Source organism: Notolabrus celidotus, unplaced genomic scaffold (genome assembly GCF_009762535.1).
Source record: "Notolabrus celidotus isolate fNotCel1 unplaced genomic scaffold, fNotCel1.pri scaffold_197_arrow_ctg1, whole genome shotgun sequence".
Taxonomy (NCBI): domain Eukaryota; kingdom Metazoa; phylum Chordata; class Actinopteri; order Labriformes; family Labridae; genus Notolabrus; species Notolabrus celidotus.
Window position 1 is genome coordinate 22,588 of NW_023260054.1, and position 70,017 is coordinate 92,604.

The 70,017-nt window shown below is 45.9% G+C and overlaps 4 protein-coding genes and 2 non-coding genes across 13 annotated transcripts; 5 read left to right on the top strand and 1 right to left on the bottom strand.

Annotated features, from left to right (window-relative positions):
• Positions 1–11,391: 11,391 nt before the first annotated feature.
• On the top strand, positions 11,392–15,356 carry rpl12 (ribosomal protein L12). Of its 2 annotated transcripts, none has more exons than XM_034678661.1 (6): positions 11,392–11,545; positions 13,063–13,136; positions 14,439–14,537; positions 14,634–14,715; positions 14,800–14,886; positions 15,206–15,356. In XM_034678661.1, the coding sequence occupies exons 1-6, from the start codon at positions 11,509–11,511 to the stop codon at positions 15,322–15,324; spliced, it is 498 nt and encodes a 165-aa protein (XP_034534552.1). In that variant the 5' UTR covers positions 11,392–11,508; the 3' UTR covers positions 15,325–15,356. The 2 variants fall into 2 exon arrangements, with proteins under 2 accessions (XP_034534552.1, XP_034534553.1); XM_034678662.1 differs by having other exon boundaries at positions 11,504–11,618.
• Positions 13,173–13,299, top strand: LOC117809000. Its single transcript, XR_004630417.1, has one exon. It is a non-coding gene; the product is annotated as a small nucleolar RNA SNORA65 (small nucleolar RNA).
• LOC117809001 lies at positions 14,957–15,083 on the top strand. Its single transcript, XR_004630418.1, has one exon. It is a non-coding gene; the product is annotated as a small nucleolar RNA SNORA65 (small nucleolar RNA).
• Positions 15,357–16,379: 1,023 nt separating the features above from the next.
• Positions 16,380–20,699, bottom strand: pole3 (polymerase (DNA directed), epsilon 3 (p17 subunit)). Its single transcript, XM_034678658.1, has 4 exons — positions 20,185–20,699; positions 18,376–18,461; positions 18,057–18,175; positions 16,380–17,537 (listed from the first exon to the last, which is right to left on the bottom strand). The coding sequence occupies exons 1-4, from the start codon at positions 20,248–20,250 to the stop codon at positions 17,350–17,352; spliced, it is 459 nt and encodes a 152-aa protein (XP_034534549.1). The 5' UTR covers positions 20,251–20,699; the 3' UTR covers positions 16,380–17,349.
• A 5,339-nt stretch (positions 20,700–26,038) lies between these two features.
• On the top strand, positions 26,039–44,743 carry kmt5b (lysine methyltransferase 5B). 5 transcript variants are annotated; one of them, XM_034678653.1, is made up of 10 exons: positions 26,045–26,229; positions 33,309–33,560; positions 33,645–33,792; positions 33,935–34,100; positions 37,558–37,667; positions 37,753–37,919; positions 38,932–38,951; positions 39,051–39,187; positions 39,300–39,499; positions 41,181–43,299. In XM_034678653.1, exons 2-10 carry the CDS (start codon positions 33,398–33,400, stop codon positions 42,698–42,700), a joined length of 2,631 nt encoding a protein of 876 aa, XP_034534544.1. In that variant the 5' UTR covers positions 26,045–26,229; positions 33,309–33,397; the 3' UTR covers positions 42,701–43,299. The 5 variants fall into 5 exon arrangements, with proteins under 5 accessions (XP_034534547.1, XP_034534544.1, XP_034534545.1 ...); XM_034678654.1 differs by having other exon boundaries at positions 26,053–26,541; positions 41,181–44,743; XM_034678655.1 differs by having other exon boundaries at positions 26,053–26,206; positions 41,181–43,282.
• Positions 44,744–48,414: 3,671 nt separating this feature from the next.
• ccnb2 (cyclin B2) lies at positions 48,415–55,653 on the top strand. 3 transcript variants are annotated; one of them, XM_034678651.1, is made up of 8 exons: positions 48,415–48,546; positions 48,727–48,837; positions 52,127–52,408; positions 52,477–52,635; positions 52,714–52,950; positions 53,433–53,573; positions 54,771–54,881; positions 54,959–55,653. In XM_034678651.1, exons 1-8 carry the CDS (start codon positions 48,520–48,522, stop codon positions 55,064–55,066), a joined length of 1,176 nt encoding a protein of 391 aa, XP_034534542.1. In that variant the 5' UTR covers positions 48,415–48,519; the 3' UTR covers positions 55,067–55,653. The 3 variants fall into 3 exon arrangements, with proteins under 3 accessions (XP_034534542.1, XP_034534543.1, XP_034534541.1); XM_034678650.1 differs by having other exon boundaries at positions 48,418–48,546; positions 48,724–48,837; XM_034678652.1 differs by lacking the exons at positions 54,771–54,881; positions 54,959–55,653 and adding an exon at positions 53,680–53,909 and having other exon boundaries at positions 48,416–48,546; positions 48,724–48,837.
• Positions 55,654–70,017: the final 14,364 nt, after the last annotated feature.

A 70,017-nucleotide genomic window follows, 5' to 3' on the forward strand; every position in this document is an offset into this window, starting at 1 on the left:
TGCCTTCAAACAGATCTCCTTGTTGTCTAGGAGACAGAAATGAAACACTTTGAGATCTCCTCTCTGAATTTATTTTCCTATGGGAAACTCTCTGCTGTCTTTTTAAATGTGTCTCTCTCTCCAGCTAGTTCCTTCTTGCATTGATGGTGCGCACCCCTCCACCTCCCCGTCTCCACCTGGTCTCTGCAAGTCTTCAATTCCTAGGATCATCATCAACCACCACCAGAGTCTGGACTCTAGGGGGATTTCTTCTGCTGCCAAATTCACGTATCCTACAACATGATCCCCACAGAGTCCTTACACCAAAGACTTCTGTCAAGTTCCATCATTCCTTCAGTTTTAATAAAGAACCTTAATATTCAGATTGTGTCTCTCCTGATTGAAATACGGACGTAGTCTCCGTGACGTCACCCGTCTGTTTCTGAAGAGATGTTTTCAGACCAATCGGCGGCGGGAGGCGGCGGCCATATTGCTTCTGTGGAGCCAGTGTGGCATAAAGAGGCGGAGTTTGAGCCTCCTCGCCAACAGCTGCAGTGTTCCTGCAGGCAGCTGAGCCTCTCATTGGAAGATTCCTAATCTCCATATCTTTGAAATCCCCCCCCACCCCCCCCTCACAGTGAGAGGACATCGAGACATGATCTATCCAGACTCCACTGGTCTTTAGAACCAGACTGTAAACATGTTTATTTCTGCTGTAAAGATCGGCTTTTTCCCGTTCATGTGTATGTGACTTCCTGTACTTCCAGAACCAGCCTCTAGTGGATCCTCCATGAACTGCAGTTTTTAACACTTCAGCATTGACTCATGTTTTTAGACCGGAGGTTGCCGCTTGGTCTGACCTCTGAACAATCTGCCCCGGATCACTCTGATGTGCTGCATTCACAACAAGGTGACCTTTGACCCCGCGCGCTGATGAATATCAGGGATTAGATGATAATCCAGGAGCAGGAGGGAGGTGGAGGGAAACCAGAGAGCATGCTGGGAAACACACTGAGAGGAATTAATCAAAGCTGTCTACACTAACTGGATCAGAGCCGGGGATTCCCACGCTCTGACAGACGTGTGAAGTAGACGTCATAATTAAAGATTATAGAGTAAAGGTCGTCATCACTCCGGCCGCCCGCCCGCCGCCCGCCCCCCCGGCTCACTCACAGTGACTCCACCTGCTGCGTTCACTCCTCAGCTCACCTGACGTCTTTACAAACCCCTCCTCTGATCGGGGAGCCTCGTAGCCTGCGTCGACCAATCAGACTGAACTGAGTTAAAGTACTTCCTGTTTACGTCACCAGCTGTTCCGCTTCATTGCTAACACCTCTCCTGTCAGCTAGCTAGCAACCTAGCTAACGTAATCAACCTTACTTCACCTGGTAGGTTCAGAATATCTGGAAGCTTCAGCCTCTGCGTGTTTCAGACTCCTCAGCTGTTTGTCCTGTTGGAACCGATAACCGGGTTCTAAAGAGAACTAATCGGCCGTCTGAGAGTCCACGGTTTGATGTGGCGTGAAATGAAAGTCAGGCTCAGCTGATGGATCCGTGTGTGTGTGTGTGTGTGTGTGTGTGTGTGTGTGTGTGTGTGTGTGTGTGTGAACTTCCATAACGCGTTGTAGAATCACGCTGTAGGACAACAACATTTCTCCATGGCGGCGTTTTGTCGTGGCGCTGCTGTGGAGACGGGTCTGTGTTTCTGCAGGCCGACAGGAAGTGTGCTGCAGCTCTGACTGTCATAATAAAAGCCTGAGTGTCCCTCTGAGGGTTCAGGTTGTTGCTGAGCTCGGCTCTCCTGAGGGCGTCTCCGTGGGGACGTCCTCAGCTGTGGATCTGCTGTTTGTTACAGGTCATGTTTTCACACTGAGGACTGAACACAAACTAAACGCCTGCAGCAACAGAGGGTCCAAGACCCTGTCCTTCAGCTCTCACGCTGCATCTCCTCTCTCTCTCTCTCTCTCTCTGTCTCTCTCTCTCTCTCTCTCTCTCTCTCCCTCTCTCTCTCTCTCTCTCTCTCTCTCTCTCTCTCTCTCTCTCTCTCTCTCTCTCTCTCTCTCTCTCTCTCTCTCTCTCTCTCTCTCTCTCTCTCTCTCTCTCTCTCTCCCTCCCTTTGAACTCTGTTTTCCTCTCTGAGCAACAGGACGAGGGGGACAAGGGGAACGAGGAGGACGAAGAGGACGAAGAGGACGAGGGGGACGAGGGGGGCAAGGGGGACGAGGAGGACGAAGAGGACGAGGGAGACGAGGAGGACGAGGGGGGCAAGGGGAGGAGGACGAGGGGGACGAGGGGGACAAGGGGGACAAAGAGGACGAAGAGGACGAGGGAGACGAATAGGACGAGGGGGGCAAGGGGAGGAGGACGAGTGGGACGAGGGGGAAGAGGAGGACGACATTCAGCCCTTCATTTGTCTGGCGTGTCTCAGAGACCCTGGTCTTCTTTGTCCCCGGCTGCTCGGGTTGACACGGTTCAGTGGAATCTCTCTGTGCAGAAATTAAACTGGACTCCTGGGGAATCGCTCGTCTCTCTCAATTTGTGCTGGATCTCCAGGGGAGCCGTGCAGCGGGGCAACAGATAAATGCCCTCTGATTCAGCACCAGCACGGGATAATTAACCCCGCCTCGCTCGCTCGCGGCCCCATCAGGTCCCCGGGAGTGGACTGGCTGTTATTTCATTAATGCAGCGTGTTGACGTGAGCCTCATCTAGTATTCAGGGCTCGTTTGTGTCTCCTGTTTCTCCTAATGGGATGAAGAAGGAGAGGAAGTCTGCACGGCGTCGATGGAGGAGACCCTCAGAAGGAATCGGATTATGTGGGCCAGGTGTCTCCTTACGGTTATTGATGATCAGCCTGATCAGCTTACACGCTGACAGATCCTGGAAGGACAAAGTCTGAACCACAAAGAGGGTCCTGCTGTAAACCAGAGTCTGCTGATTTACAGAAAGAGATCCTGCTCTGAGGAGCTGATCTCTCATGATGCTTCGAACACATCAGATCTTACCGACAGCTCAGATCAAGACTTTAAATGAACCCTCTTGATGAAGAGCATCTTAGACCCTAAACTAGGAGCTCATAAGCAGACCGTCTGAGGCCTGCAGGACTCACCAGCTCTGTGTGCGTTCATACGTAGTCTAGTTTAAACACTTTCAAATTCAGGACAGAGTTGAATCAGACTCAGTACCAGCTCAGCTAGTTTCAGGATATCTGTCCCCAGCGCTGCTGAGTCTCAGTTTCACTGTGAACAGTTCCTCAGAGTCTCAGTTTCACTGTGAACAGTTCCTCAGAGTCTCAGTTTCACTGTAAACAGTTCCACAGAGTCTCAGCTTCACTGTAAACAGTTCCACAGAGTCTCAGCTTCACTGTAAACAGTTCCACAGAGTCTCAGCTTCACTGTGAACAGTTCCACAGAGTCTCAGCTTCACTGTAAACAGTTCCACAGAGTCTTCCCTCTGGCTTCCTTCAGCGGTATGAACCTGAAACAGGAACTAATGTTCTTGTGATGTTCTTGTAATTAACGGGTCTTCAGTTTGCTGAAATAACAACATCATGATGCAGATTAGTCCAAAGTCCAAAGTCCAGCTTTGTCAGGTCTGTCCTCAAGAGGAGAAGAAAACTACGTCTACAATGTTTGTTTGTTGAATGGAGGTCTATGAAAGAGGATTAGAGACACTGATGTTTTTTTAGCTCTGACCTTCTTCATGGAATGTTCCATTTGTTCTCAGAATTCTGACATCATCAAAGACAGAATTCTGACATCATCAAAGACAGAACTCTGACATCATCAAAGACAGAATTTCTTGAGTTCCGTCTTTGATGTCAGAGTTCTAGAACCCCTGCTGCCCCCCCTGATGGTGGGCTCCATCCTCTCTGATGCGTTCTCTCGTTCCAACATGTGGTCGTTTTTAGGCTTCAGGTGAGATCAGCGTTTGTCCAGATGAACTGAATGAATCCGTCAGAGTTCTGAGCCGTGTGGTCTTTAAAAACTGAACTGTTGGGTCCGTCAGTGTTGGTCCTCGTGTGTGAGCTCTGTAAGAAGAGTCTTATCTGCAGACGTCTGCTCACACAGATGAATAAAAACGCTGAGTCATCATCAGATGATAGCTGACGGGTCTGGTGCTGCTCGTCTCGCCTCTTCCTCCTCTAACACAGATCTGCTCTGTTTTCTATAAACAGCTGATCTCTGAGAGGACAAAACAACCCCAGCTACAAACAGAGAGTTTCATGAGTCTGAGTTTGAGACGTGAAGTCACCACGACTCTGAGGAACGCCATGAAGACAATACTCATCAGGCTCCGACCACGAGACAGGAAGCAGTTTATCTTACCTCCTGATCAGCTGATCAATCGCACAGAGGACAGAGAGATGACCTCTGACCTCTGTGTTATTCATGATGCTGAGCAGCTCCAGGAGAAGAGACGGGCGACTGAGGCAGAGCAGCAGGTGAGGAGAGGAGGGACAGGTGAGAGCTGATGAGACTGAATCTGTGACAGCTCTGTTCAAAGCTTCAGGTGGCCACCAGAGCTTTACACCTCACTGGACCTCACTGTTACCTCCAGAGAAGAGATGCATGATGGGAGAAAGGTGGTCGTCTGGAACAGCAGCGACGTGAAATCTCCCCGAGCTGTCAGAGTAAACCGAGCCGAGCGGCAGAGCGGGGACAGACTGCTTCAGAGAGGGGACAGACTGCTTCAGAGAGGGGACAGACTGCTTCAGAGAGGGGACAGACTGCTTCAGAGAGGGGACAGACTGCTTCAGAGAGGGGACAGACTGCTTCAGAGAGGGGACAGACTGCTTCAGAGAGGGGACAGACTGCTTCAGAGAGGGGACGGACTGCTTCAGAGAGGGGACAGACTGCTTCAGAGCGGGGACAGACTGCTTCAGAGAGGGGACAGACTGCTTCAGAGAGGGGACGGACTGCTTCAGAGAGGGGACAGACTGCTTCAGAGCGGGGACAGACTGCTTCAGAGCGGGGACAGACTGCTTCAGAGCGGGGACCGGACTGCTTCAGAGAGGGGACAGACTGCTTCAGAGAGGGGACAGACTGCTTCAGAGAGGGGACAGACTGCTTCAGAGAGGGGACGGACTGCTTCAGAGAGGGGACGGACTGCTTCAGAGAGGGGACGGACTGCTTCAGAGCGGGGACCGGACTGCTTCAGAGCGGGGACGGACTGCTTCAGAGCGGGGACAGACTGCTTCAGAGAGGGGACAGACTGCTTCAGAGCGGGGACAGACTGCTTCAGAGAGGGGACGGACTGCTTCAGAGAGGGGACAGACTGCTTCAGAGAGGGGACAGACTGCTTCAGAGAGGGGACAGACTGCTTCAGAGAGGGGACAGACTGCTTCAGAGAGGGGACAGACTGCTTCAGAGAGGGGACAGACTGCTTCAGAGAGGGGACGGACTGCTTCAGAGAGGAACTGCAGGAGACACACTCTAATGGACTCTGGAGGACCTGCAGGTTGTGGGACTTCCTGTCTTCCTCTCTGCAGGGTCCTGCTGGGTTTGGAGGACAGACTGAATATTCGTTGTGATTGACAGATGAAAGTTGAATCTAGAAACACCTTTGGATAAAGTGAGATGTGTTCTCACACTCGGTGCTCTCCCACGTCTTCACTGAAGACGAAAACAGACCCTGTTACCCTGATGATCAGACTCTGGTTTGTCTCTTTAACTTGTAGTTGTGTAATATTTGAATCCCTCTCTCTGATGCTGCCTTCAGGGTCCTTTGTGTTTCCTAGTTTAACAGGAGGAGTTGGACCCTGCTGTGTGCTGACTGAAGTAAAGATTAAAGTTCTCTCATCAGTTCCATCCTCTCAGGTCTGATCCTGAACCGGCTCCTCTGGGCCTCTAACCATCGACGAGCTTGTTCACAGATCGACGCGGCTTAAAGACAGAAATCCAAAGACTGTTCCCTCCCCTCCTTACATCCCGTTAAAGGAGACAAGCTGTGTATTTAGTTTTGATTCCCTCCTGAGTGGAGCAGAGCGGAGGAACAATCGATGGAGGAAATTGTTCAGCAGAGAGACGAAGAAGAGGAGACGAGCTGCTGATTGGAAAACAGAAGGAGAAGGTCAAGAAGGACGAAGAGACGGAGGAACTGCTGAAATCGAATCAATCCCCAGAGTTAACAAATGAGCTGTGTGTGTGTGTGTGTGTGTGTGTGTGTGTGTGTGTGTGTGTGTGTGTGTGTGTGTGTGTGTAAATGTTAACATTGGCTCGCTGCTCCTGCTTCAGGCTCACAGTTTGTTTATGCTGAGATAACAGCTGGCTCTTACCCTTTACTCTGTATTGTTCCTCTTCTCTCTCTCACTCACACACACACACACACACACACACACACACACACACACAAACACACGTCTTTGTGTACTTGTGACGACCTTCAATGACATACAGCATTAAAGAAGTTAAACTTCACATAAATCTAACTCCACAACAAATGCACAAGTCTCAAAACCTGCAGTTCCTCCAGAGTCCACTAGAGTGTGTCTCCTGCAGTTCCTCCAGAGTCCACTAGAGTGTGTCTCCTGCAGTTCCTCCAGAGTCCACTAGAGTGTGTCTCCTGCAGTTCCTCCTGCAGTTCCTCCAGAGTCCACTAGAGTGTGTCTCATGCAGTTCCTCCAGAGTCCACTAGAGTGTGTCTCCTGCAGTTCCTCCAGTGTCCACTAGAGTGTGTCTCCTGCAGTTCCTCCAGAGTCCACTAGAGTGTGTCTCCTGCAGTTCCTCCAGAGTCCACTAGAGTGTGTCTCCTCCAGTTCCTCCAGAGTCCACTAGAGTGTCTCCTGCAGTTCCTCCAGAGTCCACTAGAGTGTGTCTCATGCAGTTCCTCCAGAGTCCACTAGAGTGTGTCTCCTGCAGTTCCTCCAGTGTCCACTAGAGTGTGTCTCCTGCAGTTCCTCCAGAGTCCACTAGAGTGTGTCTCCTGCAGTGAGTCAGTCCCCATACAGCTCCATGTTTACAGCAGGTGAAAGGTTAAAGGGAGGGTTAGGGGCGGGGCCTCTAGCTGTCCCCTCAGCTCACTCAGTCCCTGACCTTTGACCCTAGGCCGTGTTTGTTCATGTAAATATCCAACAGATGATCAGTCTGTCTCTTTATTGGTCCGTCTGAGACGCAGAACTCAGTTTTCAGTCACATGACAGCATTACTTATTTATGTGTCAGCATGTGTTGGAGTCATCAGACCTGGTGTCTCATTTCCCCAGAGTTCAAGTCTGAGTCCAGTCAGAGTCACCAGAGAAGAGCCCAAGGTGAGTAAGAGTCCAGTCCCCGTTACCCCCCAGAGACATCTCTAGAGACGTCTTCAGAGACATCCCCAGAGACGTCCCCAGAGACGTACCCAGAGACGTCCCGTGAGATGTCCCTAGAGACATCCTCAGAGACGTCCCCAGAGACGTCCTCAGAGATGTCCCAAGAGACGTCCCGAGAGACGTCCCGAGAGACGTCCCCAGAGACGTCCCCAGAGACGTCCCCAGAGACGTCCTCAGAGACCTCCCCAGAGATCTACTCAGAGAAGTCCAGAGAGACGTCCTCAGAGACGTCCTCAGAGACGTCCTGAATTTGTCCTCGCAAAGATGGCAGAACACACACACACATACACAGCACTGACGCAGACACACACAAATACACACAAATACACACACGCACACAAAGCATGCACGTACACACACGCAAACATACACACACACACATAATTACACATACACATAAATATACACACACACACACAAACCTAGCACGCACACATGCATGCACACACACAGACACGCACATACACACACACACACGCATGTACGCACAAACAGACACACACACATACGAATGTATGCACACAAAAAAACACACACACAAACACACACACAAACACACACATACACATACACACATACACACAGGGGATGGAGCTGTAATGGCCTCGGCGGTGGCGTCCCTGGGCGGCGTCCCTCTCTCTGCAGGACTGTAACTGGACTCCTCGGGTCTCATGGCGCTGTAACGTGACGTCCTGATCTGGTTAACATGTTCAAACAGCCGGCTCAGAGATTCATCCTCTCATGTCTGAGATTTATTAAAACAGGAATATTCAGCTGCAGACTTAAATCAGTTTCTTATTCTTACATGGTTCAGACATTCTCCTCTCTCCTCCTCCTTCAGACACACGTGGAGTCACAGCAGAAACATTCAAGCTTTATGAAAGAGTGAAAACTTCAGATTCTGTTTCTCTGAAGGAAACCAGAAACAAACATTTCTTATGGGTTTGAACATTAAAGGAGAAGTTAGCAGCGGCGCGGCGTCAGAGCTCAGAAACACTGGAGCAGCAGATTATTCAGACGTGACATTTCCTGGAACTGTTGTGGACTTTCTGAAAGATAAATTCCTCCTTTGATAAGATGAGCTGTGAATTTGTGACTCTGCTCCCAGATTTTCATGATGCATATTAAACAGAGCTGATCTCTGCCGCTCTCCCACTTACTCCCTCTTGTGTTCTGTTTCTATTCCTGTCCAGCAGCTCTGAGTCAAAAAGTCCTGCAGGAATCAAACAGGAAACGCTCCTTTGTACATCAAACTCAGACTCAACAGCCCGATGATACAACCGCCATGCAAACACCTGCAGGAGCACGCTCCATACACTGACATTATACTGTTATATTCCAGCAGCAGCAGCAGCAGCAGCACTCAGCCAGCTTCAGGCCCATTATCCTGCACGGAGGATGTTCATCCACTCAGCACCCACATGCAGCACTCTGGCCTCCTCTGAGTTCATGAACCGCTCAGAAAATAACTTTACATCATCCACAAAAACTCTCAGCCTCCAAACTCCATCAAACAGACAGAAACTCCCTGCAAACAGCCCGAGCCGTCAGGAGGGACCTGCAGGATCAGAACTCTGAGGACCAGAGTCAGAAAACTCAGAGACCAGGTCTCTGCTGAAAAGAGCTTCATCAGAACCAGAACCACCTCTGGGGTTTGATCCACCACTAATTCAACTCAGTCACTTTCTAAGAGTTTCTGACTTTTAACATTTCTCAGTGTTAATGTTTCCTGACCTAGTGACTCAGGAGGAGGCTTTTTATCAGGACTGTACCGACTGATGTGTCTCTACTAAAGATTGATGTGTCTCTACTTTACATAGAGACTGATGTGTCTCTACTTTACATAGAGACTGATGTGTCTCTACTAAAGACTGATGTGTCTCTACTTTACATAGAGACTGATGTGTCTCTACTAAAGACTGATGTGTCTCTACTTTACATAGAGACTGATGTGTCTCTACTAAAGACTGATGTGTCTCTACTTTACATAGAGACTGATGTGTCTCTACTTTACATAGAGACTGATGTGTCTCTACTAAAGACTGATGTGTCTCTACTAAAGACTGATGTGTCTCTACTTTACATAGAGACTGATGTGTCTCTACTTTACATAGAGACTGATGTGTCTCTACTTTACATAGAGACTGATGTGTCTCTACTAAAGACTGATGTGTCTCTACTTTACATAGAGACTGATGTGTCTCTACTAAAGACTGATGTGTCTCTACTTTACATAGAGACTGATGTGTCTCTACTAAAGACTGATGTGTCTCTACTTTACATAGAGACTGATGTGTCTCTACTAAAGACTGATGTGTCTCTACTTTACATAAAGACTGATGTGTCTCTACTTTAGGTAAAGACTGATGTGTCTCTACTAAAGACTGATGTGTCTCTACTTTACATAAAGACTGATGTGTCTCTACTAAAGACTGATGTGTCTCTACTTTACATAAAGACTGATGTGTCTCTACTTTAGGTAAAGACTTATGTGTCTCTACTTTACATAAAGACTGATGTGTCTCTACTTTACATAAAGACTGATGTGTCTCTACTTTAGGTAAAGACTTATGTGTCTCTACTTTAGGTAAAGACTTATGTGTCTCTACTTTACATAAAGACTGATGTGTCTCTACTTTACATAAAGACTGATGTGTCTCTACTTTACATAAAGACTGATGTGTCTCTACTAAAGACTGATGTGTCTCTACTTTACATAAAGACTGATGTGTCTCTACTTTAGGTAAAGACTGACGTGTCTCTACTTTACATAAAGACTTATGTGTCTCTACTTTAGGTAAAGACTGACGTGTCTCTACTTTACATAAAGACTGATGTGTCTCTACTTTACATAAAGACTGATGTGTCTCTACTTTACATAAAGACTGATGTGTCTCTACTTTAGGTAAAGACTGATGTGTCTCTACTAAAGACTGATGTGTCTCTACTTTAGGTAAAGACTGATGTGTCTCTACTTTAGGTAAAGACTGATGTGTCTCTACTTTAGGTAAAGACTGATGTGTCTCTACTTTAGGTAAAGACTGATGTGTCTCTACTTTAGGTAAAGACTGATGTGTCTCTACTTTAGGTAAAGACTGATGTGTCTCTACTAAAGACTGATGTGTCTCTACTTTAGGTAAAGACTGATGTGTCTCTACTTTACATAGAGACTGATGTGTCTCTACTAAAGACTGATGTGTCTCTACTTTACATAGAGACTGATGTGTCTCTACTAAAGACTGATGTGTCTCCACTTTACATAGAGACTGATGTGTCTCTACTTTACATAGAGACTGATGTGTTTCTACTTTACATAGAGACTGATGTGTTTCTACTTTACATAGAGACTGATGTGTTTCTACTTTACATAGAGACTGATGTGTTTCTACTTTACATAGAGACTGATGTGTTTCTACTTTACATAGAGACTGATGTGTTTCTACTTTACATAGAGACTGATGTGTCTCCACTTTACATAGAGACTGATGTGTCTCTACTTTACATAGAGACTGATGTGTTTCTACTTTACATAGAGACTGATGTGTCTCTACTTTAGGTAAAGACTGATGTGTCTCTACTTTAGGTAAAGACTGATGTGTCTCTACTTTAATTTAAATCAACAGGAAGTTAGAAAGTATTTTTTAAATCGTTCTAATAATCCTTCTTAAGCCCCCGTTCTTCAGTGAGGAGAGAAACGTCTTTAAGAAAGCAGCTAAAGGAGGGCGGATTATCTCTCTGACCTGCAGAGACATTTTCTAAATGAATTCAAAATAAACCTGAAAATAATGAAAGGACCAAGAACACTAAAGATATACGGTTCCCTCACTGAAGAACTCCTCACTGAATTGTACACAATTCATTTATTAAAACATTGTTATTATTTATTTTCTCTGTTTGTCTAATTTTCTCATTTACCTGAACTCACCACCTGCAGCTGCTTTGTTCTCTTTAATGAATGTTGAAGCTCTTTATGAATGGACCCTTTGTTTGTTTCAACATTTATAATAAAGTTTTGAAAAAAAGTCTGAGCAGGAAGCAGTGTACACGTCACGAGAACTGTACGCCTCCTCTCGCGATACTTCCTGCGGGTATAAAAGCCTCGCGGACTCCTCCTCGGTCTTTCTTTCCCTTTAGCGGTGAAGGTGCAACAGTAATCGGTCGTCCCGACTCCGGGTTCATCCGACACCCTCACCACCCAGCTGAACTGAGCTCTACAGCGGCACCATGCCTCCCAAATTCGACCCCAACGAGATCAAAGTCGGTACGTGTTCTCTAAAGGGGGTCCTAAGGTTCGTTCACGGCCAACATGGAGGCCGGCCTGTGAACGGAACACGGTAAAGACGGGCTCGCGACGCTTCAACCCTAAATCTGCTTTAATGTAATATCTGCATGATGACGTCATAGACTGTAAATATGCTGACCCCCATCCTGAAAGTCTGACTGAGTGACCCGGGTCCGGGTCTGAGGATGAGGTTGTGATTTAAAGACTGACTGTGGATGAGACCACGTGGGAGGAATGTGCTAGCTTGATGCTAATGCTAACAGTGGTTCATGTTAATTTAGCTTGATGCTAATGCTAACAGTGGTTCATGTTAATTTAGCAGAAAAGTGAGTTAGAATAAGTTAAAGGTTAAAATCTTACCTGTCCTGTTCACATGTAATTTGAATGTTTTACTAAAATGTGAAGCCTGATCTGTGAAATGTGAAAATGAAGTTGAATCCATCTCTGTGATTTATTAGTCTTTAAATGAATAATGTAATATTTATCAGGTGTCGTGTGTCAGGTCAGACTTTAAACTTTAAACTGGTGTTTTATTCTATTAGAACTGAAAATCACCAGATGTAAATCTGTAGCTTGAGTCCATCCTGAGGTGATCTTCAGGTGATTCACTGAAAGCAGCAGGTAGACTTTAGGAACTCACACTGACTCCATATTAGTGATAAATATAATCTGCAGTTTAAGTTGAGCTGGTTTCCTTATGTTGAATTTATCATTCCAAAGAGGCAAAGACTGGTTCAGTGTGAGGACTTTAAATCAGAGTTAATTATTGATCTCTTAATTGAGTCTGTCCTCAGGTGAAGTCACCAATCAGTGCACCAGGTTTTAATCTCCTCTGAGGACCTACAACACTGCACATCTGTACAACCCGCCAAAATAAAACACCTGCCTATCAAGAGATTAGAATATCTAAAAATTAATATATTCCATGAGTTTTATTCAAGAGTTTTTATTCAATTTATTTAAGACTTCTACAACAAGTAGTTATGATTAATTTGAAATATTTAATCCTGAAGTATTGAACTAATTTTGAGTTATTGCAAATTAAGTGAACTTCACACTTTTAGAAATACACCAGAATATTTTAATATCCATCAGGAATTTTTTGTTGCACATTTTAACTTAAATTCTATATTTGATTTGTATTAAGTTGACTAACTATCTATTCTGCTTTTCCTCTTATTTGTAAGAGGTTATCTAATCACATGTTTGGGAATCATTGTTTAAAACTAATAATATGAATCTGAGCAGATGAAGCCTTTTAAATGTTTAATACTCCGATTTTATTAAACCAGTTTTACCTGCTCAGGTTGATTTTGAATCAAACACTGAAATGTGTCTTTAATGATTTCAAGGTTTCATAAATCTGCACCTCCTTGTTTTTATGATCAGCTGTCTGTCAGTGAAGTTTGAACACAGAGTGATATATCTGAACTCTTCTCCCGGCTCTGTGTTCCTGCTCTTTATTCATCTTCTCTCATCCCTCTCTCGTCTCTCAGTGTTCATGAGATGCACAGGAGGAGAAGTCGGAGCCACCTCTGCCCTCGCCCCTAAGATCGGACCTCTGGGTTTGGTGAGTGTTTTCACCCGTCATCGTAGGAACCAGCCTCCCGCCACTATACCTGTCTGTCAGAGTGACTGAGTATAATCCAGTGGAGGCTCAGAGCGACCCGGCTTTAGGAAACAGAGCTGTTCACACTCATGGACCGCTCTGTGCCGTAAAGACTGGAACAAAACATGCTTTGATCTCCGTCTTACTGCAACGACTTTTAGTTTCTTTAAAGGTGACATATCATGAAACTGGACTTCTTAATGGTTCCCTGAAATCTGTGTCCCTGTCTACAAACCCCCTGAAAAGTCAAAGACTCCATTCTGCCCCTGTTCTGATTTCTCCACCTTTCTGTAAATGTGTGCTGAAACCAGCCGTTTCAGTTTTCAGTGTTTTTCATCCGTCACAACGCCATCCGGTCTGTAACAGGAAGTCAGAGCTCGGAGCTTGTTCAGCCCATAGACTGTATAAAATACAACTCAACCCCTCCTCCGTTTTTCATTCCCTGCACACATGTGTGCTAACAAGGAGCTTAGGAGGGAGGCATGCTAGTTGGAGGCTGTCTTAATAAACACAAAGGTCGCTTTGACTCCCCACGTCTGCAGATTTGAAGATCTAGTGGATGATTTTTAGTTTTCATGGAAAAGTGCTAGCGCTAGTTAGCATAGCCACATAGCTACATGTTGGTAGCTGTGTACCAAGACACACGTCGACATGCTGACAAATAAAACAACAAGAAACACTAAATCTGTGACCAATGGTTCAGAAAGGTCCTGCTGCAGGCGCCTCTCCATCAGGATCAGATTCTGGATCAGATTCAGAGGGTTGAAGTAACGCGGGTCTGTGAGCAGCCGTGTATATTCAGCCAACATGTAAACATTAGATCAACGTGCTGGACAGCCGAGGCCACGCCCACTTCCTGAAGGGGCGTGGTCAGAGAGCTCATTCTCATTTAAAGGCACAGACACAGAAAACAGCCTGTTCTGAGCAGGGCTGAAAAAGAGGGGTTTACAGGCAGACCAGAATCTGATTTCAAAGAGTTTTTATGAGCATAAACTTTAAAGACATGTTTTGGGGACCTCTTAGACCAAGATATGTTGATGAAAAACAGCAGGATATGTCACCTTTAAATGTGTAATCAGTGATATGAAACCTCACACCTGTTTTCTTAGAGTAAAGTTATAAATCTTAATTTAGACACATTAAAGTGTCAGCTGTGAAAGCTTGTGGTTGTATAGTTAAATGTAGGTCTCGTCTGTGATCTGAATATCTTCACATGGTTCAGTTTCTCCGCTCTAACGTCTGATCTTCTGTTTCTCTCTTCAGTCTCCCAAGAAAGTTGGTGACGACATCGCAAAGGCCACCGGGGACTGGAAGGGTCTGAGGATCACCGTGAAGCTGACCATCCAGAACAGACAGGCAGCGGTGCGTATGGTGACATCACACATTGAGCCCTTGCGGGTCACATGACCCTGTGGAGGCAGGAGAGTGACCTTGTGTGTGTGTGTGTGTGTGTTTCAGATCGAGGTGGTGCCCTCTGCGTCAGCTCTGATCATCAAAGCTCTGAAGGAGCCTCCTCGTGACAGGAAGAAGGTCAAGAACAGTAAGTGATGCTCACGCCGTGTTTGAATTTAAGGTTTCAGTTTGAAGCGGACAAACATTAAAACGTTTCTCCGAACTCTTCCAGTCAAGCACAGCGGGACCGTGACCTTCGAGGAGATCGTGGGCATCGCTCGTGTCATGAGACATCGCTCCATCGCCAGGGAGCTCTCAGGTGAGGTTCTAAACATCCTGGAGGTTCCTCTCTCTTCGTCTCTTGGTACCTGTAAAAGTTCCCTCAGCCTCCCGCCACTATGCCTGTCTGTCAGAGTGACTGCGTATAATCCAGTGGAGGCTCAGAGCGACCCAGCTTTAGGAAACAGAGCTGTTCACACTCATGGACCGCTCTGTGCCGTAAAGACTGGAACAAAGTGAACATCTGATGCAGTTTGATCAGAGTCTGTGTTTACCTCCTGCAGTTATTCAATCTCTAAATGAGCTGTGGACACGTCTCAGCGTCTCCTTCACCTCCTGAACCATCCGTTTCATTTCAGGAACCATCAAAGAGATCCTGGGAACCGCCCAGTCTGTCGGCTGCTGCGTGGACAACCGTCCTCCTCACGACATCATCGAAGACATCGACAGCGGCAAAGTGGAGTGTCCGTCTGAGTAACTGGACCAAACAATAAAGTGTTCTCAAACTGAGCTCCTGGTGTCCGACCTGTTCTTCATGTCAAATAAAAACCTGTTCTGAATCCACCCGGTCCCAGACTGAGACTTCAGTTTGATGTCTGAGTGTTTCTGTGACTCATCAGCTGAACCTGTGAAGGGACCTGATGCTGGAGAACTGAAGGGAACCAGAACCTCCCAAGTGGGCAAGGAAGCAGATATTTAGAGGCACAGGTTGTAGATTCAACTCACCTGGTCCTGAAGTCCAAGTCCTGACTGCAGGAGCTCCTCTCCAGGTAGAGGAGACGCTTCTTCTCGGGTCCTGAGTAAACAGCACGTCTGGGTCTCTCTCAGGGTCTCTGGCTTTAGTTTGATTTGTCTCTTTGAAGCTGTGGACCTGATCAGCTGATCAGCGCTCTGAGGTGTGAACACAGCGTACACACATAAAGATCAGAGTTCACTTGTAAACATGGTTTTAGATCTGACCCGGTCTGTAGAGGGTGATGGTCTCGCTTCTATTCTGGTTTCTCTACAATAGGCCAAAGCTCACTGGCGCCCCCTGGGGGTGATAAACTTAATATGAACCTTAAACTACCACACTTTAAAAACCTGAACTGCTTCATCCTCGTTGGAAGCTGATTTCAGGCGAGAGGAAACGAGTCATGAGGAACTGATGCCTTTAAAATGTTCTGATTCTGTCAGACACACCCCATGTGACCTGATGTGGATCCTTCAGCTGGTCTGACTCTGGAACTCCCACCCGAGCTCTCTGAGGGGACCCCGAGCTCTCTGTGAGGGGACCCCAGAGCGCTCACTGAGGGGACCCTGAGCTCTCTGTGAGGGGACTCTGAAAGAGCCTATAAATAAAGTATTACTGAAGTAGATTTCTCACTAACTGACCGAAAATCACAAAAACAGTGAAATATAATTCAACCTTTGTTACCGTCACATCTTCAGTGTGCAGCAGTCCTGTGTGTGTGTGTGTGTGTGTGTGTGTGTGTGTGTGTGTGTGTGTGTGTGTGTGTGTGTGTGTGTGTGTGAAGTCACGATCGAAGGCAGTTTGATTTTTTTATACAAAATATTTATTGAAAATTTCAACCATCAAAAACAATTCTACAAAAGTATAAACGTTCAAAACGGAGAAAAGGCTGACAGACCCCGGAGCAGCTGGTTCCTCTGAACCCGGTCCAGCTCAACGTTTCTTCACAGACGACCCTGATCCGGTTTAAACTTCCTTAGCTCTACGCGCTCTGTCAGCTGTCTAACACACACAGACCGGTCCTCTGACTCAAACACAGACCGGTCCTCTGACTCAAACACAGACCGGTCCTCTGACTCAAACACAGACCGGTCCTCTGATTCAAACACAGACCGGTCCTCTGATTCAAACACAGACCGGTCCTCTGACTCAAACACAGACCGGTCCTCTGACTCAAACACAGACCGGTCCTCTGATTCAAACACAGACCGGTCCTCTGACTCAAACACAGACCGTCATTAACACAGATCTGTGTGAGGACGTCTCCGCTCAACGTTACATCATGTGATGAAAATACTCCAGATTTAAATCGTACACTTCCTGTTTTATTGTGAAGTCCTCTTCCTGTTTGGATGAACTTTGACCTTTAATCTAAAGTTGTTTTGATCATCATGTTTCTGAGTCTGCTGCTGTGTGAGCTCTAACAGGGTTTCACTCCCTCCTGTGGTGAAATGATGGAAGAGCCTGTTTACTAAAGACGACTCAGTTTGTTTGTTTGTTTGTTTGTTTGTTTACCATCAATCGATCCCGTTAGTAAGAAAAGACAGAGCTATAAAAAGAAGAAGAGGTATAAAAGAGGAGGAAGTGCTGATGGAGTTTGACTTTGTGCTTTTGTTTCTTATTGGAAGACAGCTGCTGCCCCGCCACAATAAAAGTCCCCTCACCTCACGGACCTCGATGTACTGATTCATGCCGGCTCTACGATGACCCAGCAGCACCTGAACGCACCACATCCAGCCTGTGATAACCTCATAGTTCATCAGAGCTTCATCAGTTCTCCACCTCCTCCTCCTCCTCCTCCGCCTCGTTCTCGGCCTCAGGCTCCTCCTCCATGCGCTCCTCTTCCTCCTCCTCCTCTTCCTCTCGGCTCTTGTCGTTCTCAGAGTCGGTCTTCTTCTCTTTGTCTTTTCTCTTCTGCTCAGAGACTTCCTTCTTGCCTTTCTGGCCCTTCTTGTAAACTGTGGAGAAACACAGACACGTTAACGGGACAGGAAGTGAGGACGCGTCCTGGCCTCCACGCTGGATATTTATTTAATGGTCTGCTATGACGAGATCTCTTCTGAGCGCCACGTGTTCGGCTCAGGATCTGTCAGTTAGAGCTCACGGTGTCAGTAGAGGTTCGCTGCCTTCCTTTGTCTCTGGTGGCGGCACACGTGACCACAGAATAAAAGCATTTGGGAACTCGTGAGAACGACTCTGAACATTTTACCGACTCAGGAGAACCATCTGCTGAGTCGCTGATAAAGAAGCTCTGAAACCTTTTAGTGTGGGGACGTTTCCACCGCAGGAACCCGGGTCTAACTTTAGTTCTGGAGTCTTACTTTTCAAAAGGTACACGACCTTTAGGGGGCGGGGCCTGCCAGGCGGAATGTTTCTGATTGGTCAAGTACCCTCAGTGTTTTTATTTCACCACACCACACCAGTGTGACAAAGTGACACGGTCTTTATTCTGGTGTGATGTTTTCTGATGTACTGACCCTCCAGAGCTTCTCTGAGCGGCTCCAGGAATCGCTCAAACTCCATCTCCTCCATGGCGGCCAGAACGTCTCCTGCATTCAGAGTCTTCCTCTTGGCTTTCATGGCGAAGTTGTTGGCACTGAAAAGAGAAAGGTCTTTAATGAAGGAGCAGTTCAGCGACTCTGAGACGTGAGGAAAGTTTGGATCTGTTGACTCAGACGCTGATGTTCTCTCTCTGTGTGTCTGAAATGTGTGAAGTGATGAATAAAAGATGAATAAACAGAGTTTGAGGAACACATTCAGAGTGTGTAAGAGTTTAAAGTGTTTCTTTATTCTTACCAGGACGTGGCGTACAACACGAACACGCTGGCAGCTTGGGAAATGGCTCGGCGAGCTTCTTTGGACACGTTCACCCCATCTGGGAGCTGAGAGGACAACAAACGGTGCGGAGGAGTTAAAGACCACGCTGCATCCAAGAGGACAGGTCTCATCTAAGGACATGTCTCATGTGAGGACACGTCTCATGTGAGGACACGTCTCATGTGAGGACACGTCTCATGTGAGGACACGTCTCATGTGAGGACACGTCTCATCAGAGGACACGTCTCATCAGAAGACACATCTCATCAGAGGACACGTCTCATCAGAGGACACGTCTTGCAGAGGATATGTCTCGTCTGAGGACAGGTCGCATCAGAGGAAACGTCTCATGTTAAGACACGTCTCCTGGACGACACGTCTCATCTGAGGATACGTCTCATTTGAGGATACGTCTCATGTTAAGACACGTCTCATCAGAGGACACGCCTCATGTTAAGACACGTCTCATGTTAAGACACGTCTCATGTTAAGACACGTCTCATGTTAAGACACGTCTCATCTGAGGACACGTCTCATGTTAAGACAAGTCTCATCGGAGGACACGTCTCATCTGCTTATAGTTAAGCTGGATCAGGCTTGGACCAGCTTTTGTCATGCTGCTATAGGCCTAGACTGCCGGGGGAACTGGCACACTGACACACTGGGATCCTAGCTCACCCTCTTCCCCCCAACCCCCTCATCACTTACTTTAACTCTGCCTGTTCCATTAAAGTTACTAACCATAGACCTTTCTGGAGTCCCTGAGCTCCATTGTCTCGTAGGTTCCTCTGAGCTGCCGTAGACGTCCTCCTGCTGCGGACGTGCTGGACTCCAGCTGATACGGACGATCTGGACTCCAGCGGCAACAGCTTCTACGACTCGTCTCATCACTATCACCTCTCTCTCTTACTCCCCTCTATCTGTCTTTCCAGACCCAACACGGTCTCAGCAGATGGCTGTCTAACATGAGTCTGGTCCTGCTGGAGGTTTCTGCCTGTTAAAGGAAGTTTGTCCTCTCCACTGTAACTAGCTAAATACTGTGAGGTGTAATGCTCATGATGGATTAAGGTGGGGTCAGACTGAGTCTTACCCTGTCTTGGTGTTGGGTCTCTGTTCATAATTTGACATAGTGTGGTCTAGACCTGCTCTGTTTGTAAAAGCGTCTTGAGATAACGTTTGTTGTGATTTGGCGCGATACAAATAAAGATTGATTGATTGACACGCATTACGATTCCTCGTGCGTTCTGTCTCCACTGATCTACTTTAGCTTCTATCACGTGTTCTACACGTGTTTTATTCCCGTGTGGTTTTTAAATGCGTTATCTTTAAAAGGTGACACACCTGTGTGACAACATTAATGTTTGTCCAGAGTTAAAGACGAGTTAGAGTTAAAACTATGAATATTAAACTTTAGAGCGCACAGACGTGAAGACTGACTTGTCTTCAGTCAGAGGAGACAGGTGAAACATGTCAAACAAAAGGACATGTGCTTCATCTGAACAAAGAAACTACCTGTAGCCCGTGTCAGACCAGATAGGTGATTTTAATATAAGCCCCGCCTCTGACAAAGCATACAGCCAATCATACTTCAGGATTTCAGGGTGAAGAATGGGCTGGCCAATCAGATTACACAGAGGCCTCCTGGCCCCCTCTGAGCCCGCCCCTGCTCTCTTTGTTAAACTGAGTCTGTTTTTATCTTTAAACATTTAGACCCTCGGAGATAATCCTCTTTGTGTTTACACACTTTAACAACACACCGGGTCCCGGTTCTGGTCTCGGTTCACTCACCGCCTCCTTAATGATCCGGGTGATGACCGCGTTGGGCAGGTTCAGGTCCTCGGGTCTCTCCGCCATGTGTCCCCGCTCAGTGAAGCGTCCTCAGCGTGTAACGGTTCCTCCCGGCCCGGGGAGAGCTGCTGATGCTAACTGATTATCTTACAGTGCTGTGCTAGCCTGAGCTAACTGAAGCAGCTAGCTAATGATGCTAGCCTGAGCTAAGTGAAGCAGCTGGCTAATGATGCTAGCCTGAGCTAACTGAAGCAGCTAGCTAATGATGCTAGCCTGAGCTAAGAGAAGCAGCTAGCTAATGATGCAGGTGAAGTGTTCAGGCTGGTGTCCAGGTGTTAAAGTCAGGTAATTTACTGACTCTGAAGTTCGATCATTAAACGCTCTGAAGTTTCCCGCGTCTCCACCTGAACGGATTTGTTTTGGGACGTTTCCCGCGAACTGTCCAAGCACGATCCGTACTACGTCACCTTTCAACTTCGACCTTCTACGCAGGCGTGACGTGACCGGACGTGACGTACGTGACCCGTTTGGTGCGCAGTGGAATGTCATGGCCGGGACAGGAGTTTATTTGTTTTTTGTTATTTTAGATTTACATTTAAATTATATATATATTTTTTAACAATAATAATAATAATAATTATTATTATTATTATTGTTATTATATTTAGTATTCATATATATGTTATTATTATTATTCTTTATTATTATTGATCCTGATGAGGTCTGGACAGGAGTGTTTCTAAATCTTCTCTTTTGTCCTGGAACATCTGACATCCAGTCATTTTAATCTGTAAACTTTAAGTCTCTGTATGTCGTTCATTCCTCGTGTTCTGTCCTCATATCTTTGACTCAGTCTTTAAGCAAAGCAGTTTTTAAAAATATCGATTTAATAATGACGTTTATTATTGATGTTACTTTCACAACATGTTTCTTGTTTTCAGTCTTTACCTGCTTTAAATGTATTTAGATTAACAAACATTTCACACTTTTTAGTTTTTGGAAAGCTTAAAAACATTCAATGATTCATGATCCACATTTAAAAAAAGCAATTCTGAGTAAGGCTTGTAATTATTTCAGAACACACCAGGATGTGTTTTTACATTTCACATATTTTATATCTCTAAGCCTCTCTGTCCCTGTCCCAGCCATAGTTCGTTATAATTTAATATTAATATAATGAATAATAAAGTTTACTAAATGATTAAAAAAATAATGTATAAGTTTAAGGAACAAACACACATTGTTGACTCATTTGTAATCTGAAATATGGCCCCCGGTTGTAAATGTTATTTGATATTTAGTGATGTAAAGTAACACATTGTTTTTAGTCTTTTTATTAAATGTGTTGAAAAAGAAAAAAGCACATCTTTTTCTTTCATCCTTTAAAACATGAGCCCACAGATTCTTCTGATGACGCTCAGGTCAGCGTGTTTAATCTAACCTGCCCCATCACTTTAACGAACACAGCGCTCTGACTAACCGCCCCACACTGAAGTCAGAATCATACCACTTGTTTTATTTGTAGTGTAAAGATCAATATTTCAAACCGTGACTGGGCAGACTTCCAGCAGCAGGTCAGGGTTTGTGGGGGGAAAGGTGTCAGGGTGGTCTCCATGGCAGCGTGCTTCCTCACACATGCAGCCCACACGTTGTAAAGCGCTCTAGAGGAGGAATATGTAATGAAAGGCGTGTTTCTACGCCCACTGGGTTCAAGCGTCTGTGGCCGTTTCTGGGCAGCGCTCCAGGACACCAAAGTTTGCTCTGATTAGAATCTGTGAAACAACCTCGCAGCACTCCTTCACTGTGCTCACCTGACACTCACCTTTCACTCACCTGACACTCACCTGACACGGCTACAGGTCGCTGCAGACTGCAAACAAATAATAATATCAAGAAATCAAACGAGACAAACCAAATCAATACTCAGAGAATAACAGCACAGAGTTTGATTTGTTCACATCAGGCCTCCACACATCGTCTGTTTGCTTAACTGATCACACTCACACGCCCGCCATCTTCCTCACGCTGCTCAGTGGGGAGCTACAGACAGGTAGAGGATGAGACATGTCGTTACAGCAGCAGGTTACCAGAACAAAACATACACAGACGTACTAAACAGCACTGTTTATGTTAGCCTTTGAGCTGGGATGTGATTTAAATAACATTAAATAGTCAAGCGATAATAAATGCAGGTATTTCTGATTTAATTGGGACTCCCCACCTTTTCATGAGTCCCACGTTTGTGTGACACATAGTCATGCTGGACCAGTCAGCCTGCAGAGGGTCGTGCAGAAACACACTGCAGAGGGAGTATTTGTGATCTTGGATATTGATTCTCAGAGTTGCTTCTTAAACATGCACGGTTGATCAATGCACAGGCCATCAGGGGGCTCAAGGGGCTCAGGGGCTCAGGGGGCTCAGGGGGCTCAGGTCTCTGTGTGCTCCTTCAGTTCAGTTCTGAGCAAACTGACCTTTACATTTAACTCTGATGGCTCTGTGGATTCTTTCGTATGAAAAGGGGGAAAAAAGGATTCCATGAGGTGAGACTAACTGAACAGAAAGAGAGAAAAAGAACAAATATATCATAAACAATGTCAGTGTCTCTCTCCTTTCATTCGTCATGGAAATAAGGGAGGCAGAGCGGACAGACTAACCCAAACAGACTCCTCACTCTGTCTTCTTAACATCTCTACAGATTCTTCCCTCTGTTTTTCTCTGTTTTCTGTCATCCCATGTGGAACTTGATGGGCAGTAAGAGATAGGGTGTCTTTTGAGACGCTGGAGCTAACTGTTGAGCCTCTCAGAGGTGTCATGGGCCTAACTTGATGCAACACCAGTTATATATCTCAACACAATCCTTCTCCCCATTAAAGTTACTAACCATAGACCTTTCTGGAGTCCCTGAGCTCCCTTGTCTCGTAGATTCCTCTGGATCTCTGCTGCTGTGGACGTGGTCCAGACTCCAGCTGCTACAACTACTACTCTCCGTCTCCCCACTATCATCTCTCTCTCTCTTCATCTCCCTCTATCCCTCTCTCCAACACGGTCTCAGCAGATGTGTGTCTAACATGAGTCTGGTCCTGCTGGAGGTTTCTGCCTGTTAAAGGAAGTTTGTCCTTGCCACTGTAACTTGCTAAATGCTGCAAAGTGCTCTGCTCATGGTGGATTAAGATGAGATCAGACTGAGTCCTGTCTGGAAGAGGGGACTGGATCTGATCCGGTCTTGATGTTGGGTCTTTGTTAATAATAGAACATAGAGTACGGTCTAGACTGGCTCTGTTTGGAGAGAGTCTGAGGAGAAGGTTTGTTGTGATTATATAAATAAAGACTGATTGATTGATTAAATGAATAATCAGATAGGTCTTCAGGCAGATCTTATTTGAAGTGGTCAGCTGTTCCACAGGTGAGGGGAGGCTACTGTAAAGGCCCGATCACACCTGGTTATCAGGACAGTTTTAGACACATCCAGGAGCAGCTGGTTGGATAGCCTCAGTGTGGACATGAAGAAGTTCAGCTAAGTAAGGCGGTGCCGATCCATGAAGAGCTTTAGGTTAACAACAAAGTCCTGTGATGGAGAGAGAGCAGCTCAGTTGGGATGTGGTCTGTCTCTTTCTGTCCATTCTGCAGCATTTTAAGGAGTGGCAGATAGACGACTGCTCTGAGACAACATACAAAGATTTACAATGATCAGGACGAGATAATAAACGCACATATCACCCTCTGAACCTCTCCAGGAGAGAGACAGGCCTTTACTTTAGCTGTCAGTCTGAACTGAGAGAAGCTGGACTGAATAACAGAGGACATTTGCCTGTCACATTTTAAAAGACTGACAAAACAAACACCAAGGCTTTCAACAGAGCGTGAACACTGAAGGCAAGAGGACTGTGTGCTCGTCCAAACACAATGACCTCAATCTTCCTCATGTAGGTTGAAGGAGTTTAGGTTTATGATTTAATGTTTTATAGACAATTAAGCTAGACTGTTCTCCACTGTTGTCCCCAGGGGCAGATCATGTCTTCCAGCTACAGTTGACTCACACTGTCCTGCTCTACTCTGGGACTCTGTGTTCAGGTCTGGAGTGACCCAGCACTTGGTACTTTGGTCATTATTGTGGTGATGTTAATTGTTGATGATGATAATGGAAGGTCTTAAATGGTTTGGTTCCTTCATTGTAGATGTTCCTTATTTACTTTGTGCATTGCCTTTCCACTGCTTGGCAGTACCTGAACCCAAATGGACTTGAAGCTCTTTGTTCCTCTGATCTTGTTTCCTCTTGTCTAGATCTTTGCTTGTGTTGTTCTTGTTCTCGTATGTACGTCGCTTTGGATAAAAGCGTCATTGTAACACTGTAACATTGTAACATTGTAACATTGTAACACTGTAACATTGTAACACTAACATTGTAACATTGTAACATTGTAACACTGTAACATTGTAACATTGTAACATTGTAACATTGTAACACTGTAACATTGTAACACTGTAACATTGTAACACTAACATTGTAACACTGTGACATTGTAACACTGTAACACTGTAACATTTTAACACTGTAACATTGTAACACTGTAACATTGTAACACTATCATTGTAACACTGTGACATTGTAACACTGTAATATTGTAACACTGTAACACTGTAACATTGTAACATTGTAACACTGTAACACTGTAATATTGTAACATTGTAACACTGTAACATTGTAACACTGTGACATTGTAACACTGTAACACTGTAATATTGTAACACTGTAACATTGTAACACTGTAACATTGTAACACTGTAACATTGTGACACTGTAGAATTGTAAGATTGTAACATTGTAACACTGTAATATTGTAACACTGTAACACTGTAACACTGTAACATTGTAACACTGTAACACTGTAATATTGTAACATTGTAACACTGTAACATTGTAACACTGTGACATTGTAACACTGTAACACTGTAATATTGTAACACTGTAACATTGTAACACTGTAACATTGTGACACTGTAGAATTGTAAGATTGTAACATTGGGACATTGGGACATTGTAACACTGTAACATTGTAAGATTGTAACACTGTAACATTTTAACACTGTAACATTGTAACACTGTAACATTGTTAACACTGTAACATTGTAACACTGTTACATTGTAATTTTGTAACACTGTAACATTTTAACACTGTAACATTTTAACACTGTAACACTGTAACATTGTAACATTGTAACATTGTAACACTGTAACATTTTAACACTGTAACATTGTAACACTGTAACATTGTAACACTGTAACATTGTAACACTGTAACACTGTAACATTGTAACATTGTAACATTTTAACACTGTAACATTGTAACATTGTAACACTGTAACATTTTAACACTGTAACATTGTAACACTGTAACATTGTAACATTGTAACATTGTAACACTGTAACACTGTAACATTGTAACATTGTAAATCAGTGTGATAGAATAAGAAGTGTCAGTCAGAGCAGCCTTCCCACATCAACAAGAGCTACAGGAGGAGAGAGGGGGGTCAGTAAAATGCAGTGAAGTCATGAAGATGCGGTTCACTTGTTCTGCCTGGTTCTGCTGAGGTTCTGATTGGAACAGAACCAGGAGAACCCTCTGTTGTCTGCCCACCACCGCTGGATCCTTTAGGAAGCGTAAAGAGGTTTGTTTATGCAGCACTACTTTAGTGTGCATCCGACACAAACTAAGATAACGATTGTTGACATGTTTGAGTAAAGACGACGAGAAGTGGATTAAATGGTTCACTTTTAAAGTTGCTAACATGTTTATGGAGTTGTGTTTCTCCTGTGGGTCCTTACAGAGGAGAGGGGCTGCGTATTTATTGGGACTACTTTCTCTCGGATGGCTGTGCTTCGCCTTTCTCTCCCTCTCGCTGTGCTAGGCCGCCATCTTGAATTTTAATGTTAATTTCTAAAAAAAATGTGTTTCCTGTGATATTTGGGTGGAAGGTGTGGAGCCGAGCCTGGAGCCTGTGAAGGAGAGGACTTTCTTTAACCGTGTGAGCTTCTCGAACAGCAGCGTGAGTATCTGTGATTGTTCCGCGGGTCGTCTTTGATCGTTGACCGTCTCAGCGCGTGAGGAAGCTCGAGCTCAGCGTCCCTGCTCTTCACCTGCGAGCTGTCCGAGGAAATAACACCCCTTTAAAGTCCCCTTTAAACCCCCCGAGGGCCCCTCTAACCCCGGGGACCACACATGAAGACAGCAACACCACAAACAACCCTCTAACTCACGGTTTATACAGCTAGCCTGTTCAGCTAGCTAATGGCTTCCACATCAAACAACACAAGCTAACGTTAGCCGTTAGCCTGCGCGAGCTGCTCCAGGTCTGCAGGTAGGAACCTTAAAGTTACCGAGTACAGGTGTGTGTGTGTGTGTGTGTGTGTGTGCAGCACACCGTCTGCTGCTGTGAGGGGATTAATACCTGGAAGACACTTTATTCACTCAGCAGAAAGGGGAAGAGCTTTTTGGCGACTGTTGCGGTGTATGCTGCGTTAGCCCAGCTTAGTTAGCATCCCACTAAAGTTAGTTTGATGCTAGCATGCTAACATAAAGTAGGAAGCTCTGTCACTGTCTGTAAAGTATGAGTCCTCTCTGTGTCTGTCTGTAAAGCAGGAGTCCTCTCTGTGTCTGTCTTTAAAGCAGGAGTCCTCTGTGTGTCTGTAAAGTAGGAGTCCTCTCTGTGTCTGTAAAGCAGGAGTCCTCTCTGTGTCTGTAAAGCAGGAGTCCTCTCTGTGTCTGTAAAGCAGGAGTCCTCTCTGTGTCTCTGTAAAGCAGGAGTCCTCTCTGTGTCTGTCTTTAAAGCAGGAGTCCTCTCTGTGTCTGTCTTTAAAGCAGGAGTCCTCTCTGTGTCTCTGTAAAGCAGGAGTCCTCTCTGTGTCTGTCTTTAAAGCAGGAGTCCTCTCTGTGTCTGTCTTTAAAGCAGGAGTCCTCTCTGTGTCTGTCTTTAAAGCAGGAGTCCTCTCTCTGTCTCTGTAAAGCAGGAGTCCTCTCTGTGTCTCTGTCTGTAAAGCAGGAGTCCTCTCTGTGTCTTTAAAGCAGGAGTCCTCTCTGTGTCTTTAAAGCAGGAGTCCTCTCTGTGTCTCTGTAAAGCAGGAGTCCTCTCTGTGTCTGTCTTTAAAGCAGGAGTCCTCTCTGTGTCTCTGTCTGTAAAGCAGGAGTCCTCTCTGTGTCTCTGTAAAGCAGGAGTCCTCTCTGTGTCTCTGTAAAGCAGGAGTCCTCTCTGTCTCTGTCTGTAAAGCAGGAGTCCTCTGTGTCTCTGTAAAGCAGGAGTCCTCTCTGTGTCTCTGTAAAGCAGGAGTCCTCTCTGTGTCTCTGTAAAGCAGGAGTCCTCTCTGTGTCTCTGTAAATCAGGAGTCCTCTGTGTCTCTGTAAAGCAGGAGTCCTCTCTGTGTCTGTCTGTAAAGCAGGAGTCTTCTCTGTGTCTGTCTGTAAAGCAGGAGACCTCTCTGTGTCTGTCTTTAAAGCAGGAGTCCTCTGTGTCTCTGTAAAGCAGGAGTCCTCTCTGTGTCTGTCTGTAAAGCAGGAGTCCTCTGTGTCTCTGTAAAGCAGGAGTCCTCTGTGTGTCTGTCTTTAAAGCAGGAGTCTTCTCTGTGTCTGTCTGTAAAGCAGGAGTCCTCTGTGTCTCTGTAAAGCAGGAGTCCTCTCTGTGTCTGTCTGTAAAGCAGGAGTCCTCTGTGTCTCTGTAAAGCAGCAGTCCTCTCTGTGTCTCTGTAAAGCAGGAGTCCTCTCTGTGTCTGTCTGTAAAGCAGGAGTCTTCTCTGTGTCTGTCTGTAAAGCAGGAGTCCTCTCTGTGTCTGTCTGTAAAGCAGGAGTCTTCTCTGTGTCTGTCTTTAAAGCAGGAGTCCTCTCTGTGTCTGTATGTAAAGCAGGAGTCTTCTCTGTGTCTGTCTTTAAAGCAGGAGTCCTCTCTGTGTCTGTCTGTAAAGCAGGAGTCCTCTCTGTGTCTGTCTGTAAAGCAGGAGTCCTCTCTGTGTCTGTCTGTAAAGCAGGAGTCCTCTCTGTGTCTGTCTGTAAAGCAGCAGTCCTCTCTGTGTCTGTCTGTAAAGCAGGAGTCCTCTGTGTCTCTGTAAAGCAGCAGTCCTCTCTGTGTCTCTGTAAAGCAGGGGTCCTCTCTGTGTCTGTCTGTAAAGCAGGAGTCTTCTCTGTGTCTGTCTGTAAAGCAGGAGTCCTCTCTGTGTCTGTCTGTAAAGCAGGAGTCTTCTCTGTGTCTGTCTTTAAAGCAGGAGTCCTCTCTGTGTCTGTATGTAAAGCAGGAGTCTTCTCTGTGTCTGTCTTTAAAGCAGGAGTCCTCTCTGTGTCTCTGTAAAGCAGGAGTCCTCTCTGTGTCTGTCTGTAAAGCAGGAGTCCTCTCTGTGTCTGTCTGTAAAGCAGGAGTCCTCTCTGTGTCTGTCTGTAAAGCAGGAGTCCTCTCCGTGTCTGTCTGTAAAGCAGGAGTCCTCTCTGTGTCTGTCTGTAAAGCAGGAGTCCTCTGTGTCTCTGTAAAGCAGGAGTCCTATCTGTGTCTCTGTAAAGCAGGAGTCCTCTGTGTCTCTGTAAAGCAGGAGTCCTCTGTGTCTCTGTCTGTAAAGCAGGAGTCCTCTGTGTAAAGCAGGAGTCCTCTCTGTGTCTCTGTCTGTAAAGCAGGAGTCCTCTCTGTAAAGCAGGAGTCCACTCTGTGTCTCTGTAAAGCAGGAGTCCTCTGTGTCTCTGTAAAGCAGGAGTCCTCTCTGTGTCTCTGTAAAGCAGGAGTCCTCTCTGTGTCTCTGTCTGTAAAGCAGGAGTCCTCTCTGTGTCTGTCTGTAAAGCAGGAGTCCTCTCTGGGTCTCTGTCTGTAATGCAGGAGTCCTCTCTGTGTCTCTGTAAAGCAGGAGTCCTCTCTGGGTCTCTGTCTGTAAAGCAGGAGTCCTCTCTGTGTCTCTGTCTGTAAAGCAGGAGTCCTCTCTGGGTCTCTGTCTGTAAAGCAGGAGTCCTCTCTGTGTCTCTGTCTGTAAAGCAGGAGTCCTCTCTGTGTCTCTGTCTGTAAAGCAGGAGTCCTCTCTGGGTCTCTGTCTGTAAAGCAGGAGTCCTCTCTGGGTCTCTCTGTAAAGCAGGAGTCCTCTCTGTGTCTCTCTGTAAAGTAGGAGTCCTCTCTGTGTCTCTGTCTGTAAAGTAGGAGTCCTCTCTGGGTCTCTGTCTGTAAAGTAGGAGTCCTCTCTGTTTCATTTAAAACTCATATTCAGAAACATATATGCTCTTTTCTTTAACAGGGACTTCTGGTCTGAAAAACAAAGCTCATAAAGAGAGGATATATTTCAGTACACATCTCAACCCTCCCAAAATAATGCCTCATATATTCAACATGTAATGCATCAGCTAAATATTTATTGATGCTGATCCTTATATTCCTCCCAGTCGGACCCTATGCACCCCATAAATTCACCTAAATCAACAAACCAGGCCAACTTTGAAAAGTTTCAGAAATGTGAAACTAACTCGTAAGAAGTCTGAAGCTTTGATAAATCCCACAGAGGAGTCCAGGAGGTCTGGTTCTGGATCAGGTCCTGGTTTCCATAACCTCCACCTGAATGAGATCCTAACTCCAGCGTCGCCACATCATTAGGAGGAGAACATAATCACATGAATGTCATGGTTCTATGTTTGTTCTAAGATCAGACTCTGGTTCTATGTTTGTTCTAAGATCAGACTCTGGTTCTATGTGTGTTCTAAGATCAGACTCTGGTTCTATGTTTGTTCTAAGATCAGACTCTGGTTCTGTATTTGTTCTAAGATCAGACTCTGGTTCTATGTGTGTTCTAAGATTAGACTCTGGTTCTATGTATGTTCTAAGATTAGACTCTGGTTCTATGTGTGTTCTAAGATCAGACTCTGGTTCTATGTGTGTTCTAAGATCAGACTCTGGTTCTATGTGTGTTCTAAGATCAGACTCTGGTTCTGTGTTTGTTCTAAGATCAGACTCTGGTTCTGTGTTTGTTCTAAGATCAGACTCTGGTTCTATGTGTGTTCTAAGATCAGACTCTGGTTCTATGTTTGTTCTAAGATCAGACTCTGGTTCTGTGTTTGTTCTAAGATCAGACTCTGGTTCTGTGTTTGTTCTAAGATCAGACTCTGGTTCTGTGTTTGTTCTAAGATCAGACTCTGGTTCTGTGTTTGTTCTAAGATCAGACTCTGGTTCTGTGTTTGTTCTAAGACCAGACTCTGGTTCTATGTTTGTTCTGAGATCAGACTCTGGTTCTATGTTTGTTCTAAGATCAGACTCTGGTTCTATGTTTGTTCTGAGATCAGACTCTGGTTCTATGTGTGTTCTAAGATCAGACTCTAGTTCTGTGTTTGTTCTAAGATCAGACTCTGGTTCTATGTTTGTTCTAAGATCAGGCTCTGGTTCTATGTTTGTTCTAAGATCAGGCTCTGGTTCTATGTTTGTTCTAAGATCAGACTCTGGTTCTGTGTTTGTACTAAGATCAGACTCTGGTTCTATGTTTGCTCTAAGATCAGACTCTGGTTCTGTGTTTGTTCTAAGATCAGACTCTGGTTCTGTGTTTGTTCTAAGATCAGACTCTGGTTCTATGTTTTTTCTGAGATCAGACTCTGGTTCTGTGTTTGTTCTAAGATCAGACTCTGGTTCTGTGTTTGTTCTAAGATCAGACTCTGGTTCTATGTTTTTTCTGAGATCAGACTCTGGTTCTGTGTTTGTTCTAAGATCAGACTCTGGTTCTGTGTTTGTTCTAAGATCAGACTCTGGTTCTATGTTTGTTCTAAGATCAGACTCTGGTTCTGTGTTTGTTCTAAGATCAGACTCTGGTTCTGTGTTTGTACTAAGATCAGACTCTGGTTCTATGTTTGTTCTAAGATCAGACTCTGGTTCTGTGTTTGTACTAAGATCAGACTCTGGTTCTATGTTTGTTCTAAGATCAGACTCTGGTTCTATGTTTGTTCTAAGATCAGACTCTGGTTCTATGTTTGTTCTAAGATCAGACTCTGGTTCTGTGTTTGTTCTAAGATCAGACTCTGGTTCTGTGTTTGTGCTCAGACTTGATGGAGGAACTTTTGAAGTAGGTGGGTCTGGTGATGTTTGTCTGTGTAAGCGGGTCTCTAGCTGTCCCCCTCTTGGTGTGTGGTGCTCTTGTCTCTCTGAGGTTGCAGGTAAAGTCAACCTGTCAGGTGTGACCCGTTGTTTACTGCAGCTAACTAGCCATGTTAGCATACAAAGCATGGTAACTCGGACCCATCCGGGCCTCAGCTGTCTGTGTGGCTCCCACCGCTCCCACAGCTCCAACTGATCCCACAGCTCCCATAGCTCCCACTGATCCCACAGCTCCCACAGCTCCCACAGCTCTTACAGCTCCCCTGAACCCTGTGTGGTGTTTTATTGTTGCTAACGTTAGCTCCTGATCAGATGGAGTTGAAACACGCTCTGTGTGTTTGTGACGGAGGAGGAAACTTGAGGCTGTGAACACATTTTACATGTGGACGTGTTTTTGGTCTCCACACAGGTCTGTGGGTTTAACATGTTCAATGCTTTATTGATGATTGAAGCAGAGACGCTGCTGCTGCATTTGACAACGAGCCAGTGCAATACATGGAGTCACCACTGGGCGGCGCTGCAGGATCATTTCAACCCTGTTCCCTTATTAACTCTGTTTATTCTGACAGCAGCTCTTCTGTTTTATTTAATGCAGAATATTTATGAAAACCTACAGAAGTAGAGAAGCTCTGTTTTTATTAATGTTTATTCTACTAAATGTAATAAACTGATCACAGCTGTTACATTGACCACAGTTATTATAGGCAGTACTCGTTCAAGAGAGCCATTTAATAATCTTTATTTATAGAGCACTTTTCAAAAACTATGTTACAAAGTGTTTAACAATGCCTCAAAGGACATGTGCAAAATAAAGAGCATTTTAAAAGACCATACAGTTAGTGCAAATGTCATAACCATTAAAAGAACATGATCATAAAAATAAAAGCAGGACCCTGTGTGAGACACCTCGATCAAATAAAATCAGGAAGTGCTCTTTGAGAAAAGTTTGTTTTGACTGAAAAGAGAGCACAGAGTCCGCCAACCTTATTTCCTCGGGCAGTTCATTCCTCAGCCGTGGGGCCCGGACTGAAAACGCCTCGCGCCCCCCCCCCCCCCCCCCCCGAGTTTCCAGACCAGTTTTTGGGACCCAAGCAAGTACTCCTTGAAAAAGCCAGCGCAGTAGAGGTCTGTGGTTGGGTAGTAGGGCAGACTTTGTGTCCTCCCTCCTGTGTTCAGAGACTGACGGGGCGTTTGAGTGGAGCTCATCCTCTGGCTCTCGTCAGACTGGAGGACATGTTTTGTTTTTAGACGGTAGAACAGATTGCTCGTGTTACCGTTGCTTGCAGACACTGTCACTCCACACATCTTGCAGATGATGTTTTTCTGCTCACTATCCGACTTTTTAAATCCGAACCAAGTCCAAATCACTGACGTACCAGCTCCTCCTGCGCCGTGGTCTCTGTACCTGAAGCCATTTATACACGGAGGCAGGTACGATGACGTCATCAACAAGTGCTATCGCGATTGGTCGGTGGAGTCCAAATCTCTATCATCATTATACCGTCTACCGCGCACCACTAGTCCGGACCACTGACACACCTGTAGACTGGAGGTGTTCCTGAGGCTGTAGCACAGAGCCTGTAGAGCGCTCTGTCTCTGTCTCAAACACGTGTTCAGACAGGTATACAGGTGATCTTATTCACTCAGGCCAGGATGGGGTTTGTCATCAGTTCTTATTATGAGGCTGCGTTTTGTTTGTTTGTATTTCTGTTGACGTGCAGACGTCGTGACTTCAGTCTTCTTTCTGAGACCCCACGTCTCGGTCCAGTGTTAACACTTAGAGCGTCTCAGTCTGTAAGGCTGTTTAGTCCAGGACCAGGATTCAGCTTTGTGAGCGCCCCTGATCCACTCTTGTGGTCTGATCTGTGCAGACTTTCTTCAGTGAGCGTGTCAGTGAGATGAAAGTCTTTGAAAGTCTTCTTCTTGGCCGTCTCTGAGCTGTAAACACGTCGCCCCCGCCCTTTGAACCCCCTTTGTTCGGTTTTAAAGACTAAACGAGCGCTGCAGATTGAACAGCATTTCTTTCTGCTCTGCTTCAGGTTTCAAACTCTACATCCCAGTCTTCCACACTCGAGAGTGTTTCTTCATCTCAGAGACTAAATGCAACTGGACCAGGGGGCTTGTGGGCATGAAGTGGCTGGGCGAATCCAAGAACATGGTATTAAATGGCAGACGACACGGAAACAAGTTGACCAGCGAGCAGCCTGTGAGCCAGAACCAGACCCGCTCTCAGCATCCACAGAGAGCGTCACTGCGCCACAACCGAAACAGAAACCGAAGATGTAGCCGCAGTGAGCGAGACGTTGATGTTATTAAAAGTAGAGACTCGTCATTAGTGACACGCTCTGACGGTAACGTGTGTTTGGGTTCTGCAGGGTTCAGTGCAGCCAGTCTGGAAGCGGAGCGGCGCTACGTGCCCTCCTCAGGAATGACTGCCAAGGAGCTGTGTGAGAACGATGACCTGACCACCAGTCTCATCCTGGATCCATACCTCGGCTTTCAGACTCACAAGATGAACACCAGGTCAGCAGATGTGTCCCAGAGGAGCTTATGGATGTGCGGCCTCTCACTGCCGTCACAGAGAGACTTTGTCTTTGAGAAGATTGACTTTGTTCCTCACTGTGATTCTTGTGTTTGACCTGCGTTGTTCATTGTATCCGGGCAGATTTCGACCAGTGAAGGGACGACAAGAGGAGCTGAAGGAGGTCATCGAGCACTTCAAGAAACACGACAACTTGGAAAAAGCTTTCAGAGCTCTGACGACCGGAGACTGGGCCCGAAATCTGTTCCTCCACAAGACAAAGGCTCAAGAGAAGCTCTTCAAACAGCATGTAAGTACGATGGCCCTGACAGCTCACAGCAATGCAACTTAGGAAAACACATGCAAAAAGACAAAACACAAACAAGCTAATAAAACATCTTCATCAATATGACCACACATGAGCAGCCTTAAGAAAACACACTGCAAAGACCACAACACATTAGAGAAACACACTGCAAAGACCACAACACAACACATTAGAGAAACACACTGCAAAGACCACAACACATTAGAGAAACACACTGCAAAGACCACAACACATTAGAAAAACACACTGCAAAGACCACAACACAACACATTAGAGAAACACACTGCAAAGACCACAACACATTAGAGAAACACACTGCAAAGACCACAACACAACACATTAGAAACACACTGCAAAGACCACAACACATTAGAAACACACTGCAAAGACCACAACACATTAGAGAAACACACTGCAAAGACCACAACACAACACATTAGAGAAACACACTGCAAAGACCACAACACATTAGAGAAACACACTGCAAAGACCACAACACAACACATTAGAAACACACTGCAAAGACCACAACACATTAGAGAATCACACTGCAAAGACCACAACACAACACATTAGAGAAACACACTGCAAAGACCACAACACAACACATTAGAAAAACACACTGCAAAGACCACAACACAACACATTAGAAAAACACACTGCAAAGACCACAACACATTAGAAAAACACACTGCAAAGACCACAACACAACACATTAGAGAAACACACTGCAAAGACCACAACACATTAGAGAAACACACTGCAAAGACCACAACACAACACATTAGAAACACACTGCAAAGACCACAACACATTAGAAACACACTGCAAAGACCACAACACATTAGAGAAACACACTGCAAAGACCACAACACAACACATTAGAGAAACACACTGCAAAGACCACAACACATTAGAGAATCACACTGCAAAGACCACAACACAACACATTAGAGAAACACACTGCAAAGACCACAACACAACACATTAGAAAAACACACTGCAAAGACCACAACACAACACATTAGAAAAACACACTGCAAAGACCACAACACAACACATTAGAAAAACACACTGCAAAGACCACAATACAACACATTAGAGAAACACACTGCAAAGACCACAACACATTAGAAAAACACACTGCAAAGACCACAACACAACACATTAGAAAAACACACTGCAAAGACCACAACACATTAGAGAAACACACTGCAAAGACCACAACACAACACATTAAAAAACACACTGCAAAGACCACAACACAACACATTAAAAAACACACTGCAAAGACCACAACACAACACATTAAAAAACACACTGCAAAGACCACAACACATTAGAAAAACACACTGCAAAGACCACAACACAACACATTAGAAAAACACACTGCAAAGACCACAACACATTAGAGAAACACACTGCAAAGACCACAACACACTAGAGAAACACACTGCAAAGACCACAACACAACACATTAAAAAACACACTGCAAGGACCACAACACAACACATTAGAAAAACACACTGCAAAGACCACAACACAACACATTAAAAAACACACTGCAAGGACCACAACACATTAGAGAAACACACTGCAAAGACCACAACACAACACATTAGAAAACACACTGCAAAGACCACAACACATTAGAGAAACACACTGCAAAGACCACAACACAACACATTAAAAAACACACTGCAAAGACCACAACACATTAGAGAAACACACTGCAAAGACCACAACACAACACATTAAAAAACACACTGCAAAGACCACAATACATTAGAGAAACACACTGCAAAGACCACAACACAACACATTAGAAAAACACACTGCAAAGACCACAACACATTAGAGAAACACTGCAAAGACCACAACACACTAGAGAAACACACTGCAAAGACCACAACACATTAAAAAACACACTGCAAAGACCACAACACATTAGAAAAACTCACTGCAAAGACCACAATACATTAGAGAAACACACTGCAAAGACCACAACACAACACATTAGAAAAACTCACTGCAAAGACCACAATACATTAGAAAAACACACTGCAAAGACCACAACACATTAAAAAACACACTGCAAAGACCACAACACATTAGAGAAACACACTGCAAAGACCACAACACAACACATTAGAGAAACACACTGCAAAGACCACAACACATTAGAGAAACACACTGCAAAGACCACAACACAACACATTAGAAACACACTGCAAAGACCACAACACATTAGAGAAACACACTGCAAAGACCACAACACAACACATTAGAGCAACACACTGCAAAGACCACAACACAACACATTAGAAAAACACACTGCAAAGACCACAACACAACACATTAGAAAAACACACTGCAAAGACCACAACACAACACATTAGAGAAACACACTGCAAAGACCACAACACATTAGAAAAACACACTGCAAAGACCACAACGCATTAGAGAAACACACTGCAAAGACCACAACACAACACATTAGAAAAACACACTGCAAAGACCACAACACATTAGAGAAACACACTGCAAAGACCACAACACATTAAAAAACACACTGCAAAGACCACAACACAACACATTAGAAAAACACACTGCAAAGACCACAACACATTAGAGAACACACTGCAAAGACCACAACACATTAAAAAACACACTGCAAAGACCACAACACAACACATTAGAAAAACACACTGCAAAGACCACAACACAACACATTAGAAAAACACACTGCAAAGACCACAACACATTAGAGAAACACACTGCAAAGACCACAACACAACACATTAAAAAACACACTGCAAGGACCACAACACAACACATTAGAAAAACACACTGCAAAGACCACAACACAACACACTAGAAAAACACACTGCAAAGACCACAACACATTAGAGAAACACACTGCAAAGACCACAACACAACACATTAGAAAAACACACTGCAAAGACCACAACACATTAGAGAAACACTGCAAAGACCACAACACACTAGAGAAACACACTGCAAAGACCACAACACATTAGAAAAACACACTGCAAAGACCACAACACATTAGAGAAACACTGCAAAGACCACAACACATTAGAAAAACACACTGCAAAGACCACAACACAACAGAAGTGTTTCCAGAGGACACTTAAAAGTGATGCACACGTCCGGACACGCTTGTTGTTGATCCAGATTTTGAGTCACAGCGTTATTACCGTCAGTGGTTTTGAAAATGAGATAAAAAAGTTTTTGATTTATTTTAACATTGTGATCACATGATTCAGACTATTGCAGTGATCTGCTGTTAAACTACAAGCATGTTTGTCTGTGTGCATCACTGTGAGCTCTCAGGGCCACTGTATGTAAGAACTGTTCCACTGAAATCCTTCAGAGACGCGTTCAACAACAAACACTAACTCTACTCTCTGCTCAGGTGTTCGTGTATCTGCGGATGTTTGCCACAGACAGTGGGTTCGAGATTCTCCCGTGCAATCGCTATTCATCCGAGCAAAACGGAGCCAAAATCGTGGCAACGAAAGAATGGTGAGGACACACTGCCGTCTCTGTCAGCAGCTCTACTTTCATCACTCGCCATTAAACCTCGCCTTCACCTCGTGTTGTTTCACAGGAAGAGAAACGACAAGATCGAGTACCTGGTCGGCTGCATCGCCGAGCTTTCAGAGAGCGAGGAGAACATGCTGCTGCGGCACGGCGAGAACGACTTCAGCGTCATGTATTCAACACGCAAGAACTGTGCTCAGCTGTGGCTGGGACCGGCTGCGTTCATCAATCACGGTACGATCCTGTCGTCTTTGTGGACGAGGTTAAAGGTGACATATCATGCAGAATGGACTCTTTAATGGTTCTCTCCCTGAAATCTGTGTCCCTGTCTACAAACCCCCTGAAAAGTCAAAGACTCCATTCTGCCCCTGTTCTGATTTCTCCACCTTTCTGTAAATGTGTGCTGAAACCAGCCGTTTCAGTTTTCAGTGTTTTTCATACGTCACAACGCCATCCGGTCTGTAACAGGAAGTCAGAGCTCGGAGCTTGTTCAGCCCATAGACTGTATAAAATACAACTCAACCCCTCCTCCGTTTTTCATTCCCTGCACACATGTGTGCTAACAAGGAGCTTAGGAGGGAGGCATGCTAGTTGTAGGCTGTCTTAATAAACACAAAGGTCGCTTTGACTCCCCACGTCTGCAGATTTGAAGATCTAGTGGATGATTTCTAGTTTCCATGGAAAAGTGCTAGTGCTAGTTAGCATAGCCACATAGCTACATGTTGGTAGCTGTGTACCAAGACACACGTCGACATGCTGACAAATAAAACAACAAGAAACACTAAATCTGTGACCAATGGTTCAGAAAGGTCCTGCTGCAGGCGCCTCTCCGTCAGGATCAGATTCTGGATCAGATTCAGAGGGTTGAAGTAACGCGGGTCTGTGAGCAGCCGTGTATATTCAGACAACATGTAAACATTAGATCAACGTGCTGGACGGCCGAGGCCACGCCCACTTCCTGAGGGGGCGTGGTCAGAGAGCTCATTCTCATTTAAAGGCACAGACCCAGAAAACAGCCTGTTCTGAGCAGGGCTGAAAAAGAGGGGTTTACAGGCAGACCAGAATCTGATTTCAAAGTGTTTTTATGAGCAATAAACTTTAAAGACTTGTTTTGGGGACCTCTTAGACCAATATATGTTGATGAAAAAGAGCAGAATATGTCACCTTTAAGAAACATTTTCATTTTAAGGATGTTTAAGACGCTTCATGAGGAGACTAACCGTGTTTCTGTTCTGTCATTTTTCAGATTGTCGGCCAAACTGCAAGGTGGGCTCTTATTTTCAATGACAGACCTCCGTAGGAGACGAGTTGAAGACTTCCTGTTCAGGCTGGAGCCGTGTTACTGAAACCTCTGTGTTTGTGTAGTTTGTTTCCACAGGGCGGGACACGGCCTGTGTGAAGGTCCTGAGGGACATCGAGCCAGGAGAGGAAATCTCCTGTTACTATGGAGATGGATTTTTTGGGGAAAATAATGAATTTTGTGAATGCTACACATGTGAACGGTGAGAGGAACGACAACACAACACATCACTCATTAAAGCTCATTATTTACACACGTCCCGCCCGTTCTCCAGTGATGTTTTATCTTCTCATCGTCTTCTTGTCGTCGTGCAGACGGGGCACCGGGGCTTTCAAATCCAAAGCTGGGCTGCCGGTGGAAGTGCCGGTGATCAACAGCAAGTACGGGTTACGAGAGACGGACAAACGTCTCAACAGGCTGAAGAAGCTCGGGGAGGGAAACCCGAGCTCGGACAGCCTCTCTGTCGGCTCCCACACGGACGTAGACTCTCAGGAAATGCCAAAAACACATCAGTGTAAGAGTCCTGTTAAAGTTCACATCACACGCTGCTGGAGTCACAGGACACAGAGGAGTGCGTGAGTGCGTGCGTGCGTGCGTGCGTGCGTGCGTGCGTGCGTGCGTGCGTGCGTGCGTGCGTGCGTGCGTGCGTGCGTGCGTGCGTGCGTGCGTGCGTTAGTGCTGCCACAAACAATTCTTTTGATAAAGAAGATGATGACTAGTCACCGATTATTTTAGTGATCAGTCCATAGGGACTTGGCTTGGGAACCAAAGGGTCGCCGGTTCGAGTCTCAGTATGAACGAAGTTTGGCAAGTGGACTGGTGGCTGGAGAGGTGCTGGTTCACTTGCCTGGGCACTGCCGAGGTGCCCTTGAGCAAGGCACCAAACCCCCAACTGCTTGGGGTGCACTGGTTGATGGCAGCATCCTCACTCTGACTTCTCTCCCTGAGTGCATGTTCACTGCATGTGTGTGCATGATTGTATGTATATACCAAAAACTGCGTGTAGCATGACTGAAAAATAACACAAGTGAAAAAATTGAATTCCCCCCGGGGTTAATAAAGTACGTTCTTCTTCTTCTTAATTGGATCAGACATAAATTGCAGCTTATCTCAGCAGCATGCTCAGCTCTTATATAACCATCATTGGTTTCCAGCTTGAAGTGTTTAAGGTGCTAACTAAAAATAAAGACAATGAAGATGATCGTTCATTCAACTTTTAATGAACTCTGCAGCTTGTAGCAGCATGTCTGACATGTTTTAATGTGATAGTGTAAAATAAAATGAAGGAACAACTCTGGCCTTAAACATTTTTAGCTGTAAATATTTAGTGCATTTTAAAATGGAACCAAAAACCATGCACTATGTATAGTTGCACTATGAATACTAAGTAAATCGCTCACTGTTGACGTTAATGTTAGCAGCTAACTAGCCCATTAGCTTACCGAGATGACTGTCCCTCTTGAATCCGCCACGACGTGCTTCCTTTTCAGATGCTCGTGCATCGCCGTCGTACTGCCATGGAAGGAAAGTTCTGCCTTTCACATTCTTCTCTTTTATTTTGGAAAAATGCTCCCAAACTTTCCAGCTCCTTAGCCGGCTAGCCGTGATACTGTTTGGGCAAAACTTTACCGGTGACATCACGGGTGACCCAGATTACCACTACTGAGCATGTACGGCGTCAAGGACAGAAAGGCAGAGCAGACAGCAGAAGGTAAGGTAGTCCTTTACTCAGAGCAGTTTCCAGAGAACAACAAAGCTTCAACAAATAAACCATGACGTGGATTATTAAATTTGATTTGAGGACTTTATTTCCAACATGTGAAAGTAAAAATACAACAAATAAAAGCATACAAGTAGAAAAGAAGAAGGAGTTATACAAATCAATATTAGCAAGCAGTGAAACAATTTACTTTACATGTGCAAAAAGGAGTAGGAAGAAGTTAAACCGATCTAATCCCTCTATTCACTATTATCTGCCCTTATACCATATAAATTATATAAATAAGACTAGTGGGCTAATCTTGGCAGCCCTAGCGTGTGTGTGTGTGTGTGTGTGTTTGCGCGTGCGTGCTTGAACATTGCTGGAGCGTTCACTCTTCTTCTTCTGCTGTTTTATATGTTATTGTTTGTGTTTGTTCATCATCATCAAATATTGATCGATCCTTTATTGATTAGAAATTCTTATGTTCCTGCAGCTGCCAGAAAAAGACCCACATCTTCATCATCATCCTCCTCCTCTGGCCTGAAGTATAAAAACAGGACTCAATCCAGACAGACTTTGTCCAGAGCCCTATCTACCTCATGTTCGAAACAAGGTCGAGTTCACAATAACAGGGTACCAAAGAGACTAAAATCCCAATCCAAGCCTTCACTAAGTAAAGTTCAGTTGCGGAGTCGCAGGCGGGGGGCGGAGCCTAAGGCATTGGCCAAAGGGGAGACTCTTCAGCTGGGTCTCAGGGACTCGAAGGTGTCGCTGTGTAAAAGTGTCACAGTGAAGAAGGAGAGGGACGGACAGGAGCTGGTGCAGCGGGGCTGTCTCACCCGACACGCCGCCAAGGAAAACGGAAATCTGTCGCACGTGCAGAGCAGCGAGGGCAGCCGGTGCTCCACCTACAGAACTCGCAGGTCCACCAGGACCCTCATAAAGGCCCAGGAAACAGCAGGGGGTGTTAAACTAGAGCCCAGTGCCATGGACGGCCTGAGCCCGGTTCCTGGTGGAGTGGTGATAAAAACAGAGCCAGCTGACATGGAGGAGTATCTCCGCCATGGAGTCACACTGGAGACGCCGGCGTTAGACTCTGGTTACGGCAGGAGAGGCTCTTGCAGGCAGAAACGCCTGACGCGGGTCGGGGCCGAGAGGACGATTAAATGCGAGGACTCGTACAGCGAGCCGTTCATGCCGATGGCTGCTGCTCACACGGCGAACTTCTCAGACAGCGGGAACATGCTGCTGAACTTCGCCGACAGACACAGGGACTACAACGGGGTCGCCAAAGGCAGCAAATCCCTCCACAGGGACAAAGGTAAGAGCAGCTGCAGGTCGCAGGACAAAGTGAAGAAGAAGCGCCGGATCACTCGCTACGATGCTCAGCTCATCCTGGAGAACAACACGGGAATCCCCAAACTGACGCTCCGCCGGCGGAGAGACAGCAGCAGCAGCAAGACCAACGACGTCAGCGACCCCATCGGCTCCTCCAACCTCTCTGCCTCCGCCGTCAACTCGGCCTCTTCCAGCAAAATCAGCATCAAGTTCAGCAAGGACCACGACAAGGACAAAGGCAGCTCGTATATCGCCAAGCTGAACAACGGCTTCTCCCCCGTGCACAGCAACTCCACCAAGCTGAAGATCCAGCTGAAGAGGGAGGACGACGCACGCAGGATACCCCAGACTAACGGGGACATGAGTCAGAGTCTGGAGGGCAGGAACGGGGGACATCGGACCCAGAAGGTCCTGCCCGACCCTTCGTCTGACGAGGAGGACGACGACGATGAGGAAGGGGAGGAGGAGGAGGAGGAGGAGGAGGAGGACGACGACGATGATGACGACGACGACGATGATGATGATGATGATGACTACTTTGACAATGAGTTTGACGATGATTTCATTCCACTTCCTCCAGCGAAGCGTCTCCGACTCATCGTGGGCAAAGACTCGATAGACATCGATATCTCCTCCAGGAGGAGAGAGGATCAGTCTCTGAGGCTCAATGCATAAGCTGTGGAGCTCATCACTCCAGCTCTCTGTAAATAAAGATGACTCTGATCAACGCTGCGTTGATGTAAAAGAAGTACAGTAATTTAAAAACACAACAAATTGCTGAAAATGAAAGACCTGAATGAACGTTACTAGAAGGAGCTGTGCACCTGAAACAAACCTGTTCTCACTCAAGGGTTCTAAAAGTTCACAGGTGGAGCCGACTCTTCAGTCTGAGGTCTCTGCAGGTAAACAGTAAGAGCTCATGCGATTGGACGATGGAGAGAACAGGACTTTGTTTCAGGTGGACTCTCCCTCTCAGTGAATGCACTTGTTATATTCATAATGGACATGGATATTGTAGAAAGTGTACAGTATGGTGACTATCCCCTCTGTCTCATAGGCAGGTTTTTATTGAACTGTTGATTTTTTGTCTCATAGTTTGTAATTTTAGTGTTCTGACCCACGCTGAGCACGGTGTGGTGTGGTTGGTCCAGAGGCATTATAAGAACGATCAGTCGGTTCGTTTGGACCGGTGCCATGTTCTCATTACGCAGCCGTCTCCTGCCGAAGAGCAGCTTCACTCATTAAATGTCAACTTAATTTACTGTGTAAGTTAATCATGTGTTTGTAGACTTCCTGTTTCAATCTGTGCTATCATGTTTTCCACTCGAGCAGGATTTACAGTTTGTGTGTTTAATGGATTTAACATGCACCAGAATCCCACCACACAGATCTCACATAAAGAAATGAAACTCAGCCGTCTGACTGAAGTGTTTGCTGCATGTGGAGCTGCTGCATGTGGAGCTGCTGCCAGCGGTCTGCTGCCAGCGGACCGCTTTGCTGGCAGCGGAGCGGTTGGCTGCCAGCAGAGCGGTCTGCTGCCAGCGGAGCGGTCTGCTGCCAGCAGTCTGCTATCAGCGGTCTGCTGCCAGCGGTCTGCTGCCAGCGGACCGCTTTGCTGCCAGCGGAGCGGTCTGCAGCAAACGGTCTGCTGTCAGCGGAGCGGTCTGCTGCTAGCGGTCTGCTATCAGCGGTCTGCTGCCAGCGGTCTGCTGCCAGCGGACCGCTTTGCTGTCAGCGGAGCGGTCTGCTGCTAGCGGTCTGCTATCAGCGGTCTGCTGCCAGCGGACTGCTTTGCTGCCAGCGGAGCGGTCTGCTGCCAGCGGAGCGGTCTGCTGCCAGCGAAGCGGTCTGCTGTCAGCGGTCTGCTGCAGACAGATGGTCTGCTGCCAGCGGTCTGCTGCCAGCGGAGCGGTCTGCTGCAAACGGAGCGGTCTTCCGTCAGGGGTCTGCTGCCAGCGGAGCGGTCTGCTGTCAGGGGTCGGCTGCCGGCGGTCGGCTGCGAGCGGTCGGCTGCGAGCGGTCTGCTGGGAGCGGACGGCTGCGAGCGGCCGGCTGCGAGCGGCCGGCTGCGAGCGGCCGGCTGCGAGCGGCCGGCTGCGAGCGGTCGGCTGCGAGCGGTCGGCTGCGTTCACACACTCACAGAGGCAGACTCGTGGATTCTGCAGCGTGGACACAGTTTCCTCACAGCACTGTAAATAGATCCAGCTGCAGGACTCCACTAAATAAAGCACACAGTTTTATAACAGAGAGGACGGAGGAGAAGTGGACCAGTGTTTTTATCAAAGGAGATCTGTATAATGGAAACATGGCACACATGGAGATCCAACCAAACCCCTCCATAAAGGCGACCTGTCTGCGTTAACATCAGAGTAATGTACAGAAAGACTGGCCCCGCCCCCCCCGCCCCGCCGCTTCATCACACTCATATTTAATTTAAATGATATGAACTTTGGAGTCGTGTAACAAGAGCTCATCAACACTAGAGTTTATTAAGGAACCACAGTCTGATATACTCTCACAGGCTTAAATTATGTCTTCTTTTCTGTACGGTGCTAATGTCCTTCCTCACTTCCTGTTTGAGTTCTCGTGTCTGTCTTTAGAAGATGGCGGCATTAACTACAACACTTCAGATACACCTGTAGCATACTCGTTTTTATTTGTGTTCTCTGTACAGGTGCTCACACTTTGTTGCATAAATTAAAGATGTTTTGTCTTTCACAGCATTAGGTGCCTTAACAAAGAGCTTTCTGACACTTCAGACCAAATTTGTTCCAATCAATGTGGATTTGAAAAGCTGAACCTGAATCTTAAACTTTGAAACACTTTGAGAACGCCGCCGCCGCCGCCGTCAGTCCTTCTGTATATTATTTTCTCTCTGAGGTAAAAACGGATGAAGGGATCAACTGAGACTGAATGTTAACCCTTTCCTCTCCTGTGTTAATCTGTACTGTTCATATCACCAGCAGCTAACCGCCGTTCTGACCCCGGCTCGGTCCCCCCCCTCTCGTCAGACGTCTCCATCCTACACTGTAAACTGTTCAGGTGTAACGTCTCTGTGCTCTTTGTCCAATAGACAGCTGTCAAGATTCCCAATTGATTCACAAACAAACGTTGAAAAATAAAAAGCAAATGTGAATAGTTTGGGACATTTTAGCGTGTTGCGTGGGTTAGTGGGAAACATGTAAAGAGAATTAAAGTGGGCAGTGCGTATATTGTCCCATATGTAAATCATTTGAACACATCTTGTACTTATTTAACAGTTTTGAATACTTGAAGACTATATAAAGTTTCTTTGTGACTCTTGTTTCCTGAGCCTGTTTCAACGCCTGCTGATCATTTTAAAAACTTGAGTCTTGTTAATTTAATTTAACCCCTCTGTTTGAGAGAGCTGGTTAAAGTGGCAGCAGATGCGGTTTAAAATATATATTTTCTAAAAGTGAAATCCCTTGAAAACTCAAAACCAACTGTCTCTGACTTTTTATCCCTTATATTCCCCTCTTCATGTCACACTCATTTTTTTACTCTTTTTCTCATATCGTGGACTTCATTTAATATTTTTTTACTTAGTTGGCCTTTTATCTAATAATCTGAATTATTTGTCTTGTAACTTGGACATTTAATCTCTTGAATTATCTCTTATCTTGTGTCTAACACTTTTAATCTCTTTATTTTCTTTATTTTTAATCATAATTTTTACTTTTTAGCTCATAATTTGGAGATTATTTTATTTTGTAATTTAGAATTTATTTCTTTGTCCTTTAACAGTTTTGGCATTTTGTCCTTTTCAACCTGTCGTCTGTTTAAATCTCATTTTTTTTACTTTTTTTCTCATATCGTGGACTTAACCTCAGTTTTGATTTTTGATCTGATCATTTTGACGTTTTATTTTATAAATTGGCCTTTATCTAATAATCTTGACTCTGTTTTGTAACTTGGACTTTTAATCTCTTAATTTAGACTTCTTATCTTGTTTTTAACACTTTTAATCTCAGTCTGGATTTTGTAACCCCTATTTTTTTTATCTCACAACTTGGACTATTTTATTTTGTGACTTTATTTCCTCATATTTTTGTCCTTTAACAGTTTTGCCATTTTGTCCTTTTCAACCTGTCGTCTGTTTGAATCTCATTTGATTTGTTGTTTTCAGCTCAGTAGCAGCATTATATCTTATTTTCCCTTTTCATTTGTGACATATCTTAATAATTAGAACCAGTATTTTATAAGAGTAATGTTTCTTATAATTTCATATTATTATTTTGGCAAATATTGTGAATATTTAGAGATACCCAGCGCTCATATCTTGCACCCTTGCTCACCCCTCCTGTCTGAAGGGACGGTGGCCTTGTAGGACCAGACGCTGCGGTGACGTATGATGAGTATAATCCTCCATGAGTCAAGTCTCTATCATAAAAACGTCTCTATAATAATATAATAGAAACTGTTTGGAGCACAACGACGTCATCCTCTCTCCTCGTGTTCGTCTTGTATGGAAGCCCGAAATAATGAGAAACTAAATCATAATAATGACTAGAGGTGAGCCCGACTAAGGATCTACTTAGTGGAATCTGATCATCAGATTTTGCCCGTAGTGGATGAATAGTGGAATGTTTGTTTTTCCTTATTGACCCAAAGTCTGCATGATGGTGACCACATGACAATATTACACATAACCCTTTACAATGAAGAGACTCAGAGCTTAAAGTCAAAGGGACAACAGAATATTATAGATATAAAACTTAGATTTTTAAATCTATATCACAAAAACAACGAGGTGATGAAGGAGAGAAAACTCAAATAAGACCACCATCAGTTAAACATGGAACAACGCTCCACTATAGAGAAAGGAATCAGGAGATATTTAAACAGTGTTCACACAGCAGAGAGCAGCACTGCAGAGGGTAGTCTGTCCAACTCAAACCTGAACCAGCTAAAGGGTTTTTAAATCTCTGAACAGAACCTTTTAAAACAGTCTTTCATCTCGTCTTTGTCCGCTTGAGTCTTTTCAAACTGTACGTGAGGAAAACCATCGTGTGTACGGGCAGAAGTGCGCTCCTGTCTTTGTTGACTGTAAATCCTGTCTTTGAGAATATCCTCTCTGATGGTGTGGAGGTGGATGGGATGCTGTGGATTGTTTTTGAGGCTTCAGACAGCTTTGGGTATCCCTCCTGGTTCTTTTGGCCCCGTACAGTTTTTGTGTGGTCCGGTAATCCTTGATCTCACAGCCCTCTTCATGAAGCTGCTCCTCATCTTCATCACTAGTTTTTAAGGATCAACTGAAGTTTTATTTCCTGACATTTTGAGCTGCCATGAACGTAGAAAGATTTAAAGACCAGCTGAGGTACGTCTGCTCCACAGGTCCTGCTAAATGGGAGAGTCCACCTTTAATTACCAGGGGAGATTTAATTACCACTTTAAGGAGATTTAACATTTCAAGAGCTGTTCTCAGAATTACATTCAATAAGTCTATATTTATATAAAACAGGATAAATGAGACACTATTTTTACAGGAAACAGGAAAATAATGTAACATTAGACATTGAGCACCCCCATGGTTTGAATGGAATGATCCACGTTTCATATGCAAATATTCAACTATGAGATTGGCAGTCGACTGAGACTCGTTAGAACCAATCGTCCAATATTCCACTATTTGGGGTCACCCCTAATAATGACATACTATGTCACAAGACGCTGTGTGTCCTTTAAAGTTTCCCTCTACGGCGGCTGTGAATCAAAGGAAACAGGAAGTAAAACCCCATTTTTTAACCTCTAATAACCAACGAAGAAGAAACTGTTCAGAAGAAAGAGGCCTTGGACACAAAATAGTTAAATAATAACTACATATCACCACACACACACACACACACACACACACACACACACTGATAACAACTACGTATCACCACAGCATTCAGATATGAGAAACGTTCCTGTATTTGTGTTTTAAAGTGTGTCGTCTCCTCCATTCAAATGAATGGGTGAGACAGATTTTTTGACCTATACTGCAGCCAGCCACCAGGGGGCAGACACACTCCTGAAAGCTTCACCACCAGGGGAGGGAGCTTCTCCCTTGGCTTCCATAGTCTTGCATTTCGAGCGGCCGTAATTTTAGTACAAAGAACGCGCATGTCACTAGTTTGTCCATTCAGGGCTTCTGTTGTTTAAAATGTGTTTCATTGATTTTATGTTTTATTTTTTAAATGAAATCAGAGAATATGTTTATTTTATTATTGTTATTGAAACAAATCCAGTATTTTAGACGGTTTATATTCAGATTGAACGGTTTAAACAGAAGGGGGCTCCGACCTTTGACCCCGGGCTTTTAGCCAATCAGAAGCGTCGCACCGGAGCTGCAGCCAATCAGAGTCGAGGCTGCGCTATTTGAAAGCTGCTGTTGTTCTCAGTGTTTCCATGAAGGGGTCAGAGTTCAGGAGTCCTCTCGGTGTTCCGCTGCTCGTTGTCTGGTCTCTTCTTCTTGTCTTCTGATAAGCATCATGTCTTCAGTGGAGGCTCGCGCTGCGGTGAGTTCATCTCTTTATTTCCGGTTGTCTGCAGAAAGTTCTTCATTAGCTGCTAAACGCGTTAGCATCGGGGGCTATCGTGATCTACTTCCGCGTTTGTCCTGCTTCATTATTGTGATGTTTAATGACATTCTGCGGGAAGTTCAAGTCTCTGGGTGTTCTGTCCTCCTCCTCCAGCAGCTCTCGGTCCCAGGGAACCCGGGGAAGAGGTCTCAGAACCCGGCAGCAGGTCTACGGAGAGCCGCTCTGGGAGAGATCACTAACTGTCCTGCAGCTGGGCTCAACACTAAGGTACAGACCTGCAGGATCCCAGCCTGTCTCACCCACAGACTGTATAAAGGTGTCCCCTCACAGACTGTATAAAGGTCTCACCCACAGACTGTAGTCCAGGTCTCACCCATAGACTGTATAAAGGTCTCACCCATAGACTGTATAAAGGTCTCCCCTCACAGACTGTATAAAGGTCTCCCCTCACAGACTGTTTAAAGGTCTCCCCCATAGACTGTATAAAGGTCTCACCCACAGACTGTATAAAGGTCTCCCCTCACAGACTGTATAGTCCTCCCCTCACAGACTGTATAAAGGTCTCACTCACAGACTGTATAAAGGTCTCCCCTCACAGACTGTATAAAGGTCTCACCCACAGACTGTATAAAGGTCTCACTCACAGACTGTGTAAAGGTCTCCCCTCACAGACTGTATAAAGGTCTCACCTCACAGACTGTATAAAGGTCTCCCCTCACAGACTGTATAAAGGTCTCACCCACAGACTGTATAAAGGTCTCCCCTCACAGACTGTATAAAGGTCTCACTCACAGACTGTATAAAGGTCTCACTCACAGACTGTATAAAGGTCTCACTCACAGACTGTATAAAGGTCTCCCCTCACAGACTGTATAAAGGTCTCACTCACAGACTGTAAAGGTCTCCCCTCACAGACTGTATAAAGGTCTCACTCACAGACTGTATAAAGGTCTCCCCTCACAGACTGTATAAAGGTCTCCCCTCACAGACTGTATAAAGGTCTCACCTCACAGACTGTATAAAGGTCTCCCCTCACAGACTGTATAAAGGTCTCCCCTCACAGACTGTATAAAGGTCTCCCCTCACAGACTGTATAAAGGTCTCCCCTCACAGACTGTATAAAGGTCTCACCTCAAAGACTGTATAGTCCTCACCTCACAGACTGTATAAAGGTCTCCCCTCACAGACTGTATAAAGGTCTCCCCTCACAGACTGTATAAAGGTCTCCCCTCACAGACTGTATAAAGGTGTCCCCTCACAGACTGTATAAAGGTCTCCCCTCACAGACTGTATAAAGGTCTCACCCACAGACTGTATAAAGGTCTCACCTCACAGACTGTATAAAGGTCTCCCCTCACAGACTGTATAAAGGTCTCATCCACAGACTGTATAAAGGTCTCACCCACAGACTGTATAAAGGTCTCACCCACAGACTGTATAAAGGTCTCCCCTCACAGACTGTATAAAGGTCTCACTCACAGACTGTATAAAGGTCTCCCCTCACAGACTGTGTAAAGGTCTCCCCTCACAGACTGTAGAAAGGTCTCACCTCACAGACTGTATAAAGGTCTCACCCACAGACCGTATAAAGGTCTCCCCTCACAGACTGTATAAAGGTCTCACCCACAGACTGTATAAAGGTCTCACCTCACAGACTGTATAAAGGTCTCACCTCACAGACTGTAGAAAGGTCTCACCCACAGACCGTATAAAGGTCTCCCCTCACAGACTGTATAAAGGTCTCACCTCACAGACTGTAGAAAGGTCTCACCCACAGACCGTATAAAGGTCTCACCTCACAGACTGTATAAAGGTCTCACCTCACAGACTGTATAAAGGTCTCATCCACAGACTGTATAAAGGTCTCACCTCACAGACTGTATAAAGGTCTCACTCACAGACTGTATAAAGGTCTCACCCACAGACTGTATAAAGGTCTCACCTCACAGACTGTATAAAGGTCTCACTCACAGACTGTATAAAGGTCTCACCCACAGACTGTATAAAGGTCTCCCCTCACAGACTGTATAAAGGTCTCACTCACAGACTGTATAAAGGTCTCCCCTCACAGACTGTATAAAGGTCTCACTCACAGACTGTATAAAGGTCTCACTCACAGACTGTATAAAGGTCTCACTCACAGACTGTATAAAGGTCTCACCTCACAGACTGTATAAAGGTCTCCCCTCACAGACTGTATAAAGGTCTCCCCTCACAGACTGTATAAAGGTCTCACCTCACAGACTGTATAAAGGTCTCCCCTCACAGACTGTATAAAGGTCTCACCTCACAGACTGTATAAAGGTCTCCCCTCACAGACTGTATAAAGGTCTCACCCACAGACTGTATAAAGGTCTCACTCACAGACTGTATAAAGGTCTCACTCACAGACTGTATAAAGGTCTCCCCTCACAGACTGTGTAAAGGTCTCCCCTCACAGTCTGTAGAAAGGTCTCACTCACAGACTGTATAAAGGTCTCACCCACAGACTGTATAAAGGTCTCCCCTCACAGACTGTATAAAGGTCTCACCCACAGACTGTATAAAGGTCTCCCCTCACAGACTGTATAAAGGTCTCCCCTCACAGACTGTTTAAAGGTCTCCCCTCACAGACTGTATAAAGGTCTCCCCTCACAGACTGTATAAAGGTCTCACTCACAGACTGTATAAAGGTCTCACTCACAGACTGTATAAAGGTCTCCCCTCACAGACTGTATAAAGGTCTCCCCTCACAGACTGTATAAAGGTCTCACTCACAGACTGTAAAGGTCTCCCCTCACAGACTGTATAAAGGTCTCCCCTCACAGACTGTATAAAGGTCTCCCCTCACAGACTGTATAAAGGTCTCACTCACAGACTGTATAAAGGTCTCACTCACAGACTGTATAAAGGTCTCCCCTCACAGACTGTATAAAGGTCTCACCTCACAGACTGTATAAAGGTCTCCCCTCACAGACTGTATAAAGGTCTCTCCTCACAGACTGTATAAAGGTCTCCCCTCACAGACTGTGTAAAGGTCTCCCCTCACAGACTGTATAAAGGTCTCACTCACAGACTGTATAAAGGTCTCACCTCACAGACTGTATAAAGGTCTCCCCTCACAGACTGTATAAAGGTCTCACCCACAGACTGTATAAAGGTCTCACTCACAGACTGTATAAAGGTCTCCCCTCACAGACTGTGTAAAGGTCTCCCCTCACAGACTGTATAAAGGTCTCCCCTCACAGACTGTAAAGGTTTCCCCTCACAGACTGTATGAAGGTCTCACTCACAGACTGTATAAAGGTCTCCCCTCACAGACTGTATAAAGGTCTCCCCTCACAGACTGTGTAAAGGTCTCACTCACAGACTGTATAAAGGTCTCACTCACAGACAGATCAGAGTTCCAGATGCACAGAGACAGAAGTATGTGGACTCTCCTGCTCCTCTCACAGCAGGAGGTCTCCTGTTTCTGAGTGTGTTGAACCTTTCTGTGTTTAAATAAACATGAAGTGAACTCTCTGAACCACAAACCTGAAGACGTGCAGAGAACAACCAGCTGTCATGATTCTCTCAGAAAACAGGACGAACCAAAGCCTCCGCCAAACCGTCCGCCGCTCCAAAAACCAAGCCGGTCCAGGCGGTACCTCCTGTAGTCCAGGTCCCAGCTCCTGCAGACCCCCTCCCCTCGGTCTCAGAGGAGTCCGCTGACGTGTCCATGAAGGAGGAGGAGCAGCTGTGTCAGGCGTTCTCTGAGGCGCTGCTCACCGTGCAGGACGTGGACGAGCAGGACGCCGACCAGCCGCAGCTCTGCTCCGAATACGTCAAAGAGATCTACAAATACCTGCACGCCCTGGAGGTGAGTGACCCCCCTCAGGTGAGCCCTGCTCTCCCCGGTCTCCTGGTCTAACCTCTGTGTGTCCTCAGGAGCAGCAGGCCGTACGAGCTCACTACATGCAGGGGTACGAGATCACTGAACGCATGCGAGCTCTGCTGGTGGACTGGCTGGTCCAGGTTCACTCCAGGTTCCAGCTGCTGCAGGAGACTCTGTACCTCACGGTGGCCCTCCTGGACCGGTTCCTCCAGGTAACGACAGTCCGAACTGGTCTTGGTCCTAACGTTGTGACAGGCCGAGTATTAACCCTCCTCTCTGCCGGGCTGCAGGTCCAGCCGGTCTCTCGCAGGAAGCTGCAGCTGGCCGGTGTCACCGCCATGCTGGTGGCGTGTAAATACGAGGAGATGTACGCTCCGGAGGTGGGAGACTTCGCCTACATCACAGACAACGCCTTCACCAAGTCTCAGATCCTGGAGATGGAGCAGCTGGTTCTGAGGAGCCTCAACTTCCAGCTGGGCCGTCCTCTTCCTCTGCACTTCCTCAGACGGGCTTCAAAGGTGGCCAACGTGAGTCCAGATTCAGTCCAGATTCAGTCCAGATTCAGTCCAGATTCAGTCCAGATTCAGTCCAGATTCAGTCCAGATTCAGTCCAGATTCAGTCCAGATCCCAGAGAGCAGCAGGTGAAGCTGGGCTCCCACCTCAAGTGTTAGGAACTGATCCGCCTGCATTTAAATTAAGACTCTGTGTACTATAGAGCATGAGGTTCACCTCTGAAGGATCCTTTTATGAGATCAGACTGATTTTAATACGTTCACATCGAGGTTCATCATTGATTCATTTCTTAGTTTTTAAAAGGTGGAAGGAAACTAAACGGTTCAAACTTCAGACTTTTCTTGAATGAAATGATGAAACCGATTCTTCTCTCCATGAAGCTGGTGTTTGAGAGGGTCGATAAAGTGTCTCAGAGTGCTGTGTGTGTGCTGTGTGTGTGTGTGTGTGTGTGTGTGTGTGTGTGTGTGTGTGTGTGTGTGTGTGTGTGTGTCTCAGTCTGACGTAGAGCGCCACACTCTGGCCAAATACCTGATGGAGCTGACCCTGGTGGACTACGACATGGTTCACTATCGACCCTCGGAGATCGCCGCCGCCTCCATGTGTCTCTCCCAGCTGCTGCTGGACGGTCTGCCCTGGGTGAGTCTGAACCAACGACCTCATGTGACCTTTCAGGGGTCAATGACCTGGTTTATACTCTGTCCTCCTCGCCGTAACGTTTCCCGCTCTTTGTTGACTTCATTAGGATTCATGCAGCACAACATGCGCTCCGTATGAAGCTCTCTTCAAACCAAAGAGCCAAAACAGAAAGCTGGAACAGACTCTGAAGACATGACGCTAAAGAAAGAATAGATGCAGGAATGTGGAAGATCCAAACACCTTTGTACCTTCTGCTTCTAAAGATGAAAACATCAGAGTTAAATTAATGTCAGGAACCAGTTCAGAAATATAAAGTTCATGTTTTTACAGTCTGAACGGTTTGGATCTGTGTTGTCTTTATTCAGAAATCGTCCCAAAAATAAGTCAAATTTTAAATATTTTCTCTTTAAATCATTTTTTGTTTTCAGTTATTTTTCTGCGTGAGCTTTTAGATTAGTTTGTAAAGATCTCAGAGATGAAGAGTATTTCAAAATAAGAGCTGTCTGAGTTCTCTCAACGATGAGGAAAGGAGCTTCAGTGCTTCCTTCCTTGTCTCCTTCAGTGTTCCCTCGGCTCCTTAAAGTCTGACTTTAGTGAAAACTTCAGGACATAATAATCTATAAGGATTATTTCTTCTTGTCAGAGGTCTGCTGTTTTAGATTTAAATACTAAATCACATCGACGCTGTCTAGAAGGCTTTTATTCTTATTGGGGGCATGTTTCACAAAGACCCAACATCAAGACCGGATCAGATCCAGTCCCCTCCTACAGACAGGACTCAGTCTGATCTCATCTTAATCCACCATGAGCAGAGCACTTTGCAGCATTTAGCAAGTTACAGTGGCAAGGACAAACTTCCTTTAACAGGCAGAAACCTCCAGCAGGACCAGACTCATGTTAGACACACATCTGAATCTGAGACCGTGTTGGAGAGAGGGATAGAGGGAGATGAAGAGAGAGAGAGATGATAGTGGAGAGATTAAAGAGGATAGACTTGTATTAAAAATGTTAAAATGAGGTGATAGAAGCCATATTTGTAGTTTATTTGGGGTAGATTGTAGTTTTTACTGAGTGGTCTGTTATCTTCCTCTGTCCTTGATCTCATGATGTTTAAAAACTAAAGACAGGAGGTCTTTTTTTAAACTTTGACTCCATCTTCATCGTCTCCTCCTCCTCCTCTCTCTGTTGGGTTTTCAGTCTCCCACTCAGCAGCATTACTCCACGTACGCCGAGGCTCACCTGAAGCCCATCATGCAGCACATCGCCAAGAACGTGGTGACGGTGAACGAGGGGAAGACCAAGTTCCAGGTGAGTTTAAAGAAGCAAAGTGAAGAAGAGATCAAAGACTTTTAAACCTCACCCTGTGTTGACTTTGTTCCCCTCAGGCGGTGAAGAACAAATACTCGAGCAGCAGACTGATGAAGATCAGCCTCCTCCCTCAGCTGAAGTCTCCCGTCGTGGTGAACATGGCGGCCGCTCTGCTCAAACCCTGACCTTCCACCGGAGGACTTTTCACTCGCACTTTATTTTGGAGGAGCTCGCCTGAGGAGAGGATTCTCTCGTTTTTAATAAATCTTTTAGAAGTTTTGATCTGAACTTCCTGTTTTAGCACTTCCTGTTTCCTGTTAGTGATTTATTCTCAGATGGTTTGTTCATGTTCGGCCTCTTGTCCGTTAATCTAAAGCCGAGACGTCTTTCTACATCAGGAACTTCCTGTCTGTGTTTCTCACCTGTCGGGTGAACGCTACCTTTAAAGCCTGATGCGTTCACTGACGTCAGGTTTGATCTACCTCTGTGTCCGACTCGTGTCTTCTTTCAGCCTCTCAATCATTAAAGACTCCTGGATGTGTTTCATGTTTCCATACGGTACAATCCCGCTCTGAAAGCTTTGTTCTGAACCAAAGTTTTTATAAACTGCTGAATAAAAACCCAAATAATGATTCTGAAGATGAAGTGATGACTTTAATCTCGTCCATGTCCTCTGGGACTGGGATTTAAGAAAGCATGTTGGGTTTTAACACCAGGGGGCCGATGTGGCAGCTTTGAATGTCGGGTAATAAACGTGATGATTAAAATCCCATCAGTGCTCTGGCTTCATTTCTCTAATGGTGGGAAACAGACGTGTCGTCCATATTTCTACACACTGGTTCCTACCTAGCTGCTACCTCTGGTCTTAACATCTGAAGCCCATACGGAAGTGCTCCAAACTGCAGTTCGTCAAGTGTCCACTAGAGGCTGCTGCAGAAACACCAGAAGCCACATACACACCCATTCAAAGAGACGATGTTTAAATCAACATGTTTACAGCCTGGTTCAAAAAACAGTTCAGGTCTGAATGGATCATTTCTCTATGAGCACACACTGTGTTACTAAAGTCCAATTCCTTGTGTTCAAGCATACCTGCCGAATAAAGCTGATTCTGATTCTGTATGGGGGGTAGGGGTGAGCCCGACTAAGGATCTGCTTAGTGGAATCTGATCATCAGATTTTGCCCGTAGTGGATGAATAGTGGAATGTTTGTTGTTTTTCCTTATTGACCCAAAGTCTGCATGATGGTGACCGCATGACAATATTACACATAACCCTTTACAATGAAGAGACTCAGAGCTTAAAGTCAAAGGGACAACAGAATATTAGAAGTATAAAACTTAGATTTTTAAATCTATATTACAAAAACAACGAGGTGATGAAGGAGAGAAAACTCAAATAAGACCACCATCAGTTAAACATGGAACAACGCTCCACTATAGAGAAAGGAATCAGGAGATATTTAAACAGTGTTCACACAGCAGAGAGCAGCACTGCAGAGGGTAGTCTGTCCAACTCAAACCTGAACCAGCTAAAGGGTTTTTAAATCTCTTAACAGAACCTTTTAAAACAGTCTTTCATCTCGTCTTTGTCCGCTTGAGTCTTTTCAAACTGTACGTGAGGAAAACCATCGTGTGTACGGGCAGAAGTGCGCTCCTGTCTTTGTTGACTGTAAATCCTGTCTTTGAGAATATCCTCTCTGATGGTGTGGAGGTGGATGGGATGCTGTGGATTGTTTTTGAGGCTTCAGACAGCTTTGGGTATCCCTCCTGGTTCTTTTGGCCCCGTACAGTTTTTGTGTGGTCCGGTAACCCTTGATCTCACAGCCCTCTTCATGAAGCTGCTCCTCATCTTCATCACTAGTTTTTAGGATCAACTGAAGTTTGATTTCCTGACATTTTGAGCTACCATGAACGTAGAAAGATTTAAAGACCAGCTGAGGTACGTCTGCTCCACAGGTCCCGCTAAATGGGAGAGTCCACCTTTAATTACCAGGGGAGATTTAATTACCACTTTAAGGAGATTTAACATTTCAAGAGCTGTTCTCAGAGTTACGATATGATCCGATGTACTTTATTGTCCCCGTAGGGAAATTTGTCTTTGACATCAGTGCTGCACGTTACCTGCTCCTACAAAGATCACCACAATGACACAAGAACACATCAATAAATAAGAAAAGTACAATAAATAATACACACTCATACAACACACAGCATGCTCTTAAAGAGAGAGCACCATGACGCTGTCCCAACCCTAACAGGCTGTTTAATATTTAAAATTCTAATAGAGGCATAAAGGAGTTTTTAAAACCATTCAGTTTGCACTTGGGGACTCTGGACCTTCTTCCAGATGGTAAAAGTTCATACTCAGAGTAAAGGATGTGCAACGGGTCTCCAAGTATTCTCTGGGCCTGCCCAAGAACACACTGCTCATTAATGGCCTGAAGGGAAGGGTTGCCAGTCTTCCCTATGACCTTCATGGCAGTCTGCACCAGGCCAGAGAGTTCCAGCTGAACAGAGAGGTTACCATGCTGTCATCCCGTACCTGATGATCCTCTCCAGTACAGCCTGATGGAACAAACACACAGCCTGCTGATTCACACCAGACACCCTGAGCCCACGTATAGAATACAACCTTTATCACAGGTACACAGGTCATCAATGTGGGCCTCCCAGCTGAACTTAATATCCAGGTTGTGGTAGGGTGGCCCAGCCGTGAGGCGATCGTCCAGCGGAGCAGTGACCAGAAATGAGGCTTCGAACTCAGTATCAAAGTTTACACACAAAGTTTATTCATGCAGCATGAGAGAGAAGTTACAGCATACTCAAGAGCATCTGAAGTTCTCCGCTGAGTGACAGAGATGCTCAATACTTTATAGTTCTTCAAACATAAGGGAGGAGAAAGGGAGGGGGGAAACATGTGTACGTGTCATCTTAATACAGTTGTTCATAAAGAAAAGACAAAGGGAGGGGGAGAAAAGGGGGGGGGGGGGGGGGGGGGGGGGGTGACAGGTGTGGGTGTGTTGCAAACAAGGGTGAGCAAAGGGTCATGTCAGGTGAACATTGTACTCTGGAAACAACCGAGACATTACCCCGGTCTAGCGGTTTGCAAAAAGCATACGTCTACAACTTACAACACTTGCGGTTATAAAAAAATCTTAAGAAAGCGTACATCGTTACCATTGAATATTTATGTAATCACAAGGCGCTCATTTATCATAGTACAAACCGTTCATCATCATGTCACCAAAAAAATCCCCTCAGCTCTCATTCAACTGCCACCTGAGACCATGGTGGACCTTTTGGCCCTTTGCAAGGCAGTGGGGGCTGAAGATGTGAAACCACATCCGGGCTAAACCTGCCTTGAACTGCAGAACTGGGGTTTCTGTCCTCGATTTCACCTTTGTGCGGATATTTGCACAGATCTCTGACCTTATGCCTTACTATTACAGGCTACTTCAATAAATCAAGTATAATGGAAAGCATATAATAGAAAGCATATAATGGAAAGCATATTGGTACAATTGTTAAAAGGAAGAATACATGAGCAAGGAATACATGAACATAATAAGAAGCACAGGATTATCTGTAAGAAAAATGCATGATTATAATAGAGGGTATTAATCAAGATTCCACAAGGTGGACACCTGAACATTTGTAGGAGCCGACCTGACAGATGTTTTTGTCATGAATAAGGACTGGAGTGTGATCACCCACAGAGCGAGGGTCAAACACCGTCTCCTGTGTCTTCTTCACATTGATTAAGAGGTGGTTATCATGGCACCACTGAACAAAGGTCTGTACCTGTATATGACGAGAGACCTGAGTCCTGGTACAGCAGACTGAGAATGGCTGTATCATCTGAAAACTTCAGAATCAGATTACCAGGGAGGCTGCTGCTACATTCATTAGTGTAGAGTGTAAAGAGGACAGGGGAACTCACTCAGCCCTGAGGTGCTCCTGTACTGATAGATTTGGTGTCAGAGAGGGTGGTGTTTATTTTGACATTTTGGGATCTATTTGTTAAAAAAGAATAATTTAATAATCAAAGGGTTTACAGTCATTTGAGACATTACATTACATTACATTCAATAAGTTTATATTTATATTAAAATAGGATATGAGACACTATTTTTACAGGAAACAGGAAAATAATGTAACATTAGACATTGAGCACCCCCATGGTTTGAATGGAATGATCCACGTTTCAAATGCAAATATTCAACTATGAGATTGGAAGTCGACTGAGACTCGTTAGAACCAATCGTCCAATATTCCACTATTTGGGGTCACCCCTAGATTTTAGAGAGGGCTTCAAGTCTGATTGAATGTGTTCGAGGAACCATTGAGGGAAAACCTGAGCTTTCCAAGTCTAACAGTAACAACTCTTTCACCCAGCTGTTATGAGACGGAGGTTGAGGGTGTTTCCATTAGAGGAGTGTAAGTCGCCTGGCCAAGAGGGTAGTAAAGGCAAGAACAGTCTGCATGACTTTGGATGTAACAGGCTGCAGGGGGCGCCAAACAAGGCCAGCAGAGGATCAGGAGTGATAGTTATAGAATATGCTGTGCTAAGTGTTTGAAATATTTCAGACCAGAATGTGGGAAGCCTGGGACAGAACCAGAACCTACAAAGCCCTTAAAAATCAGGCACCCTCGTATCTTAAAGAGCTCATAGTGCCCTATTACCCCTCTAGAACTCTACGCTCCAACATGCAGGCTTGCTAGTTGTACCTGAAGTCTCTAAAAGTAGTATGGGAGGTAGAGCCTTCAGTTATCAGGCCCCTCTCCTTTGGAATCATCTACCAGTCAGGGTCCGGGAGGCAGACACCCTCTCTACTTTTAAGAGTAGGCTTCAAACTTTCCTTTTTGATAAAGCTTATAGTTAGAGCTGGATCAGGCTTGGACCAGCTTTTGTCATGCTGCTATAGGCCTAGACTGCCGGGGGAACTGGCACACTGACACACTGGGATCCTAGCTCACCCTCTTCCCCCCAACCCCTTCATCACTTACTTTAACTCTGCCTGTCCCATTAAAGTTACTAACCATAGACCTTTCTGGAGTCCCTGAGCTCCATTGTCTCGTAGATTCCTCTGAGCTGCCGTAGACCTCCTCCTGCTGTGGACGATCTGGACTCCAGCTGATACGGACGATCTGGACTCCAGCGGCAACAGCTTCTACTACTCGTCTCATCACTATCACCTCTCTCTCTTACTCCCCTCTATCTGTCTTTCCAGACCCAACACGGTCTCAGATTCAGATGTGTGTCTAACATGAGTCTGGTCCTGCTGGAGGTTTCTGCCTGTTAAAAGGAAGTTTGTCCTCTCCACTGTAACTAGCTAAATACTGCGATGTGTAATGCTCATGATGGATTAAGGTGGGGTCAGACTGAGTCTGATCCGGTCTTGGTGTTGGGTCTCTGTTCATAATTTGACATAGAGTGGTCTAGACCTGCTCTGTTTGTAAAAGAGTCTTGAGATAACGTTTGTTGTGATTTGGCGCGATACAAATAAAGATTGATTGATTGATTGATTGGTCAGCTGGGGATTGTTTGCACCTATTACATGAGTCAGTTACATTGGGGTAAATCCCAGAGAGTCTCAAATTAGTGTAGTGAGCTTTGTGTGCTCTCAGTCTGCATCGGACCAGTCTGCCTCACGTACTGTTTCCCACAATGCAAAGCGCTCGTTCTGCTTTTTCTTGTTTCTTCTTTTTTCGACGGGGGAACTTTTTAGGTGCTGTGAAAATGATTAAACTCCATATGAACCACTTCTTAACTTTTTAAATCATCAGTGATGCTGAAGAAGCAGTTTCTCTATCAGCTTCCAGTGACGTCTGACCCAGCATCCTGCAGACCAGATCCACCAGAACAGACTGCAGACTTAATTCAAAGGTAGTATGTAGCCTGAACACAGCCTGAGACTGCGTCCATGTTTACAGGATACGGTGTGAACACGATGTGAAGAGTAAAGACGGGTATCACTACAGTCTGTCTACCACCCCTGCCCCCTGCTGTGTTGGAGGTCAGGTTCAGGAGGGGAAGAAGTGCTTGGTGGTTAAAATGCGACCCTCTAAGAGTCGTCGTTCAGATAAACTTGAATTCAGTGTGTTTTAAATGGTCACGTTGTTTCTGTCTTCTATATTTCACACGGCGTCACAGCGGTTTCATTAGACCTGATGAGCTCTCCTCTCAGAGAAGGATCTGGGTTCTCCTCCTGACCTTGGTTTGACCTCTGACCTCTCTGTATGTGGAGCAGGGATAAAGTAATGAGGTCAGTGTGCTGAGACATCACCACACAGATAAAGACGTGATGACTGCGAGTGTGAGGTCAGGGATCAGCTCACTGTGTGTCATTAATCCTCAGCGTCTCTCGGCTCTCATTAAACCATCTGAATCTGAAGAGAGCTCTCGTTCAGCCCGCCTCCTCGCCCCGGCCGCCGCCTCGCCCTGGCCGCCGCCTCGTCCAGGCCTCCTCCTCGCCCCGGCCGCCGCCTCGCCCCGGCCTGCAGCGTCACACTCGCCCGCTGTGTGTGATCACGCCTGTACGAGCTGCAGAATAACTCCATTTACAGGCTCACACGCTGAGCCGGCTGTGTGCTGCCTGTGGAGGAGCATTGTACTCCTCAGACTGACTCTGACTTCACCTCCCTCCTCCTCCTCCTCCTCCTCCTCCTCCTCCTCCTCCCCCTCCTCCTCCTCCTCCTCCTCCTCCTCCTCCTCCTCCTCCTCACAGTGAGGACTGTGCGCTGCAGAGCACTGAAGCAGGACAGAAACATCAGCTCTATTATCTTAAACCTCAAAGACAAACAGCTTCAGCTCTGAGCTCCTTATCTTTCTGAGAGTACAGAGAGTTTAAACAGGAGCGTATATCTGTACCCAGAGTCCTGCAGGGTCCCGAGGTCTACATCCAAACCGGTCTCACAGCATCAAAAAGATAAAACTGTGTGTACACTTATATTTCTCCTTTGACATGGCAGCATGTAAACGGATCCACAGAACGCTTCACTCTGACTCACTGTCCATCTGTTTGTAATGAGTCTCAGCTTCACTGTAAACAGGTCCACACAGTCTCAACTTCACTGTAAACAGTTCCACACAGTCTCAGATTCACTGTAAACAGTTCCACAGAGTCTCAGCTTCACTGTAAACAGTTCCACACAGTCTCAGATTCACTGTAAACAGTTCCACACAGTCTCAGATTCACTGTAAACAGGTCCACACAGTCCCAGCTTCACTGTAAACAATTCCACACAGTCCCAGATTCACTGTAAACAGTTCCACACAGTCCCAGATTCACTGTAAACAATTCCACACAGTCTCAGCTTCACTATAAACAGTTCCACACAGTCCCAGATTCACTGTAAACAATTCCACACAGTCTCAGCTTCACTATAAACAGTTCCACACAGTCTCAGATTCACTGTAAACAGGGACACTGATGGGTTTTTTTCAGCACTGACCTTCTTCCATTTGTTCTCAGCGTCCATACTCTTCCAACATGCGATAGCTCTTCAAGCCGGAAGAAGTCCAAAGTCCAGAAGCCTGGTCCATCCTGAACTCTGCCCAAAGTCCCTCGGATATATTCCCAGCAGACAAAGTTTAACATTCAAAGGGACCTTGACACCAAACATCTCTGACAAACATCCAACAACACGGGGGGTTATGTACGTTCTCATTAACCACTTGTATTGAAGCAGTTTATATCTTGTATTTATGGTCTGATTTTGTGCTTTCTTATTATTATCTTTATTATTGTTTTTTGTATTTATTTATTTTATTATTATTATTGAATTTTTCTTCTCTTTTCTTTTTGTTGGTTTTGTAAAACTTATATATCATTTGTCAACTTGTGGTGAACAAAGAAACACCGAAGAAAATGCAATAAAATGTTGAATGACAAAAAACATATTTGTATTTGTTGATTTTTACCTCATTTATTGTAATTTATTTGATTGTATTCTATTTACTTTATATTTTATATTATTATCATGATTATTATTATTAGAAACTTGTTGGTCTTTCTTGTTGTTATTTTGGTCGTCACTGTTTATTATATTTTATATGGGGGGGGGGGGGGGGTCCTGATGTTCAGAAAAAAATTAAAACCAATGTCTGAAACTTTTCTGTGATTTATAGAAATATCTTTATACCTGCTTTCTGAAAAATACAAATTATATATACATATAGCCTATATGTATAAAAAGTGTTCCTGCTGACATGAATGTGGACCTGCATGTGGACCTGCATGTGGACCTGCATGTGGATCTGAATGTGGATCTGCATGTGGACCTGCATGTGGACCTGAATGTGGATCTGCATGTGGACCTGCATGTGGACCTGAATGTGGATCTGAATGTGGACTCTGCAGCTCTCAGTTCTTTGCTGTAATCCGGGCTGTTGAGCTGGTTTGCATGCTCTGCGGGGGTTTAAGGGTTAAAGCCATCTGACGGGTTAATACTCATATCTGCCACATGGGGGGACAGAGGACTCAGTCTGAGAGGGAGTTCAGATCAGTCTGAACTCTGCTGCTTTGTTTCTGTCGAGCAGGAGGTCAGTCCAGCTCAGTCCGCTCTCCCGCACCGCACCGCGCAGACCAGGACCCGCACTGCTCTCCTCCACGCCTAAAACAGGTGAGTTACCTCAGCCAGGATCTCTCTGTGTCTCTCTCTCTCTCTGTCTCTCTGTCTCTCTCTCTGTTTCTGTGTTTCTGATGAAACCTGAACACTTCAGACTCCTGCAGTCTGAGCACGAGGCGCGCGCGGGGCTGCTCGGTGATCAGAGTCGGTTGATCCGGACTGTGGGGGGTCACAGTCCAGTTAAAGTCCTGTACTCTGCTGGTCTGAGAGGAGCTGGGTGATGATGTGGCGCCTGGTGCCTGATTTATATGTAAGACCCGGAGAGAGCCTCAGAGTTAGACCTCCTGGTCCTGTGCCAGAGGCGCAGCGAGAACTGCAAGAGGGCTCTGTCTGCAGGTCTCAGGTAACCCTCCAGACCAGGTGGATTCTAAAAAGACCCAGGTTACCACCAGACCAGGTGGATCATACAAAGACTCCTTTAGTTTGCAGAGACTTTAACTTTATGAAAGTCTCTTGTTCTGGTTTGAATCAGTGTTTTTATGAACTTTGGTGAAACTGAAACTTGAAGCTCTTTGGACTTTGTCTAAACCTGGACTCTCTCTGTAAACATGGACTCTGTCTCTGTCTCTGTAAACCTGGACTCTGTCTCTGTAAACCTGGACTCTGTCTCTGTAAACATGGACTCTGTCTCTGTCTCTGTAAACATGGACTCTGTCTCTGTAAACCTGGACTCTGTCTCTGTAAACATGGACTCTGTCTCTGTCTCTGTAAACATGGACTCTATGTCTGTAAACCTGGACACTGTCTTTGTAAACATGGACACTGTCTCTGTTAACATGGACTCTGTCTCTGTAAACCTGGACTCTGTCTCTGTAAACCTGGACTCTGTCTCTGTAAACATGGACTCTGTCTCTGTAAACATGGACTCTGTCTCTGTAAACCTGGACTCTGTCTCTGTAAACATGGACTCTGTCTCTGTAAACATGGACTCTGTCTCTGTAAAACATGGACTCTGTCTCTGTAAACCTGGACTCTGTCTCTGTAAACCTGGACTCTGTCTCTGTAAACCTGGACTCTGTTTCTGTAAACATGGACTCTGTCTCTGTAAACATGGACTCTGTCTCTGTAAACATGGACTCTGTCTCTGTAAACATGGACTCTGTCTCTGTAAACCTGGACTCTGTCTCTGTAAACCTGGACTCTGTTTCTGTAAACATGGACTCTGTCTCTGTAAACATGGACCACACAGACGAGTCTCCATGTGTCCACACTGAGGTGTGTCTGAAGGTGACAGCGTCTCTCTGGACAGACACAGACGAGTCTCTGTGTCCTCCTCCTGCAGCGTCTCTCAGATTGACTTTAGTTCCTCTGCAGGATGAGACTGAGAGATAATCCTCACAGCAAACCAGAAACAACTTTCACTTTGACTTGCTGTGGTCTGATTTGCTGTGATCTGATTTGCTGTGATCTGATTTGCTGTGATCTGATTTGCTGTGATCTGATTTGCTGTGGTCTGATGTGCTGTGATCTGATTTGCTGTGATCTGATTTGCTGTGATCTGATTTGCTGTGGTCTGATTTGCTGTGATCTGATTTGCTGTGGTCTGATTTGCTGTGATCTGATTTGCTGTGATCTGATTTGCTGTGGTCTGATTTGCTGTGATCTGATTTGCTGTGGTCTGATTTGCTGTGGTCTGATTTGCTGTGGTCTGATTTTCTGTGGTCTGATTTGCTGTGATCTGATTTGCTGTGGTCTGATTTGCTGTGGTCTGATTTGCTGTGATCTGATTTGCTGTGATCTGATTTGCTGTGGTCTGATTTGCTGTGATCTGATTTGCTGTGATCTAATTTGCTGTGGTCTGATTTGCTGTGATCTGATTTGCGTGGTCTGATTTGCTGTGGTCTGATTTGCTGTGGTCTGATTTGCTGTGATCTGATTTGCTGTGATCTGATTTGCTGTGATCTGATTTGCGTGGTCTGATTTGCTGTGGTCTGATTTGCTGTGGTCTGATTTGCTGTGGTCTGATTTGCTGTGATCTGATTTGCTGTGGTCTGATTTGCTGTGATCTGATTTGCTGTGATCTGATTTGCTGTGATCTGATTTGCTGTGGTCTGATTTGTCTCTGAGTCTCTGTCGGTCACAGTGTGGGACATAATCCTTCATAGAGTCCCGTCTTCCCGGCGTGTCTGTGAGCGTCTGGAGCTTTAACGTCACGCTCCACATGACGGACCAGAGTCTGTAGACGAGTCTGAACACAAGAACCACATTTACACCTTAGATATCAGAGAGATGCTAACAGCTGCAGCTAACAGGTTTAAACTTCTCCCTCAGTGTGGGGTCATCTTTGAAATCTCTTATTCTATAAAGCTGACAGACTGACCTTCAACAACAACCGTCCTCCTGAACTCTGAGCAGTGACGCTTATCAGGAGTTCACCTTGTGACTTTAACACTTCAGGTACTTCGGACACAAACCTGAGATATGACGGAGATTCAGACTCAGAGAAAGGGGACTGGTCTTCAGTGTCTCTCCTGGGAGGAGTTTTAACTGGTCCAGAAACCGACTGAAGAAGATCCTCAACATGAAGTCTGATCCTGAACCGTTTTCATAAGGTCTGAAACAAAGTGAAGATTTCAAAGAAGTCCATCATGTGACTGTTACCATGCAGCAGGACCAGGTCCACAGGGGGCGCCAGAATCCACTCAGACTGAGAGTTCCTCACAGGAGCTTTAGCAAACCATCAGGTGGATCAGCTCGGGGGGCGAGGGTCACTGAATATGAGCCACGAGGAGACTTTGAGCTCAGAGATCATCTCACCGTCTCGTCTCCCGTCCTCCTGGTGGACAGGGACGAGCTCACAGCGTCTCCATCAGCATTCAGGCTCTGAGACTCTGAGGCTCTGAGACTCTGAGACTCTGAGGCTCTGAGACTCTGAGACTCTGAGGCTCTGAGACTCTGAGGCTCTGAGGCTCTGAGACTCTGATGCTCTGAGACTCTGAGACTCTGAGGCTCTGAGGCTCTGAGACTCTGAGACTCTGAGACTGAGACTCTGAGACTCTGAGGCTCTGAGACTCTGAGGCTCTGAGACTCTGAGGCTCTGAGACTCTGAGGCTCTGAGACTCTGAGACTCTGATGCTCTGAGACTCTGAGACTGAGACTCTGAGACTGAGACTCTGAGACTCTGAAACTCTGAGACTCTGAGACTCTGATGCTCTGAGACTCTGAGGCTCTGAGACTCTGAGGCTCTGAGGCTCTGAGGCTCTGAGACTCAGAGGCTCTGAGGCTCTGAGACTCTGAGGCTCTGAGACTCTGAGACTCTGAGACTCTGAGACTCTGAGACTCTGAGGCTCTGAGGCTCTGAGACTCTGAGACTCTGAGACTCTGAGACTCTGAGACTCTGAGACTCTGAGGCTCTGAGACTCTGATGCTCTGAGACTCTGAGACTCTGAGACTCTGAGGCTCTGAGACTCTGAGGCTCTGAGACTCTGAGGCCGGAGCAGACGTGTGCAGGACGAGTGTAGTCGGCGGCAGCAACAACAACAAGAGACAACAAAGTCTTTGTTTGCTCACGGCTCCACTTTTCATAAACACGACTATTTATAGGCCAGAATTGAAATCTCATATCGGCAGAGACAAACAGAGGGACAGTTTCTCTGAAGACCATCCTCGGGTTTAGGATCCGGACACAGTGACTGACCTTGATCCAGTAAAAGGAACAAAGCTCTCAGGAACACGGAGGGTCCGACTGAACGAAGACCACTCAGAACAGAACAAAGCACGGTGGAATGGGATCAAAGTGGTTCTCAGAGACTCTTACGTCCTGAGAGAACTCTGACTGCAGGGACACAGGAGACATGAGCATGTAACACCCACACCCTCACCTGACAGGGACCACACCTCCAGGTCTGAGCACAGACCACAGATCCCCCCCCCCCTTTCAGGGCCCGTTTCTGCCCCCACAACAAAAGGTGAAACTGGACCCGCAGACCGGCTCCGTCCTCACGTTTCCTCCCAACAATTAAAGACGGCGTTTTCTCACCGTGGGACTTTGTGTTCAGGGACACCCGACCCCGCTTTGTGAAGACGGGCTGAGGACCTTCAGGACCAGTTTTACACCTCGCAGTGAAGCAGGGGGAACTGTGACAGTATGAAGACTGCAGGAGGGTCAGAGTCCGGTTCTTTACTGAAGTCTGAGTTTCTCTCTGAGACGATGTGTTCATGAAAGCTGGGTTTATAAACTCTCTTTAGTCTGACAGCAGCCCTCCTTCAGTCCTGCAGCTCTCAGGCAGAGGATTGTGGGTAAACGTTGAGACGAGGGGGGGTCACGTAAACAAAGAGAGGTCCTGCCTGGGCCGGTCAGTCACGTCTGACCACTCAGCGGTAAAACCCGTTCAGATTACCATGACGACCACGCATCACAGGGGGGGGGGGGGGGGGGCTCCGTGGACTCAAACTGAACAGATCTCCTTTCTCCTCTGACGCCTGAACGCATCGTGAGCCCTGCTCTCTGAGTGCAGCTCTCCGTCCTCTCTGCTCTGACTCACCTACTCAGTCTCCTCTCAGTGACCAGCTGAGGATGGACTGAAGAAGTCCAGGACGTGAACTCGAGTCTGACACGAGTCCTGATCCTCAGCCCGGTTCAGTTTGTGGTCACAGCCGCCCCCCTTATAAAAGGTTCATAACATTAATAACGAGGACTGGACTCTGACCCTTCCCCGTGACTCGGACTTGTTTTGGACGTGAACACTGAGGACTCCAGACTCGGCTCAGACTCGAGGTCCAGGTTCACTGTAGACCGTCTGTTGAGAGCTTCTCTTAATACGACACACAGGAACCGTACAGACCGGCCTGCAGTCAGGTCTGATCCCTCACTCAGACACAGGTCTAAGTTTAGTATCAATGAGACGGAGGTCAGGATCAGGTACCAGGTCAGGATCAGGTCTGCTGTGTTGTTTGTAGGAGGAGAGTTAACTGTATCAAACCCACAATCCTGCTGCGGGGGAATTCCAGTAAACCGGGTGAACAGGTTACAGACGGCGAGGGCGAGTCTCTGCTCAACAACACGTGGGAACACATCTGTGTGTCACGTTTCAGAGCGTCCACAGACCAGGAGGACACACTCCCTCAGGGCCTCTGTGACTGGAGACTTACTACTACTCCTCCTCATCTTCCTCTTCCTCCTCCTCCTCCTCCTCTTCCTCTTCCTCTTCCTCCTCCTCCTCCTCTTCCTCTTCCTCTTCCTCTTCCTCCTCTTCCTCCTCTTCCTCTTCCTCCTCTTCCTCCTCCTCCTCCTCCTCCTCCTCCTCTTCCTCCTCACTTTGAGAGTCTGACTGACAGCTGCAGGTCTTCATATTCAGACCCTCCAGCAGGAACCCTTCAGGTGTGTCTCAGGTCAGTCACAGGTGGTTTATGGTCCCATGATGTCTCAGTTTGACTAAAGTACCAGGTTAGTTCAGGAGAGAGATGAGGTTCAGGTTCAGGCTGTCTCAGGATCTCCTCTAAGAGTGAAGTCCAGCTCTTTGGGAGTCGTGGTTCTCTTCAGACCGTATGAAGTGACTCGTGTTCAGGGTAACCCACGTAACGCAGAGACTCCAGAGAACACACACTCAGAGTTTGAGGTCTTGGACTCCTAACCCTTCGTAGTCCTTCACAGTCACATGTTTACGTTACCACAGCTTCAGGTCAGACCAGGATCTCAGAGCATCCTGGGTATGCAGCAGAACCTGTTAGTCTCAATGCTGACACACACACACACACACACACACACACACACACACACACACACACACACACACACACACAGGTTATGTCCAGGCTGCATGGAAATGGAAAGGTAATCAGGGTCACAGAGACCTGCAGCTGAACTGATTTACAGCCTCCCATGTTGAGGAGCAGACCCGACCATGCAGGCTTGGTGCTCGGGGGGGGGGGGGGTTGAAATATTGGCGGAGCAGCGATGCCACCATGCAAACACTGACCCACATTCCCATCAGCAGCTCTGAGTGGACAGAACGAAATGGGGCCACGGCTCAGTCGATGGATCCCCAGAGAACCAGCTGCATGTTCGGATAAACACCAAACATCATCGATCTCTGAGAGGCTGCAGAGGGGGGTCAGGACGGGATGGGGGGTCAGGACGTGAGGGAGGGTCAGGCCGTGATGCAGGGTCAGGCCGTGTTGCAGGGTCAGGACATGATGGAGGGTCAGGACGTGATGCAGGGTCAGGCCGTGATGGAGGGTCAGGCCGTGATGGAGGGTCAGGCCGTGATGGAGGGTCAGGCCGTGATGGAGGGTCAGGCCGTGATGCAGGGTCAGGCCGTGATGGAGGGTCAGGCGGTGATGCAGGGTCAGGCGGTGATGGAGGGTCAGGCCGTGATAGAGGGTCAGGCGGTGATGCAGGGTCAGGCGGTGATGGAGGGTCAGGCCGTGATGCAGGGTCAGGCCGTGATGGAGGGTCAGGCCGTGATGGAGGGTCAGGCCGTGATGCAGGGTCAGGCGGTGATGGAGGGTCAGGCCGTGATGCAGGGTCAGGCCATGATGGAGGGTCAGGCCGTGATGGAGGG

Coding starts and splice junctions, on each gene's coding strand:
- rpl12 (XM_034678661.1), top strand. CDS start 11,509: ATGCCTCCCAAATTCGACCCCAACGAGATCAAAGTCG. Junction 11,546..13,062: donor CCCCAACGAGATCAAAGTCG/GTACGTGTTCTC, acceptor CTCGTCTCTCAG/TGTTCATGAGATGCACAGGA. Junction 14,887..15,205: donor CATCGCCAGGGAGCTCTCAG/GTGAGGTTCTAA, acceptor GTTTCATTTCAG/GAACCATCAAAGAGATCCTG.
- pole3 (XM_034678658.1), bottom strand. CDS start 20,250: ATGGCGGAGAGACCCGAGGACCTGAACCTGCCCAACGCGGTCATCACC. Junction 18,462..20,184: donor CCCGGATCATTAAGGAGGCG/GTGAGTGAACCG, acceptor TTGTCCTCTCAG/CTCCCAGATGGGGTGAACGT. Junction 17,538..18,056: donor GCTCAGAGAAGCTCTGGAGG/GTCAGTACATCA, acceptor GTTTCTCCACAG/TTTACAAGAAGGGCCAGAAA.
- kmt5b (XM_034678653.1), top strand. CDS start 33,398: ATGAAGTGGCTGGGCGAATCCAAGAACATGGTATTAAATGGCAGACGA. Junction 33,561..33,644: donor AAACCGAAGATGTAGCCGCA/GTGAGCGAGACG, acceptor TGGGTTCTGCAG/GGTTCAGTGCAGCCAGTCTG. Junction 37,920..38,931: donor GGCTGCGTTCATCAATCACG/GTACGATCCTGT, acceptor GTCATTTTTCAG/ATTGTCGGCCAAACTGCAAG.
- ccnb2 (XM_034678650.1), top strand. CDS start 48,520: ATGTCTTCAGTGGAGGCTCGCGCTGCG. Junction 48,838..52,126: donor CAGCTGGGCTCAACACTAAG/GTACAGACCTGC, acceptor TGATTCTCTCAG/AAAACAGGACGAACCAAAGC. Junction 52,409..52,476: donor AATACCTGCACGCCCTGGAG/GTGAGTGACCCC, acceptor GTGTGTCCTCAG/GAGCAGCAGGCCGTACGAGC.